Source organism: Phalacrocorax carbo, chromosome 1 (genome assembly GCF_963921805.1).
Source record: "Phalacrocorax carbo chromosome 1, bPhaCar2.1, whole genome shotgun sequence".
NCBI lineage: Eukaryota > Metazoa > Chordata > Aves > Suliformes > Phalacrocoracidae > Phalacrocorax > Phalacrocorax carbo.
In genome coordinates this window covers 110,456,057-110,528,145 of record NC_087513.1, presented here as the reverse complement: position 1 = coordinate 110,528,145, position 72,089 = coordinate 110,456,057, and positions in this window count along the sequence as shown.

Sequence of the window (72,089 nt, the reverse complement as noted above, 5' to 3'; positions counted from 1 at the left end):
GAAAATCAGGTGCAATTTGTTTTTTTCAGTAATAAAATAATTTCTATGTGTCAATAGTGACATTTTCTCTTTACTGAAAATCGTCATGAGGAAAACATGCCAAAATAAAGTTCCTCTAAAAATGTAGTCTTTAGGCACACACATGACTTAAAAATGTTCAAAATACTGAAATACTTCCAGATTAATACTTCCTGACTTTTTTATTAAATTTATATATTGAAAGAATATTTGCCAGTAATAACACAGACATCATATACTGTATTTTTTTTTCCCCCTAATGAAGGAAGTATTTCCAGGGCTTCCATAAAAAAGTCTTTAATAACAGTGGATGTATTTTCTTTTGCAGGAATTTGAGTTACCTGCAGAGCAGGTAATAGAATTTTACAGGTGAATAAATAATCTGCATGTGGAAGACTGACATTGAAGGTAGAGTTTTATTAAACAATATGAGGCCAAATCTAAATGGTTATTGTCACTATATACAGCTGAAGTTCATGGCTGCTATTTCAAACAGTATTTTTCTGTTTTATTATTCAACAATTTTAACCAATGAATTAAAGTCACTAAGACAACACACTACAATACTTAAATATATGTATTTAACATATGATATAGTCACTTTCAAACTTCTCTAAGGTAGACTTTGAAAATGCAGTTTAAAAATGCCATATATGCATATCATTTTGTGGTACACATCAGTTCATTTTCTTCATCTCTTTTCATAAAACCCTTAAAAATATTGCCTTAGCTCTTTAGCTCTTGAATAAAAGGGACAATTATCTGTGAAAAATTCTACTGAATGTATCATAAAGAATTCTTCAAGTATATCACCAAAATAAAATATAAGGAAAAGAAGATATGCTGTTGGACTAGCAGAAAACAAGTATAGAAATAAATTGAGATTCTTTTGCAAGCCTCATAACAGAAATTAAAGGAACCATGTCAATATAAGAAATCACTTACTATTGCAAAGCAAGATTAGCTATAATTCTGCCATTCCTGACAGTAACTTCTTCAATTTCTAGTAGGGGAGTTGCTGTAATTTCCACCAAAATACATTCCTGTGCTGCAGTACTGTACAAAGCTTGCACAGATAACGTAAACCAAACAGCTCTAGGTCTGATGCCCACACTGGCTGTTCTACCCAAAAGTTTACCAAGAGAAGATTCTCCTTCCACTGTGTTTTTATGACAGTTTTATTATGCTAACTATTACTGTACATTGTCTGTGCCTCCTCTTTAACATGTCTTCCGAAGTGAGTTTTTCACAAGTCTAATAATTTTCATTATTCTTCCCTGAGCCCAGTCCACCTCGGTTGCGTCCTTCTTAAACTGTGGCAAATTCTGCTTGGCAGACTTCATGTCAGTTCTGAACAGAATAAAACCATGTGTCACATGTCCTGTGGACAGTAATCTGGTTACGTATTCCAGAATTTGTTTCCCTTTATGGTAATTATGTGACACTGTTGATTCATGTTTAGCTTGTGATCCATTAAATGCCTGGGTTCTTTTCAACAGTGATGATGTCTAATGATTTGTTTCTCATCTTGTATTTATGGCAGTTGATTATTTCTACTGAGTGCATAGCTTGTTATTTGTCCTTATTGAAGTGCAGCTTTGCTCTCCAAATTGTTTCTCCAATTGGCTGTGATCATGTCAAAATCTAAGCCTGGCCTCTGTCATGCTTGTAAATAATCCCAGCCTGGTATCAATTGCAAATTTGGCTTCTTGTTCTTTTTTCTTAATCAAAATTATAAAAAATAAAAATGAAAAAATGTTTAAACCCAGACTTAGTATAGAACTGCATTCACACAGATTCTTCCAATCAGTTAAGCATTCAGCAGACATTCTGTCATGACCATGTTTCCTTAGCATGTTACCTGAGACAGAGTTAGAAATTTTAGTAATGCCAAAGTATTTACAAATTCTCTGCAACTCCCAAGGCCTGTTGTACAAGCAATTATTTTATCTCCATGAGCTTGAATCATGATAAATCCATAGTGGTCTCTATTTACACAGAATCACAGAATGGTAGGGGTTGGAAGGGACCTCTGGAGATCATCTCATCCAACAAGCTCTTTGCTCATCCACATGGGCCTCCTGGTTCTTGTGCCTGACTTTTTCCTCACAGGGATGCACTGATGTTGAGCTTGGAGGAAGTGGTACTTGAATGTTGACCAGCTCTATTGGACCCCTCTACATCTCCTTGTTATCTTCTAGGTGGTTATATAACACTTGGTTTGTTCCAACGTTTTTCTGGGAATAGAAGTGAAGCTGACTGGACAGTAATTTCCTTTTTCTTCCTTCTTTCACTCTTCTTGCCCTCCCACTTTGATTGTGGATGCTATCTTTACACTTCTGGATTTCCCCATTTTCTATAAACTCCCAAAGACAAGTGCAAATAATTCTGGGATTACTCCAGCCAATTCTCAGGCTGTGATATAGTGAATTTCATCATACCCAGCCAACTTGAAAACATCTGTCTTACCTACTTTTTAATACATTCTATTTTTACTGAAAGAAAAATCTTAGTCTTTGTCATTGCGATATATTTTTTAAGTGTCTGATGACAATGAACCTAGAAGCAAAAAAGGCTTTAATCAGTTCTGCCTCCTTGGGATCAACACCTTTCACCACTAAGCAGGAGATGATGCCTTTTGTCTTCCTTTTGCAAGTCTTTCTTTTATTAGCTATTACAGACAGTGGTTTTAATAATGCCTAATTTATGGTATTCATAGACACCTAAAACATAAATGTTTAATCTATAGATTTTGGTTATCTGGATTCCCTCTGCAGCTAGGAGAAAAGGATAATTATATCTTCATAAGAAAGTTGAGCAGAGTTATTTTCTGGAGGTGTTCTTCCTTAGCCATTGTCATCCAGCTCTGATTAGACTTTTTCATCTCTGGTAGCTAAATTTAGGTAAGATGTATCCACACAGAATGTTTCATATTTCTTTCCCCTTGTATCATTCTTTTTGTTTTGAGTATACTGATTTTTCTCCCTACAGGTTTGTGCTGATATTCTGCATCATAAACCTAGTATTGTTGTGTCTTTCTTGTTTTTGAGGGAATTCAAGTACTCATAATTAAGATTACATAATTTCTTATAATGATTTATCTTATTTTGGCCTTAGCATGATGACATGGTTTCTTATCTTCCTTGCTTTTTTTCTTTTTGCATTTAAATAATCTGCACTTCTGCCATTATAACTCTGAGCTCTATTTTTGTAAACTACTTACCAGTGCTTCTGAGCTCATCAATGCCTTTTAAAAAAAATATTGCCTCCATTTCTCTCCTTCCTTCCTCCCTCCCTCCCTCCCTCCCTCCCTCCCTCCCTCCCTCCCTCCCTCCCTCCCTCCCTCCCTCCCTCCCTTCTTTTCCTTTCTTCCTTTCCTTTATTCTCTCCTTGCTTCTTTAGTTTGTCCTTTCCTCTCCCTCCCATCCTTCCTTCCTTCCCCCTTCCTTCACTTTCTTCCTTTCTTCCTTGTGTTTTTTCTCATTTTTCTTTCATAGTTAGACTGGCCCAAATTCCTTTACATCATCATGTTTCCAGACATTTCCCAGCTGCTGATAACAGAAACACCTTCCCTATTTCATTGCTTTGTAACAACTCTGTTCCTAGTACATTCCTAGGATGTGTTAACCATTTTTTTCCCCCTGTTCATTGACAGGGGATGACAGTGGTTCTGTCTTTAGTATCCTGCAAGTGATTAGAGTTGCTCCAGATCAATATTACTCTGACTTCAGAAACTTCTCACAATGTTGAAGATTTTATTTCTGTGGCTTTGATTTTCAAACTGGTGAATGTACTTGACTCCTGCTATTGGGTCACTAGTAGACTGTTACTACTGTATCTGTTTTGGACTCTCCTTCATTTCCTAAATCTCTATTTTCTTCTGGTTGATATAACATTCCAAATAAAAAGAAAAATTAAAAAAAACCCAAAAAACAAACCACAAAACCAAAACCCAACACACTTTCCCAAACCCGATACATTCTTAGAAAAAGAATTATCATAGAGCAGGAGCTGTGGAAGCTCTTCGAGAATTGTAATGGCACAGGTTAGTCAAACTGTAATTAGCTATAATTGGTTCCCACATACGTATGACATCGTTGCCTAGAGCTAAGTGGCACTAAGTGTGTGTTTCCCCATTCCTGCAATCTTTCAAAACAGAATCAAATTAATTTATTCTAAACCAGTATTTACAGGATGAAATTACACAAAGGGCAACCCAATGAACATACTGACTGAAGAGCAAATATTTTCCTGCTAGTTTAATAGGAATCTTGGAATGAGAATTGTATATATTTAATTCAATTGTAGTTATAAATATATAGCACAGGATCATGTAAGCCCCCAGCAATGACTGTGTAAAAGAATGAGCTCCCGTTTATTGCAGGGTTCTTCATGAAGTGTTAATGGCTGTGAAAAGAAGTATTCATCAAAAGCCATTAGAAGAATCCTTTCCACGCTGTTTTATCAGCTTTTCATAAGCCTGTAAAACATCTTTAAAACATATTTGGAAACTAGATTACGGAGCAATTACCAAAGACTTGTTTAAAAAAAAAAAAAAAAAGTTGTGTATTATTCTGTCAAATTCTTTACTGTAGAAACAGATGCACCACAAACCTCATTTTTTTAAAAAAAGCATGTTTCTGCAGTTAATTTACTACAATATTATTTATATTCCTAAATGAAGTTTTGATCTAGCTAACTAAATAACAACTCTTTGTTTTTATTTAGAAAGGAAAAAACCCTTAAAAGTCCAGTTTGGCTCAGACCAAAAATATGCTTTTATTCCTTTCCAAAATACTGAGTGAATCTAAAGCTTGAAGAAGAAAGAAGCTAAAAAGTTAAAAAGTCAAGCAAAATGTTATGACTTTTGCCAATTTTAGAAGACAATTGTAATAAATGCCTAACCTAAATATTTGTAAGTAAAATCATAAACAAAACCCAAACTTCTCAAATATTTTTCCTTTATAAAGTATTTTTGAAGTTTTTCCCCCTTGAAGTGCTGTAAGATGTCAAAATTAGTACACATTTCTGCAGATTTTTATTGATGGTGATATGCATTTTTCACCAAACCAATATTAATGACAAAACTTTGGGCCAGATTAAGTTCTCACATCAGTGCTTATAAGTAGCTCTTGTCCCCTGCCTGTCCTCCTTGCAGTGCTTGGTCCAGTACATAAGTTTGTTGAAACCACAGCCTTAGATAAAACAGAGATAGTCCAGCACAGTTATTTATGCCTCACTCCTGGGTTGAAAACTCAGCTGTGCCAGGCTTAGATTCACTTTCTTCTTTGATTCAGACCAAAGACTTCATCAGCGCTCTCCCCTGGTTTATTGGAACACTTTAACCTCTTGGATGTCAGGTATCCTGAGATACAGCATGCTCAGTCATGTCTGGCGAAGTGTTCCAGTTTGTACCCATAAACAAAGAGATTGATATTGCATTGCTGTGGTTGTGTACATATCTGTGGTGAAAAAAAAAGTAAAAAAAAAGCTTCTGATCTGAATAGGGTAGAAGATTGAAGTTCTTATATCTATACTATAGTGCTGGATAAAGGGAAAGGAAATGTTATAATTTTTGTGGGTTTTGTTTGCTGTTTTTTTCTTTTTTTTTTCCTTTCTTTTCCTTCCTGAGAAAAGCTGTCTTGACTGACACATATTATTTGATCCATGACTGGTTTTCTGGCTGTGATGCCTGCGTGGTGACATGTATTTTACTTGATCTTTAAGTGCCTGAGGGCAAGGAGACAGGGAGATTTAGTTTCAGGTGTGCCTTTGAAAAACAACTTTTTGCCCAGTGAGATCAAAACTTCTGTTAATCCACTTTGGAGGGGCTACTGCTCCCTATGACAGTGAGTAGGGGGTGAAAGGGGAGTGCAAGGTAAATTTCAGCAGTGTCAGGATGTGAAAAATCTAGTTATTACAGTGTTAATTCCTTCTTTGTCCACTCTGTCCAGCTTCAGGCATTTCTATTTGACAGACTTAAACCTGTATGTATATTTATGTGCAAGTGTTTTCTGAAGCACACTGTTCAGCAACATTTTCAGTGTGGTTTTTTTTTTTTTGTAGCTGTTTGTTTTTTTTTTGTTGGTTGGGTTTTTTTTTATTGTGGGTTTGTGGGTTTTTTTTGTTAACAGCAGTATAGCAAACATGTTTAAAATAGTTGTTTTTCCAGTTACATTATCATTAGCCATCAGAAACCCACAGATAACCAAAGTTCTTCTGGGTCAAAAAGAGCTTCATAGATAACTGTGAAGTAATCAGATATCCTGTGGGCAGTAGTGGCAAAAATGAATTTTTTCCAATTTACGTGCTTGCAAAAATGTGTAGTGATGAACTCGCTCACAGAGGGGGAAATTCTTTCTTAAGTGTTCTTTACCTTTATTACCACAGTAGTTTCCATTCTTTTGTTTCAAGATAGTTTTTTGAACTAACTTTTTCAGGATGTTTTCACAATTTTTCTTGACCCTTAGCTTGATGTCTCTGAACCACAAAGAAAGTTTTCAATGAAAAATGTTATCATAACTGAGAAGTATGATTGTACTGGACGGATGAAAGTAGAAAGAAAAGGAAATCAAATGGATTTTAGGTACTGAACATTATTGTGCAGTACTCTTTAGTTGCATGCAGCTATTTTGAATTAATGATCTTAAAATTTCCAGTACAACACAGTCAGTCTCTGTTTAACATTGCTGACCTGTAAAAGAGCTATTTCACAAAATCCATTTGCTTCAGACAGCTTCATTCCTCTCTGTCTTGATTTTTTCTTTTTTAGAATAGAACAGAGAAGGAATAGATGGAGGGAAAATATTAAATTAGTACAGGGAAAAGGCACAAAAAAAGAATGAAGATATAATGAGGAAGGAAGCAGATGGAAGAGGAAAATCAGTAGGTTTTTACAAGACACTGCATGCAGTCATTATACGCTTCTTTGGGTAAACAATGTAAAAGCAATAAGATATAGAAAAAGGTTTTCTTGGGCAACTTTTTATGATGAGGATGATGCTTTGGGAATGGTTTATAAAGTCTAATTACCTTCCCCTTCAGTAAGTGATCATAGTCAACATTTATCAATACTATTTAGCAAACTGGTACAAAAAGGCCCCTTCCAGTTAACACAACCGTACGAAAAAGGAAAGGATAGCAGGCAAACACTACAGTCAACACTCTTAAACACAAACAGACAAGCTCTACGATTTTAAAGGAAATTTTATCGGAACAGTAACCCTGTATCTCACTTTTTCCAGATAAAAACCCAAACTTCATGGTTTATTGATTAAAAAACAGTGGCCTCATTAAGGCACCAAGAGTGACTGAGAGAGAAAATAGGAGCTGATGGCCAATGCAAATGAAAAAAGAAATTATTTGTTCTTCAGTCACCTTTGTTTGTGTTGACTGGAAGTCCTTTTGGACAGTGGTGATACAGGGGTTATAGAAAAAGATTAATAGATTCTACACTGGCATTGAAGATGTACTGTTTGGCTCTCAAACAGGAAAATACGTTGGATAAAAGGGGAAAAATGCTTTAAGCAGTGCTTCACCAATAATTTAATTCATGAAACAGTAGTCTGGAGGTGAACATAGAAAATATAAATGTGGGATGTAAATGTACAGTTTAACCTAGAACACAGAAGAGCATGTGCTGCTTGAGACATTAGATCTCATTTTCACTCCATTGGTCCTTTGGCTATTAAATCTTTTTAACCTTCCCCACATAGTATTTTTTCTTTAATTGCTGCTTATAATATATATTATAATTTTGAAAAGAAATCAGCCACCCATTTTTTACAGTCCTTGACTATGTCTTCCAGTATCACAAGGTGATACAACCGTTTCTGTATACTGCCAGAATACAGCTGGTAAGCAGAATTTATTCCTTTTTTTTTTTTTTTCTTTCCATTCTTTTAGTATCACCTCTAGTGATGACACTGATTTCAGTGGAAATGATTTTAAATCAGAATGGAAAGGGTTTTTTTTAGGAAATGGAGTGTTAAGCTGTACTTTAAAAACCATAAGCCAAATTTGCTGAAGGGTCAGCTTCAGGTTTTCTGTATGATGAAGGTATCTGGGGTTGAAATTGAAGTGATTGCAAATATGCTTTAGAGGCAGGAGTAGAAGTAAAAAGGACAGAAAATGGTAAAAGACAGAATCAGAGAGTGACCAAAAGAAAAAGTCAAAACCCAAAAATCAAAACCCAAAACCACAGAGAAATAAAGATATGAAACCAGGTACTTGACTTGAATCTCTTGTGGGCAATTCCATAGTAAAATGCTTTTATCACTTCTGATGTTTGTGTTTATGAAATCTGCAAGATTCAAATTTCAATAAAATTCCCTCCCCAGTCAGAAACTAGCTTCTAAATTAATGTTTTATGTATGTTAGCAACCTCCTACAATGTTGAAACTGAAATGTCTTGCTGCCAGCAACTGAGTACATTCTCTTTCAAACACACTTGTGCCACACTCCTCTTACTGTTTTCATTCTTTCGCTTGCTTAGATTTTGGGCAGTAAGAAAATATTCTGTTTACTTTATTAAAATAAGACCAGAAAGAGGGCTTAAATACCCATTCTCTCTCCAAGCTATCAGAAGATATCCAGTGACTTGCTCTGATTTCTTTTTACTCCTTTTATCTATAACTTTGTAATATTCCAACAACTTAACGTCTGTAGCAAAGAAGGAAAAGACGAACACAACTCTCTGGGGTGAAGCTTTGTGTTGGGTAGTGATGGAGAACCAAGGGAAGATCATGAAGCATAGACTTTCCCTTTTAAAAACAAGCCAGGGAAAGTGAATCAAGAGCTCTCCAGAATTCATTTCTCTCACCTGAGTGAACAGACAGCTGCTGCCACACCATGCTGAACTGGCAAGTGTTTTCTTAATTACTCAGCCCTTCCAGAAGGCAACACTTCAGCGCTGATGAAGAGGCACAATCTCCAGAGCTCCAGTGGGAATCCTATTCAGCTCCTCAGAAAATTTATAGGAAGTGTTCTACTAATATTAGACTATATATGAAACATTTTTCTGTGTGAATTCATGTTGAACCATTCAGAAGTCAACTTTCCCACTTTCTTCTCACTGCTGCTACAAATACATCCTATCAGAGGTGTATGGAGTACATGGAATAATGTATACTGCTAGTCCTCTTGCTGGTTTCTGTATGACAAACTTTAATCCTGCAAGCAGTAAATTGACTTTTCTTGACTACCTTGCATAGAAGATTCCTGAATGGTTTAAGCTGCTTTAAGGTCACAGGGTGGGAAAAAAACCCCACAACCCTCCATTGCTTAAATAAACCATCTGAAAGGATATTTTTGTGCAGATTTAGACAGTTTTGTGTGCAGAAATGAGTCATTCTTTGACACAATTAAGCAAACCTCTTAATGTTGACCTTTAAAGGGAAGTGCAAGAAGACATCGTCTCTTCCCCTTACACTCAGCAGGTATCCACAATACAATGTTTCCAACTTTGTCTGTCCTGAGAACTTTAGGAATTTGTTTCAAATAGCTCCAGTGCTCAGCCTGTCAATATTTAGGCATCACCACTTACAGAGGTTTTTCTTCATCTGATGGCTGTAAAGCAAAAAGAAAAAAAAAACTTTTGGAGTAAGAAGAGCAACTCCTCATTTTTATTTTTTTTGATGCTGTGAAATAGCAAGTGCTGGAAAAAGTTCCTATCCCAAATAGCAAAGACATATATTTCTTATCCACAGTACTATGCCTTAATATATGCCAGTTTGCTATCTGTTATTTTTACTTCTCCAAGTCATTGAATAAAAATAAAGTTTTCCTTTGTAGAAATTTATATCTTTAAATTCTTCCTGTATAAAGAATTTCCTGAAACTTAGTTTTAGGAGAATAATTGGGAAAACATCTACGTTTCCTAAACTTCAGTGAATATTTTTTTTTTCATTGTAAGGAGAAGCAAGGTCTAGTCAACTTGGAAGATAATTTCCATAATCTATATCTTTTTATTTTGGTTATTTTTATAATTGATTTCTATTAATCACTTAGGCAAGAGAAATACAAACATATCAGTTAGTCTATCAAGTATTTTTTTCTAAAGTATTTGCAAAAATTTTCATTCTTTTTTTCCTTCATTATTATATTCTCACTAATAACAAATTTTACTTTTCAGTTAGCTTAGTGACTAAACATCATGAACAGCTAGTTACTTCTATGTTTTTAACATTTTAAATGGAAGGAAGCCACTGTCCAAGGGCTTCTGTGAATTGTGTGTTAATTACTAATAAGAAAATTTTGCTATAATGTTGTGTATAATTTAGTGTTGACTCTGTAGTACGAGAAATGCAGGAATACCAAACTCATTCCTCAACTTGGAAAGCAAAGCAAACCATGCAGAAACTGATTAACATAAATTGAATTTTGTTGCCTGCTAAGAAATTGCCTGCTAAGACTGAGTAAAACATTTTGGTGCATATTACATCACTCTGAATGAGGATTTAACTATTGCTGAAATAAATAGCCTCATTGCTTTTGAATACTGGGGATAAAGTTGGTTATGAAAGGAACAGACAAATGTAGGCTGTGTTTGCAGAAGTAAGAATTAAAATATTTTTTAACAATAGCTATAAAAAATAGATTTAAAAGATTATTTAACCCAGAAAAAAAAGAGGATGATTAATAGCCTAGTTCACTCTACATTACTTTTATTTTTTAGGCTCTGTAGTTTTTCTTCACTTTGTTCTGTTCTTTCAGTTGTGTGGATACTGCTTAGTAGATGCAAATATGTTTATACTGAAATCATACATATCCCCACCTTTTCATCTGTTCTCTAATGTGGAGAGATTGCTCAAATCTTATCATGCTCTTCCTGAAGACTGTGTACCCCACTTATATGCTCCAAAAATAAATCCCACTCCACCTCTTCATTTACTTTCATTGCTTTCTGTTATTCATTCTGTCTGTGATTCTGATATATTCCATTTTTGTGCTACAGCAACACCAGTAAATCAATGGTTCATTTCTATTCTGAAGATTTCCTCTTTTCTATCACAAGATAAGCTACTGTAACTGCTTGTCACCTATTTATCTTAAAATAACATCAGTTCCTAGCAAATGAACAAAGTGAGTTACTATACTACTTTTCCTTTAAAATACTTTTAAATTTGAAATGCCAATTAGTGCAGTCCTTTTTAAAATACACTACAGTAAAACACAGATGGTTTGGTGTTTTTTTTTTTTTCTCTTCTTGTGATTTAACCCCAGCCAGCAACTAAGCCCCACACAGCTGCTCATTAACTCACCCCTGGTGGAATGGGGGAGAGAATCAGACTGGTAAAAGTGAGAAAACATGCGGGTTGAGATAAAGGTAGTTTAATAGGTAAAGCGAAAGCTGTGCACGCAAGCAAAGCAAAACAAGGAATTAATTCACTCCTTCCCATGGGCAGGCAGGTGTCCAGGCACCTCCAGGACAGCAGGGCTCCATCACATGTAACGGTTACTTGGGAAGACAAAATGCCATGACTCTGAATGCTTCTCCCCGCGCCCCGCCCCCCCCCTTCTTCTTCACCCAGCTTTATACACTGAGCATGACGCCATATGGTGTGGGACATCCCTTTGGTCAGCTGGGGTCAGCTGTCGTGGCTGTGCCCCCTCCCAACTCCTTGTGCACCCCCAGCCCGCTCGCTGGTGGGGTGAGAGGCAGAAGAGGTCTTGACTCTGGGTAAGCCCTGTTCAGTGACAGCTAAAACTTTACTGTGTTACCAACACTGCTTTCAGCACAAATCTAAAACACAGCCCCATGCTAGCTACTGTGAAGAAAATTAACTCTACCCCCGCCAAAACTAGCACATTCCTTTTTTATTTTTATATATATTAGAATATATTTGTACCATCTTTAACCAAATCTAGACTGCAAAAGGCAGGGCAAGAGTAATTATATAGTACTCAACTGTCATCAAATACACTAATTAGTTCTAAATGTTCTTCTGTACATAAAGACAGTGCATATACCTCTAGAATTTCTATTGTTATCTTTAGGAAGTGTAAAGCAACCAATACAAAAGCAAACACTTACGATCCAGTCAGTTGTAAATACCATAGAATTTCTAAACAAACAAACAAAAAAAACCCAAACCAACAACATCTTTTAATGCTTCAGATGAAAATTGCTGATTATTTTATGGTATGGAGAAATTTTAATAGAAGCAGAATTTATGTATAATACTGTGTAATATTCATTCTAGTCTCTTGTTGAAATAATGTTGCAGATCATGTTTTGCTGAAAAAATTTCCCAAGTTGAATATAGGGTCACATGTAAATGCATCTGCTATATTATTTATAATATAAAAGAAATGGTTTGGATTTTCAGTTACCTTGTTTCCACAAGAACATGTTTGTACCATCTTTTTAGTTCGGGGTTCCCAAATTCATCTTATATTCTCTTACAAAAAAGTACCTCAATCTCAAAAAAAGTAACAATGCACTCAAAAAAGAGAACACAGTTAAAAAAATAATTATTTGTCTGTGTGTGGAGGTTTAGATGATGAAGCTGCAGTCTGCAGCAAGGATAAGAACCAAACCCAAGAATATATTGGAGTTGAGTTTTATACAGTGGAAGTCACACTTAACACCTTCTATACCTACACATGACCTGGGTAGACACAGTCTAGCTGTGGTTCTGAGGCTATGGATTATGTCAGAATAACACTGAGCTTGATACTCTTACTAGCAGGCCTATACAGGGAAAAAAACCTGTCTATTGTTTTACAGTGCAGGCAAAAGAGCACAGAAGACCCTGCAGCAAGCTTGAAAGACCTGTCCTAAATCTACAGTCTCCAATGAACAGATTGTGAGTAACTTACTGAAGTAGAAAAAGCAAAGTTTGAAACTTCTATATGGTTGGGAAAATAGATAGATATTTGATAGCTCTGTTGATGACTCATCATCCACCTCTATCAAAACCTCAAACAATCTATACTAGCTGATGACTTCAGTGATGGAAACAAGATGTAAGTTTCAATAAATGTAATGTGGGCTGAAACCTAACTATTCCCACAGCCTAGAGGTACTTTCTGGTTAAACCAACTAATAAAAGATTTGCTGAGATTGGAGAAATTCTACAAAATCACCTACCTTTAAAGTTTTATGTGATTGCAGAATGTGTCTATAGACAAAATAAGAAACAAACAAAAAGAAAAATCTCTCAAAGGCTATGTATAATGAAAAAAACAGATGAAGTATTGTTGAAGCAAAGAGCTTGATACATCAAGTAATTACTTGTTATGTAACATGTAAAATGAACTAATGAACTAATTCAGAAGTAGTTAGTTGCTTCTTAGACTCCTTTGAGTTAGGCACGTACACTATATATTTTCTATTCTGTGGATGCTGCAGCTAAAATTGCCAAAGAACCACAATGGCATGATGAAATCTCTCGTAAATGTCAAGTTCAGGAAGAAGCAACAAGGTGGGGAGCACTTACGATGATGTTTTTTACTACAATAAAAAGCATGGTTACTCAAGGACTAATATTGGATGGAAGACAACAGGTGTATCAGAAGATTTTAGCATGATAACTATCATGCTAAAACAGAAAATAATGTAAAACTTCTGACACAGGTTGCATATAAACTCTTACTGTAAATGATTAATACTACAAAAACTCTCCATATATTTTTTAACTTTGAAGAAGAAAAAAGTAGCTTATTATTTGAATTTTTCTTCAGAGGTCATAATGTCGTCAAAAGAAATTTAATGCAGGGCCTTTGGCTTTTAGTAATTACATAGCAACATTATCACTTAAAAGGTTAAAGCTGCAGAAAAGCTTGGTGAAGTACTGATTTCCCAGGGCTTATTATCACAAATATAATACATAATGCAAAGACAGAGAAAAAAAACACTGCTGTGTATCACATGTGATTCACAATTATTAATAACCTGGTATTGCAATTGGAGTTGTATCTCTTGCCTAAAGTGTAGGAAATATTTGCCTAATTAACATCTTTCCACAAGCTTAAGCTAAGTCTGACCTTACCCTATTGATACCTGGTACCTTCAAAAGAACATATGGACTCCACTAATTGGAACAACATAGCTAAGTTTTAAAAACTTGAAATATTTGTGAATAAGATGGTCTTAGAACTCGCTATATGTGATTAGATAGAAGGGAGTCTGGAGACCCTGTATCCTTGAGTAGAACAAATAAGGGAAATGAACTAGAATAATTTCATTTAGTGTCAGTAAGAATTGTGTAACCAACCCAAAAATGAACCGAGCATGCCCAAAGACTGAGCTCAACCAGCAGACACGGTGAGGAAGACTATTGACAACCACCAGAGGACCCTGGAAGACCACTGATGAGCATGAATATGCATGCGTTAAAAGCATTTGCATATATTAATTAGTTCCAAGAATAGTATGAATGTGATATTAGTTTCCTAGAAATCTAATGGATATGTATATTTTGATTGCATATAACCCCTGTAGTAGAGCAACTTAACAAATGCACTAGGTGGAATGATCCCCTGTGTGCCTGGTGCTGCAATAAAGAATGCCTGCTTTCTAAAACTACAAATTGAGTTTTAGAGGTTTCTTATATTTGCTGACTTATGGTGTCACTATTGTAGTCAACCACTGATTGTTAGAATGCATTATATAGGCAATAAATTGAATTCCTGATATTCACTTTCAATTGAACAATGTAATCATGAGATCTGGCAACAAAGCAAGCTAAGAAAACATCCCAAAAGTCCTTTCTACAGTACTTGCAAGTTCCCAGTAGAGCGCTTGTTTAGAAAAAATATATTGGACTTATATTTTGTGCTTTGTGTATATATTTTTTAAAGGTAAAGGATGGTTGACTTACCTGTTTGCTTTCTAAGATGCAAAAACAAGACCTGTGGTTGAGGGGAGAGCAGTGGCTGTTGCCTGTCTTTACTTAAAAATATTTTTGACATCGTCTCCTACAGCATCCTTGTTGTATGCAGACCGGCACATTGTGGTCTAGACAGGTGATCTGCTAGATGGATGAGAAACAAGTTGGATGGTCAGTCTCAAAAGATAAAATTTAGTGACTTTTATTCTGGCTCAAGGCCAGTTGCAGGTCGAGTTTCTTCAGGATATACACTGGGACCTATCCTGGGGGGGTCTGGGTTGACAGCAAGCTGAGTGTGATCTAGCGGGCCCTGGCAGCAAAAGATGGTCAACAGTGTCCTGGGCACATGAACAGGGGCACAGCTGTTAGATCGAAGGAAGTTATTTTTCTTCTTTACACAGCACTCATCAGACCACATATGGATTACGGTGTCCAGTTCAGGCCTCCCCAGTACAAGAGAGACAAGAGAGTACAAGAGTACTAGAGAGACACTGACAAATGAGTGAATTCAGTGGACGTCACCAAGCTGGTCAGGGGCTGAAGAACAAGCCCTACAAAAGGAGGCTGACAGAGATGGACTTGTTCAGCCTGGATGAGAGAGCTTTAGAGGGACCTAACAGCTGCCTGTGGGGAGGTCACCAGGAAGACACAGCCAGGCTTTTCACTGAGGAATGTGTCACATGGATCAGAGACAGTGGGCACAAATCGAGAAAAAGGCATTCAGTCTCAATACAACAAAAACCTTTTTCCCTTTCACCACAGTCAAGCAGAGGAGAAGGTTGCCAGAGAGATTGTGCAGTCTCAATTTTTGGAATCTTTCAGGATCCATCTGGGCAAAGTCGTGAATTACCTGGCCTGATCCCAGACCTGGCTCTCCTTTGGGCAGGAGGTAGGGAAAGATTACCTCTTGAGATTCCTTCCAACATTAATTATTCAGTGATTCTATATTAACAAAGACTGTTGTGCTGGGTTGACCTTGGCCAGTAGCTAAACACCTGCACAGCCACTAGTTCACTGTCGTCCCTCCCCCAGCAGGAGAGAATAGGAAGAGCAAGAAAATAAAAGGCAGGCATGAAAAATCACGGACTGAGATAAAGACAGACTAATAGGTGAAGTAAATCTGTGCATGCAAGCAAAGCAAAAAGGGAATTCATTCACTGCTTCCCATCGGCAGGCAGATGTTTTACCACTTCCTGGAAAGCAGGGCCTCAGTATACCTAACAGTTACTTGGGAAAACAAATGCCATAACCATGAACGCACTCCCTTCTTCCTCCTCTCCTTGAGCTGTATTGCTGAGCATTATCCCTTTGGTCAGTTTGGGTCAGCTGTCCTGTCTGCATCTCTTCTCAACTTCTTGCACACCTCCAGCTTACTTGCTGGGGGGCAGAGTGCAAAAAATAGAAGGGCCTAGGGTCTGTGCAACGAAAGCTCAGCAACAGTCAAAACATCAGTGTGTTATCAACACTGTTTTAGTCACAAGTCTAAAACACAGCACCATACAGGGTGCTGTGAAAAGAAAATCATTATCCCAGCAAGACTCAGTACAAATATCTGCAAAAAATCTCAGCAAAATGCTGAGGCATCCCATAATATCAGTGTGTATCATAATTGTGAACATCTCTGGGAACCGTGAGTTATTAGTGTCTTGTCCTACATATCACTATTACTTCCACCAAATAAAGTCTTATGCAATGTGCAGGTGTCCTAGAAGTTCACAGGAAAACTTTTGTCACATAAGAGTATCCTTAAAATCTGCAAGGTATCTTCTGCCTATAAAGTAAGCTTATGGAAGTTAATCATATGGAGTAAGAGCAGTAATTTTAGAGGTTAAGAATTACTGCCTTTGCTTTCCAGATTTCTTACTTCAGCAAAATGTCAGTATGCCTAAATTAATAGAAACCTCTGAGTTCTACCTCAGAATCATTAATATCTCAGTGGAAAGCAATTTACAACTATTGGCTTCAAGTATTACCCTAAAAAAAGATGTAGTGGGATTGACTGTCTGAGAGTGGATGATTTCCTTAGCTTCTTATCCATTATGTTGTCTGGTTAAAAAGAATCACCAGACATGCAAATCAAGATTTCTCATGAAACCTGCCAATATAACCAATAAGTAAGTATGCTGAAGTAGAACTAATAAAGCTGGAAAATTTTACACAGATAAAATTGTTATAGTCACACTTGGAATAGAAAATACAAAATCCTGTAGTACTGAGTAAAATATATGCTAGTGCAATGGGTGAACCAATTTCTTGCCCAAAAGTATTTCTGTTTTGCAAAGAAAACATATGAATAGATTAAGGATTTGCTCTGGTGGCAGAGCTACGAGAGGAAGTAGAAGGGTTAAGGGGAAGCAGGGAGCCTGAGAAAGAGATAGACTGGTGGAACCATGCTCAGCCTTCGCTGAGACAGAGACAGAAACAGAAATAGCCACCAGGAAAAAAAAACAAAAACAAAACAAGATCAAGGTGATCCTGTATCCCACCCTGCACCAGGCAGAAGACAGTAGCTTAAAGGAAAGGGGTGAGTGGAGGAAAGTCCATACTCAGGGCAGCAGCTGAACCCCCCTCCTTGTCCACCTCAGCTTCTCATGTGCCCCTGTACAACAGATATGAGGCTCTGGATGTGGAAGGCCAGCCAACAGATGTGTTGACACCTGAAGTGTTGCCAAGGTCAGAAAGGCGTACCGCATGTATTACAACCACCTCCATGAGGAAGAAAAGATGGGTTATAGTTGTAGGTGACTCCTGAGGGGAACCGAGGGTCCAATATGCTGGCTAGACCTTCCTTTAGGGAAGTCTGCTGCTTCACTGGGGCCTGGGTTAAGGACATTGCTAGGAAACTTCCTAGCCTGGTATGGCTGTCAGACTATTACCCATCATTGCTTTTCCAAGTGAGTGGCAAAGCCGCAATGTGTAGTCCAAGGGCAACCAAAAGACACTTCAGGGTCTTGGGATGGTTGGTAAAGGAATCTGGAGCACAGGTGACTTTTTCCCCTATCCTTCCAGTTGAGGGCAGCAGCACTGGAAGAAACAGTTGGACCCAGTTTATTAATACATGGCTCTGTGCCTGGTGTTACTGCCACTGTTTTGGGATTTTTGATAATGAGGTGGCCTACGCCGCACCAGGCCTGCTGGCATCTGATGGAGTTCGCCTTTCTCAAAGGGGGAAGAGGGTCTTTGCTTACAAGCTAGTGGGGCTCATTGACAGAGCTTTAAATTAGACTTGAAGGAGGAGGGGGATAATATCAGACTTGCCTGTGTCAAGCTGTGGGGTGACATACCAAGTTTAGAAGGATGGGGTGGTAGTGAGAACCCTCAGCCTGTTATTCTGAGACATGCTGGGTACACTGCAGCGCACTTGTTCTATGAAGATGAGCCAAGGGGCTCCTGAGGTAATAGAAGCCAACAGGGGAACATTGGTGAAATACCTCAAAGGAATTACGGTATATTCCTCTAAGAAGGTGACATGGCTGACAGCCTAGAAGTGCCTCTACACTAATGCATGCAGCATAGGCAATAAACAGGAGAAGCTCGAAGCAATCATACTGCTAGAAAGCTACAACCGAGCTGTAATTACTGAAACTTGGTGGGATGAATCTCATGACTGGAATGTGGTTATTGATGGCTACAGGCTGTTCAGAAAGAACAGGAGAAGAAGGAGGTGGGGAGGGGTTGCCCCTACATCAGGAAATAGGTAGAGTGTGAAGAACCATCTCTGAAGAATAGCCATGAACAGGTGGAAAGCTTATGCATAAGAATTAGAGACAAAGGCAATAAAGAGAACCTTGTGGTTGGCGTTTACTACAGGATGCCCCATCAAGGGGAACCTATTGATGAAGCCTTCTTACTCCAGCTAGAGGAGGCATTGTGCTCGCAGGCTCTCATCTTGCTGGGGGACTTCAGCCACCCCAGCGTGTACTGGAAAAGCAGTAGGGCAAGCTGCAGGCAATCCTGGAGTCCACTGAGGATGACCTGAGGTGCACACAATCCAGGAGGCTCCTGCAGAGCATCAAGGACAATTTTTTGACACAGGTGGTGGAGGAGCCACCGAGGCAAGATGTGCTGCTGGACCTTATACTAACAAACAAAGGTCTATCTGAGGATGTGAGTGTTGGGAGTAGCCTTGGCTGCAGTGACCATGAGATGGTGGAATTCAAGATTCTGTGTGGTATAAACAGGGCAACAGGAAGGATTACAACCCTGGACTTCATGACAGCTAAGTTTGGTGTCTTCAAAGACCTGCTTGAAGGAATCCCATGGGTTAGGGCTCTAGAAGTTAGGAGGGTCCAAGAGAGCTGGTCAGTATTCAAGGACCACTTCCTACAGGCTCATGATTGGTGCATCCCTGTGAGGAAGTCAGGCAGAGGAGCAAGGAGACCTGCATGGATAAGCAAAGAGCTTCTAGAAAAGCTTGAATGGAAGAAGGAAGTTTACAATATGTGGAAAAGTGAACTGGCCACTTGGGAGGAATATACGAACGTTGTCACAGTATGCAGAGGTGCAATGAGGAAGGCCAAGGCCCACTTGGAACTTAATGTGGCAAGGGATGTCAAGGATAACAAGGACTTCTTCAAATACATCCGTACTAAATGAAAGACTGGGGAAACTGTGGGCCTGCTGCTGAACGAGGTGGGTGCCCTGGTGACACAGGATGCAGAGAAGGCATAGTTACTGAATGCCTTCTTTGCCTCATTCTTTGCTGCTAAGGCTGGCCCTCAGGCACCCCAGCTCCCAGAGGTGAGAGAGAAAATCTGGAGAAAGGAAGAATTCCCCTGGTTGAGGACGATTGAGTTAGACATCACTGAGGTAAACTGGATACCCATAAATCTATGGGCCCCAATGGAATGCACCCAGGAGTGGTGGATGCTGTTGCTAAGCCACTCACCATCATCTTTGAAAGGTCATGGAGGGCAGGAGAGGTTCCCAAGGACTGGAGGGAAGCTAATGTTACTCCAGTCTTCAAAAATGGCAAGGAGGATGACCCAGGAAACTATAGGCCAGTCAGCCTCACCTCCATCCCTGGAAAGGTGATGGAACAGTTCATGCTGGAGGTCATCTCCAGGCATGTAGAGGAAAAGAAGGGTATGAGAAGTAGTCAACGTGGATTCACCAAGGGAAGATCATGCTTGACCAACCTGATAGCCCTCTATGATCATATGACTGGCTGGGTAGATGAAGGGAGAGCAGTGGATGATGTTTACCTCGACTTCAGCAAGGCTTTTGTCAGTGTCTCCCATAACATCCTCACAGGTAAGCTTAGGAAGAGTGGGTTAGATGAGTCGACAGTGAGGTGGATGCAGGTCTGGCTGAACAGCAGAGCTCAGAGGGTCATGATCAACAGCGCAGAGCCTGGCTGGAGGCCTGTAACTAGCAATGTTCCCCAGGGGTCTGTGCTGGGTCCAGTCGTGTTTAATACATTCATCAATGACCTGGACGATGGGACAGAGTGTACCCTCAGCAAGTTTGCTGATGATACCAAGCTGGGAGGAGTGGCTGATACACCAGAAGTCTGTGCTGCCATTCAGAAAGACCTGGACAGGCTGGAGAGCTGGTCCGAAAGGAGCTTCATGAAGTTCAACAAGAGCAAGTGCAAGGTCCTGTGCTTGGGGAGGAACAACCCCATGCACTTGTACAGGATTGGGGTTGACCTGCTGGAAAGCAGCTCTGCTGAGGACCTGCGAGTGCTAGAGGACAGCAAGCTGACCCTGAGCCAGCACTGTGCCCTTGTGGCCAAGAAGGCCAGCGGTATCCTGGGCTGCATTAAAAGAAGTGTGGCCAGCAGATCAAGAGATGTTATCCTCCCCCTCTGCTCTGTCCTGGAAAGGCCACATCTGGAGTTCTGCCTCCACTTCTAGAGTCCCCAGTTCAAGAAAGAGAAGGAACTGTTTGGGCAAATCCAGCAGAGAGCTACCATGATGATCAGGGGACCGGAGGATCTCCCTTATGAGGAAAGGCTGAAACACCTGGGTTTGTTTAGCCTAGAAAAGAGAATACTGAAGGAGATTTTATCAATGTCTATAAATTTCTAAAAGGTGGTGTCGTGGTTCAGCCTCAGTTGGCAACTAAAACCATGTAGCCACTCGCTCACTCCCCCACCCCTGTGGGATGGGGGAGAGAATTGGAAGAGCAAAAGCAAAAAAAAAATTGTGGGTTGAGGTAAGAACAGTTTAATAATTACAATAAAATAATAATTATAATAATGATTATGATAATAATAACAATGATTATAATATAATGAAAAGGAAAAGAGAAAAAGGGAAAAAACCAGAAACACAAACAATACAACCACTCACCGCCTGCCAAATGATGCTGCTGGTCCCCAAGCCGTGATTGCTGCTTTCCCTCCCCCAGCCAGCCCCTCCCGGGTAACACACTGGGCATGACGTTACATGATGTGGAATATCCCTTTGGCCAGTTTGAATCTGCTCTCTTAGCTGTGTCCCCTACCCTCCCAGCTTTTTGTGCACCCGGCAGAGCATGGGAAGCTGGAAAAGTCCTTGACTAGTACAAGCACTACCCAGCAACAGAGACAACATCAGTGTGTTATCAACATTATTTTCATACTAAGTCCAAAACACAACACTGTGCCAGCTGCAGTGAAGAAAATTAACTCTATCCTAGCTAAAACCATGACAGGTGGGTGTCAAGAGGATGGGACTGGACTCTTTTAAGTGGTGCCCAGTGACAGGACAAGGGGCAATGAGTACAAATTTGAACACAGGAAGTTCCACCTTAACATGAGGAAAAACTTCTTTCCTGTGTGGGTGCCAGAGCAGGGGCACAGGCTGCCCAGGGCAGTTGTGGAGTCTCCTTCACTGGAAATATTCAAAACCTGTCTGGATGCGGTCCTGCGTACCCTGCTCTAGGTGTTCCTGCTCAAGGAGGACGGGTTGGATGAAGTGATCTGCAGAGGTCCCTTCCTACCCCTACCATTCTGTGTTTTTGTGACTCTGTGATACATTCCTAAGACAGGTAATAGACAGCCCCACCAGAGGGGATGAGATACTGGACCTGATGGTCACCAACACAAGTGAGCTAATCAGTGATGTCAAGATTGGAGATAGCCTGGGCTACAGTGAACATGCACTGGTGGAGTTTGCACTCCTGAGGGATACGGGTCAGGCAAAGAGTAAAGTCAGGACCCTGAATTTTAGGAAAGCAAAACTCCAGGTGTTCAGGGAGTTAGCCAGTAGGACCCCCTGGGAAACTGCCCTCAGGGGCAAGGGACAAGGGAGCAGAAGAGAGCTGGCAGATCTTTAAGGCTGCTTCCCATGGAGTGCAAGAGCTCTTGATCCCCAGCCATAAGAAATCAGGAAAGGAAGGCAAGAGATAAGCATGGATGAGTTGAGACATACAGGTCAAACTACAGGGCAGAAGGAAATGCATAGGAAGTGGGAGCAGGGACAGGTATCCTGGGAAGAGTACAGGGAGACCACCCAGTTGTGTAAGAATAGGGTCAGGAAGGCCAAGACACAGCCAGATCTGAACTTGGTAAGGGACACAAAAAACAATAAGTAGGATTTCTACAGGTATGTCAGCCAGAATGGGAATGTCAAAGAAAGTGTACTCCTCCTGATGAACATGACTGGCAAACTGGTAAGAACAGGTGCGGAGAAGGCTGAGGTACTCAACAACATTTTTGCCTCAGTCTTCACTGACAGCCTCTCTTCCTACACTTCTCGAATGGAGGGACCTCAAGACAGGGCCTGGGGAAGCGAAGTCCTTCCCACTGTAAGAGAAGATCAGGTTCACGACCACCTGAGGAATCTGATCATACACAAGTCTATGGGACCTGACGAGATGTATCCCAGAGTCCTGAGGGAATTGGCTGACGTAGTTGCTAAGCCACTCTCCATGATATCTGAGAAGTCATGGCAGTCAGGTGAAGTCTCCAGTAACTGGAAAAAGAGAAAAATTGCATCCATTTTTAAAAAGTTTGGAAGGGAGGACCCTGGGAACCACCAACATGTCAGCCTCACCTCTGTTCCTTGGAAGATCATGGAACAGATCCTCCTAGAAGCCATGATAAGACAGGAAGACATGGAAGACAGGGAGGAGATTTGAGACAGCCAGCATGACTTCACCAAGAGCAAATCTTGCCTGAACCAACTTAGGGGCCTTCTATGATGGAATAAGTACATCAGTAGACAAGGGAAGAGCTACAGATGTCACCTATTTGGACTTCTGTAAAGCCTTTGACACAGTCCTGCACAACATCCTTCTCCCTAAATTGCAGAGATATGGATTTGATGGGTGGACTGTTCGGTGGATAAGCAATTGATTGGATGGTCATATCCAGAGGGTAATGGTCAGTGGCTCAATGTCTAGATGGAGATCAGTGATGAGTGGTGTCCCTCAGGGGTCCCTGTTGGGACCTGTACTGTTCAATATCTTAATCAGTGACATAGACAGTAGGATTGAGTTCACCCTCAGCAAGTTTGCAGATGACACCAAGCTGAGTGTTGTGGTTGACATGCCTGAGGGACAGGACACCATCCAGAGGGACCAGACGCCATCCAGAGGGACCTGGACAAGCTGGAGAAGTGGTCCTGTGGGAACCTCATCAGGTTCAACAAGGCAAGGTGAAGTTCTTGCACCTGAGTTGAGGTAACACCTAGTATCAGTACAGGCTGGGAGATAAAGTGATGAAGGGCAGCCCTGCAGAGAAGAACTTGGGGTACTGGTGGACAAAAAGCTGGACATGAGCCAACAATGTGCTCTCACAGCCCAGAAAGCCAACCAAAACCCGGGCTGCATCAAAAGAAGCGTGGCCAGCAGGTTGAGGGCGGTGATTCTGCCACTCTACTTTGCTCTGGTGAGATCCCACCTGGAGTGCTGTGTCCAGCTCTGCAGCCCTCAGCACAGGAAAGGCATGGAACTGTTGGAGTGGGTCCAGAGGAGGGCCACAAAAATGACAGAGGGATAGACCATATAGAGATATAGAGATATAGACTAGATCTAAGGAAGAAATTCTTTACAGTGAGGGTGGTGAAACACTGGCACAGGTTGCCCAGAGAGGTGGTAGATGCCCCATCCCTACAAACATGCAAGGTCAGGCTGGACGGGGCTCTGAGCAACTGATCTAGTTGAAGATGTCCCTACTCACTGCAGGGGGGTTGGACTAGATGACCTTTAAAGGACCCTTCCAACCTAAACCATTCTATGATTGTAGAGAAGGAGAGTGGTTATTGTTTATTCCTATAAATGTGAAGATCAATGATAACAAGACCTTGAGAAGTAGATGAAGATCATTTAAGTTTTGTAAAACTTAAAGTCATAATTATAAAGGTACTTTTGACTGAAATAGATCGATAGCCATTTAATGCCTGAATAATAGCCTGTACGGAAAGTTCTAATATACTTCCTTCATGGTTAACTGATATTATACCTTTAATTGTTTCACCTTATCTTTCTGAAACTTCTTTGAGATATCTATTTGTCTGGTTTAGGTTCTACCTTACAGAGTCAAAATGCTAATATAAAGACAAGAGTAGTTTACATACAAATAGGATGATACTGGACTGTGATTTTTTGTTTTGGGTTCTTTTTATTTTCTATTCAGTGTATTAAATTGACTCACCTTATGACATTACTTTTGTATGATTTTTTTTTTTAAATTATCAGGACTGCTAGCACCATTAGGCTTTCACTAAAAGCAATTTGCTGCTGTTTAGACATAAGTTGTAAATTATAGTTGTTTGATCAGTCGAGTCACTATTTTCTTCAGTCACCAAAATCTTACAGACAAGATACATAAGATTTTTTAAAATCCTGCATTTTCATATTCATCTCTAAATATTTTTTTAAGTATACTGTCTCTCAGTTTCTTGACTAAAAAAGAAGTAATGACTGAAAACTCCTACTTCTCAGAATGTTTACTCTCAGAGAAGTTTTTTCAGATGTAGGGGATAGTGTTTTGTAGTGGTAATATTGACTCCATGTAATTGCAATCAACAGAAGTGTCTTTGGCACTACTATTTGAATTATTCTATCTTAAACTTTTTTCCTCAAAACTCATGCCTTAGTACCTCCTGCTCTTTACATTCCAAAATTCTGTTCTGTTGCTTCTGCAAGTTGGTAATTGTATGTTTTAGTAGTTTCCACCAGATCTCATTCTAATCCTATCTTGTCCTACTCAAGTACTCTTTTTCATTAAAAAGGTTTCACTGGATTTAAATGGTACTGCTGAAATTATTTGGACTTTACAACTTGTGTCTTCACAGTTGTTTCCAATAAAAGAATTTAAAAACATGAGGTAGTCTCAAGTCAGCATTGCAGAAAAAAGGGAATTTAAGCTTAGTAAAACTTTGAAAAAAAATTATTTCTATTTAGTATCTTAGAAACAGAAATAGTGGTTTGTATGCCTAATCTTGGGAAAAAAGATATTTCTTATAATATATCGAGTCCCTAAGGAAACTCAAGGAAGCTGCAGTAAATGACACTAGAATCAGCTAACGAAGTGTTTCTTCCTGAGTCAATATTGTCTCCATATGTTATGACAGAGTTAGAAGAATTGTGCTGCTGGAGTAGTACAGAATATAACAGTGAAATTAATTGTTAATCTGAACAAAGTAAATTACAAAATGCAGACAAACTTTAACAGAGGAAACATTTCAGCCAAAATTTAAAGAATCAATATGTCTTCTGTAATTAAATTTATTGCATGCTTTAGCACCTTTCTGTGGTTGCAAAACCTAGTTTGAAGTTAGATTCTGCCTGCCTTTACACAAAATTTGAGTGGTAACATGGGAACACATACTAAAGCAAAATCACAAGGGTTTATATCACAGATATCACATATAGCTCCATTAACTACAGAGAAATTACTGTAGCCATACCTCAGCTACGGAAAGGAGGCATCCTTTTTTTTTTGTGGCAAATTTCATGTAATATATTTCCCTTTTTCCTATTTCGGGCACAAGTGCACACATGCGTGCGTGCGCGCACACACACAGTTTTTTATATGTTTGAGAATAGACATGTGAATAACTGTAGGAACTGTTTATTTATCAATATAATTAAATGGCATGTAAAAACACCTGTGACTTCTCAGTGTAAAAGTATGATATTGTTAACAGGAAAACATGCATTGCTCTGAAGTACCTGCTCCTTCCTGTATTTATCAAAAGTTAATACCTATGCCTGTTAAACATCAAACGAAAGAAAGCTTTACACAAAACATAAAAATGCAATTTCTAATTACATTTTGATAAAATAAACAGATATTTAATCTCTTCACAAAATACAACATAAATTTAATTTGCCTTCTCTGAGATTAGCATATGTATTCTGTGATGCTGTTATGGCACAACTCCTGTCTGGAAAGGACTGATATAAATTCAGCATTCAATATCCTATTTGTGATAGAGTCAGCTATTATATGATGAATCCCTATATGAGGTTCTCAATATTAGCAGTAATAATGAATGCTTGAAAACTGTCATCATATTAATTTATAACAGACTCCTGCAGTTGAGATCTGCCATAATTAATAAAAGCATTTACAGTTCCAATACATTTCTCAGTGTTCAGTTCTGTACCTGGAAAGTCATTGTTTACAGCACAGATGTTTGTACACCACACAAGAGGAGGGAAATGTCTTTCTTCATCTTTTAGAAAAAGTAGGTAGAAAAAGAACAATTTGCTTATTGACTAAAACGCCAAAATAGCTATAATTGTGGTATAAACATATTGCTAGACTGATGGTGGCCAACTACAAGCCTAATCCTTCTTATGTTGCCAAATCTCTAGAAGCAAGTTTTTAAATACACAGTCGGTCTAGAAAACTGTATTTTCAACTTCTTACCTTTCTTTTTGAGATTCTATATGTGTTTAGCAGACAGATCTTAGAAATTTGGGTGAAAGTCATGAAAACATTTCATTGGATCCTACACATTTTAGCATCACCACCACCATTATCTCAAGCAAAAAGTAGAATCCAGCTGTTTATACTAAGGACTCTGGGTGGCTATTAACCTTTAAAGGGAAAAATCAAGGGCCGTGCTTTCATACGAGACAAGTGTTTGAGTGTTGTCTGGTATCCATTTAGGAAGGTTAGAGCACATTCTGGTAACATGTAAGTTATGTTCTACCTCTCCCCTGCCAGACAAAAATGCATTTTTACTTTGAATTGTAGAATTCTAACAATGTTGCATAATAAGCCTTTTTCAGATTTTTGTCTTCTGATTTCAAATTCGGAAAAATACAGAATATTTCAAATAAAAGGAAAAGAATTTTGAAACATCAACTTCATGGCTGGGTTTTTTTTTTCCTTTCCCACTACTTTTCACACTTGCATTTTCCTACTTACTGGTTTTTTCCACTTTTGTTAAACATCTTTTCACTGCCTTCTTTCCTATACCAATTCAGTCCATTTCCCAAACAATCTGTACCTTCCCTTCATTTATATATTTTATTTTCTCTCTTTCATTTTTCTTTCATAGAATCATAGAATGATTTGGGTCTCCCCAGAGCCTTTTCTTTTCCAAGATGAACAACCCCAGCTGCCTCAGCCTTTCTTCACAGGAGAGGTGTTGCATCCATCTGATTGCTTTTGTGGCCCTCCTCCAGACCCACTCTAACAGATCCATGTCCTTTTTGTGCTAGGGGCCCCAGATCTGAATATACTACTCCAGGCAGGGTCTTGTGAGAGTACATATTGCTTATTAGAGCCTCAAGGCCCCATAAAGGCATTTTGAAGGCCTAATACCTTGACCAGCTTGATGATAAGCCATGTCACTGTCTGAAAGCAATATGGTCTAAAATGAGCTCCAAGCCTACAAATACATCCCTTTCCATACAGCACCAAATGGGATTAATTCTCCCTCCATTTTTCATGAGACTTTCAGCACTGGCTGAGTGACTGGCCCAAAAAGCGAATCTGGAAGTGTCTTGACTGGTATCACACAACATGGAATTTCAGATCTTGAATTTCCCATACTGGTGATCATTTTATATTGCTAGTTACATTTATTTAGGATATATATAATTAGGGCCTGACTCTGAAAATGTAGAGTGCTCTAAAAAAACCCTAAATGTAGGTTTGCAGAAATCAAGAACAAATAAAGTAACAAGGCCTTCCTTCTAAGCCCACTTTTCCACCCACACTTCTTCCTACAGCACCAGTTTTACTTCAGTCTGTGAGTGTCTGTGGATAAAAATAAAGACAGATATGATCAACATGTCATCTGATGAAATTATCAAAGATAAATAAATACTATCTGACACTGCTTTCAAGACTGTTTATTTCAAGAGACTCCTTCAAAGACTGACCATGTACAAAACTTATTATTAATTCTGTGACAATATGTACAAAGTATACAGAACAGAAGTTAGGATATGTTCTTAAACTTCCCCTATCAGGAAATACTGTAAAAAAATAATGAATTACCTATTAAAGATTATTTGCCTTAGGCATATCAAAGAATCTGTACTGCAACATCTACAGCTGAACTTGTTTTCTGTTTTAACATGCTGCCGTATGGTAATATTTTCATAGCTACTGGTGGATGGGGGTAAGTTGCTGTTCCCACTTTAAATGTTTCCATTATAAATTCTATTTTACAAGTGAATTAACTATAGCAGGCCACTTTAATAAGCATCAGACTGAACCTATGGGCCCTACTCATTTCAGTTACACAGCATGTAACTCATGTTCCCATTTGCTTTGAATAATAAAGCTACATAATCCAGCTATCTGTTACAGTACACAAGCGTGGTAGTCTCCCATCCAGATAATTATGTGCAACTCAAATTACATTCCATTAACATGTTGGCTAGCTGATCACAGAGAATGGGGAGTATTCAGCCAGAAAGGGTAGGAGCTGTCCAAATGAACAACTTCAATATATATATAAAAATATACAGCCAAGGCACTGAGGCTGGCATTTTCAAGTGAGTAACTTACAGTGCAAAACCACAACTTTTCTCCTGAAGTAATTTATTTCACAACCCAACTACTTTTAGGGGTGGATGTAACTGAAGTTCAAATAAATTACCTGTACAAAATTCCAACCTGTCAGGAGGTTACAGACGCTTGCTAGTGGCAACACAGCCTGAGCCAGGGAGTTGGTGTGGGTTCTCAAACCCCTGCATCTTCACTCAGTCATGATTCCGAGATGCAAAACTATTATCTCTTCAAGCATTTGTCATAAAAGCCAAGCAATTTGTGTAGTTTCCTCTCTGTGTTAATATATCACTTCCGCATTACAAAGATCACTGACATAAACATTGTTACAGTTAGTGTGGAAGTTTTATACCTCTAGATAATTTCAACTAAGAGAGACAAAAAAGTTGGCAAACACTCCTACGGGGCAATTCTTGGAAGAAGAAAATCTGGGAGGAAGCTTTGAGGAAATGTTGGTATGCTATTGTTCTTTACTACAAGAGAAGCCATATACTGCAGGGAAGGAAGTGTACAGATACTAACTCAGAGTGCCTTTTGCTTGATGTGGACAGATCTCTCTGTTTCTATGCAGTTATGTAAATGTGCATTATAATCTCAAGAACACCTTTGCCTGAAAGCTGAACCATTCTTTTCCAGCTACTTTAGCTCACGGAAGCCAACGTACACTCTCTACTTATAAACTTTACTTCACTTACTCATTATTACACCATCTGTGAAAAACACAAAAATTCATGTCTCTATTACGAGGTTACTGAGCTTTGAAATATGTAGCAGCCAAACACTTTTTCCCTAAGAAGCCCTTGACTACATGCAGCATTTAGGGGTAGACAAAATATGTATGAGAAGATGGAGTGCCACCATAACTAGTTCCAGATGAACACAAACATTGTCATGGAGAGCACTTCTTAATATGGCCATCATACCTCGTGTGTGAAAGCACGATACCATCTAGAAATCAAGAGTGCTTAGAAAAGATTATATGCATATTTAAACTCTCAAAGATGAAGAGAAATGGCTTGACCACATTTGAGCAAATTGAAACAGTTATGAGACGTTATGCAATAGAAAACGGAGTTGTTATATAGGTGGAACAAAGGGATATTAAAGGGAGGAGAATAAAATGAGCAATGAAAATACAGTTCTTAAGAGATGAGGTATAAGAATTATAGCCATAATCACTACATTAAAAAACAATGTATTTTTCTTTAGTGTCCAATGCCACAGGATGAAAACAGAGGTAAAAATGACCTTATCCCCCAAGCCAAAATATCTTTACATATGTCATTTAAGACCATTCTTCCTCCTGTGTAAAGTTTTCTTTGATGTGTCATTGCAACACTACAGGTAAATGGCTTCTCTACAAATTTCTCATTTCCTCCTTTCCAGCTGATTTGGCTTTGTCGCCCTTCAACAGGTGTACGCTGTTGGCATCTGCTGGAGAGCAAAAAGAGCTGAATGAAAAAAAAACATTATACATGCTCAGTTTACAATTTCTGTTGCACCCAGTTTGAGAGGACTTCTAAATTCAGAGAGTGATGATGAAATGGGGAGTATTATACAATTGAGCAAAATGCAAAATATAAAAGCCTGGTTTATGGGTCATCCTAATCTTATGAAATGGCTTGTACATTTGAATTTAAAAAAATCTTTCTTGTGACTAAATGAAGACAAAGATTCTGATTTTTTTGGGGGTAGGAAACTGTACTACTTACAGTCGGAAAGAAACCCCAGATAGACTGAAAACCAGAAAAGTTTAGATAAAAAATCTAGCAAATATGTGCAACAACAGGTTGCAAGAAATGCAGCTAAACAGACAGGCTGATGGGTGGCTTATGACCCCAAACCAGCTGAAGCTGAGGTTTTGCTAGCCCACAAACCAGGCTTGATGATAACAAACTGTGATTGGAATTTTTGCTGAAGAAAATACTAGAAGCAGCCAGCCATACTGGCATTACATCATTGAGAAATTTAAGAGGATGTCTTAAAATTGTTACTATTTTCATAATTATTGCTATTATTATTATTAGTTTTAGAAGATCTAGTTGACTGTTGTATGTAATTATGTTCTTTTTTTCCCTTTTTTTGTTTCTTTTCTGTATGGCAGCATTCTGTTAAACTTTATGATGTACTGCGAGTACAGAGATGTATTTCATTAAACACTTAGTCTAATTTAATCTTCCTTAGTTTCTTTTTTTCTGCTTGACCTTGCAGTATTTATAAGTCCCAAAACTAGGCACAATCTCTACTGCTTCAAATCAAGGTATATATAAGGATTGTCTATCCCAAGATACTAGTTCCACTGACACTGAGTTTTCTTCTTGTACATCCTGTAAACTTAAAAAAACTTGAGTAAACGTAATGGTCATCATTGTAGTCCCAGCAATTCCTCCTAAGGTCACTCCATGTTGTTTTAAGGGTAAAATCCTCCAACCACTAAAATATTTTCCAAATTCTCTTTATTTCAACATGAAAATATTTCCTTCAAAATTCTAATTAATTAAACTCTTCACTGCAGTTAACCCAACAATATTACTTTTGCTACAAGTTATATTGAAGATGAACTTTATTTGCAAAATACTTTTATCTTTGTCTGCAATACACAAAATCTGTTAGCAAAGGAGTTGTAGATTCTCATATTTAATTTCACCATCCATACATCAATAACCATAAAAAGAATCATGGATGAAAGTTTGACAAAAAGGAAATGTAATTCATTTCAACAGGTAGCTGGTAATGAGAAAAATATAGGGTAAGAAGAAAAGAAACGAATGAATCCTTGGATGGGATACAAAAGCTTATTTTGAGATACTCTGTTGCAAGTATTGTTATGGATATGTCATAGCCTCATCATCAATATCTTGGAAACCCAAGCACAGAAGGTTTCCTGATAGACATCCACAGATGGATAAATGAATATGGTCTGACTGGAAATCACTGGGAATCAGTGCATGGGACCCTTAAGAAATGTACAAACTTTCTCTGACATGAAGACCGCAGTTGCAAGAAAGCTATGAAAATGCAGTAGAGCATAGTGTATGAGTAACAAAATAAACAAATTGATCTGATAGATACACATCAGAAGACTCTACAAAAAAAACTAGGTCATTACAGAACACAAGACAAAGCCTACCGACCAAAAAAGTTTCATTTACATTTGTGGAAACCTCAAATACCAATAAATGAGACAAAAAATAAAATTAGCCAACAAGGAGAAAACTGGAAAGTTTCAGCCCCTACTCTGAAGTTGTATGTGTATCCACATAACCGCAAATATATGGACATGCATTTTGGTGTGTTGAGGGTAGGGGCAAAAACATCTGAAATGAGCAGACCCTTACTTGTCATAGATACCACAATCAAGAAAAAAGTCCTTGAAAAAAACTCACACGAAGAGCTAAGTTTTGAGACTATTGGCAGATGTATTTCAAGTTTGCATTAACTTATTTAGTGTTCTTATTTTGTAATCATGGTTCTGGTTTTATTATCATGCACCTTATTGCTTTGCAAGTATAAGTACTGTTGGTTTTGAACTTATCTAGAGGAGTAAAGCTGATAGTTGCTAACCTCTATAGTGGCAGACCTACATAAATGAGTGTTGCAAACTAGCAACCTAGAAGGATATTTGCAGTGCAACAGAAAAGAAATTAGGTGTTTCCCCCTGTAGTGCAAGATGATAAGGGCTAATACAGCTTAGTGCCAGGTAAAGAGGAGAATCTCCTGTGGTGTAAGGAAATTTAGTGCCTCCCTAGCAAGAGGTAAGACTGGTGAGACAACCCTGGGGTGGACCCTTTGTGAGACTGATTAGAGAAAGAGAGAAGAATGACTATCATGGCAAGGATGCTGAAGATTACAGAAAAGCCATTAATAATGTAGAAATGTAAGAGATTGCATATTTCTAGATGGAAGTCTTGGATTTACTTTGGTCTCAAATTTACATACGCAAGATCTTGATAATGATGCCTGGTCCAGTAAGTACTCAATGACAGTGAGTTATTTCTTTTCCTCTATCTAATATTTTAAAAAATAGATTCCAGAACATTGTGGGGGGCAGGGAGAGGAAAGAATGGTGCCCTTTAAATAATGGTACACTCCATACTTGTAAATTAGATTGTGACTTACAGAAAATTCAGATAAAAATGTATTAAATTACAGAAATCCAGAAGAGCTTGTTTAGGAAATATACAAAAGATAAGCTGAAATAATTATTAAAATATATATAAAAGGTCAGAAGATTTTTCATCTGAAAACAAAGTATTGTTAAAATTAGTGTATTTCAAAGGAATGTGTCAATTTGACAAAGTGTTGGAGAAATAGCCAAAGCAAACAGTTTCAGGTTTATCATTTCATCTTTGTAAGGGAAAAGTTCTATTTTGTTTTTACAGTATTACTATATTCATTTTGTTCTGAATATTAAAGCACTATTTTCTTCTATTTACATCAGTGAATCAGTGCTTATATGAACAGGGTATGTACATTGCCAGACCTCCAAATCCTGGCAGAATGTAAAGGAGGAAAGAGTCCTTTGCTCTCACTCAGTGCTCTCTTGTAGCTTGCATTTCTTATTTAAGGTCAGATTAATCTTGTTTCATTTTAGCTGCCTAAAGTAAGGTGTTCAGCCTGTGCTCATCTTCTACAGTCAACAGGCACTCCAATAAAAATCTTTCTGGTTATTTTAAGGCAGGTTAAAGCATAGCACGCTGTCTGAGGTTATTTGTTTAATGGCATGAAGATAAGCCTACCTTACAATTTACCTTCTTAGATCAACACAAAACCCCTGTGCCATAGTTCCCAAACAGTAAGCCACATTATTTGGGCATATTGTCTCAAAACTATATGGATTCCTCCTTTCTGGTTAACCTTTCAGTGAAAAGACAAGTAAAATAAATTGACCAAGGAATTCCTTAGGTATGCAATAATTAATTTTAATCATAAAAATATTGGGGAATTACTTATCTAGGCAACACAATGTATTAAAAACTTCTGAACATTATGTATCTGTTTGATCTTCCACCTTCTGTGAATCCCCGATTTGATGTTAAAAGGCATTTGATCATCTTTCCACATGGGCTTTTAATTTCCTTTCTTTTCTATAAGCAGTATTTCCCTTTCAAAATTTATTCTCTGAGCTAGTTTCCAGAATTTGAAATCTACTAGATTCCATCCAAACAGAATGGACACTTGAGAACAGGAGACCAATATTTCAGAGAGAGAAAAGAGACATTTAATACCAAACACCAATGATCACTCTGTATCTATATGGTATTACTGTAAAAGTATCACTGTATTGTTTCACAGTAATGATTTAGGAAACTGGGATAATACAGGGTAATATAAGGTAACAGGGTAATTTAGGGTAATAAGGTAATAAACCCTATACCTTCCTCCTTATAACTTTGTGAAAAAATGAACAACTTTTCCTCTGGCCTATTGCATGTGTTAAAAATATACAGTTGTTTAAAAGTTTAAAAACAAAATGCAGTGTGGAAGAAAAAGAATTACCCTGACCTACAATAAGAAAAATTCTGGGTATAACAGCCATAAAAACGGACAGCTTGACTTCACATTTGGCAGACCTCATCCAATTTCTCACCATGTCTGAACAAGCAAACAGACTTCTTTTCCATGTGTAACATAGATGGAGTTACTTCAGAGATTTTAAATTCCTTTAATCTTTATAAAACAGTTTTGTTACAGTTTTGAAGGTGGTAACATTTCTGCACGGCTTCCCAATCAAAGGTCTGGCACTTTATATTTTGTGGCAAAGATGTAAGGAAACTGTAGGATGTCAGATAAAAAGGAGCCTTCTAGAAGTTTGAAGTTCTATAAAGTCATCAGTTTCCCAAGGGAAGAAGTTCTGCTTCAGAGGGTTCAGGAGATGAGCATTATTTTGAATCAACCTGTAAAATTTCTAGACTGTGTGTCTGATCTGTTCTGATTCAACCTTTTTGCTGTCTGTAAGTCAAATATTAAAAGTACTTCTCATCTGAGAAAATGAGGTAACCTGGGAGAATTCATTACTGTCTAGATATATGGAAACTCTAAATCTTCCCATTTCAGCAATAAATTATGTTGCAGAGGGACTAAAACATCCATTTATCAAAAATTCTATTCACATAGTAATCCCCAAACAGTTACAAGTGGATCTATATTCAAGAAAATACTACTTTTTAAAGCAATGGTGGGACAGAGATCAAAAGCAGTAGAAAATGCTTCTCTTTTAAAGGCTTGGTCTGGTTGTCTGTTTATGCCTCAAAATTCTCTAGAGGAAGTTTTGTTTTAAAGTTTAAAACACTAAGTATAGTCAAGTGTATCTGTGCAGTTGCATCAGTATGCTACAAATTCTTTGCTGGAGATAGAAAGAAAAGAACACAAAAGCAAAATTATTTTACAGTATGTTTTTATTATTGACCAACAAGAATAAACAACAAATTTAATCTATTACGGTAAACTCTGAAATGTATGTGCTAAATATCTCTTAGAGTTAGATGCACTGATATAGCTGTTCTATTGAAATAAGGTTACAAATAGGATGATATAGAGAAAATGAAAGTAAGTCTATTTTTTCATAACATAACTATTCAAATGAGCAAAGACAATAATTCCTCCACTATGAGTGGGGATAAACCTTAGTTGTCTGGTTTCATCCAGGTTAGAATGAGATCAGAAGAGATCTAAAAATCCTCTCACTTCTGGCTTGAGAAGAGGTTGGAAGGAGCCTGACCAGTTTGTGTCTGTACAAGGGCACCAAGGGGTTCTGCAATTTTTTCTTTGACTGATTTATTTCTTTTCTCTGCCAGAAGCTAACATGAAAGATTTTGAGGTGTAGCCAATACCCTACACCCCCACTTTTCATTTTTTTAACCCATATTCCTAGATACTTTGTGCCTTTAAGCATTGAATAAGTAATGCTGTGTTTTGAAATGTTGTTTTAATGTCAGAAAAAAAAGGAAATTTTTACTCTCTACACCAGAGGAAATACGAGATATGAGGTAACTTTCATTCAAATGGAATTATCATAGGGAAATACCTAGGGAATCATTCCAGAATAGCTAAAACTAGATTTAGAGTAATAGCAGCTGGTTTTATGTTAATTTTCCTTGTATGTTTCCTCTAAGGTAGTTGCAAAGCTAGAATAAGCCTATTTGATGGGATTTCAGTTCATCAGAGCAATCAAAATAAATTTGAGTTCCTTTTAAATCATTATGTTTTGCTGAATCAAGATTTTTGGCTTTGTTAGGGCCAGTTGCTAATCAGTCTTAAGCCCCAAGTCCTTATCACAAATTTTCAATTTATACTTGAATTACAAAAAAAAAAGTCACAGAACCACTTTTACTTTGCTTCTGATTTTCAAAAAGGATCATAATGACTTGCCTTTCAGGCATTTCAGTGACCCTTGGACAATTCAAGGGCTGCAGCCCCTTCCCCCTTCCCTCCCTGTTGTGGTTTAGCCGGCAGCTCAGCCCCACACAGTCGCTCGCTTACTCCCCACCGGTAGATGGGGGAGAGAATCAGAAGGGTAATGCTCGTGGGTTGGGATAAGAACAGTTTAATAATTAAAATTAAAAGAAACAACAATAGAAATGCAATGGAAAGGAGAACAACGAGAGGCGCAAAGCCCCGGGGGAGGGGGAAAGGGAGGGGAGAGGGGGAACGAACCGCCGAAATGAACCGCACGCGCCGCAGCCGCTCACCGCCCGCCGACCCGAGGCCGCGCCGCCCCCGAGCTGCAACTGCCCCCCCTCAATATACTGGTCACGGTGTCACGTGATATGGAATGAACCTGCCATTGGCCAGTCGGGGTCAGCCGCTCCCACCATGGCCCCACCCCTCCCAGCCCCCCCCCCACCACCACGTAGCAGAGCGCGGGAAGCTGGAAAGGTAGCCGACCCCCACAGTGAGGAGAATTAACCCCTTCTCAGCCAAAACCAGCACATTCTCCACCCCTTATTCCATACCATTTACACCATGCCCAGGTCCCATACGATGCAATACAACCGTACCAACCACCACCCCTCCCCTTCCCATCCTTTAACATAATACACAGACATCATTCCCTTAGTTCATGGACCTTCCCTGTAAAATGTCCATTAAAATGTCCATTGAGTTCACCCAGTCCATGACTCTGGGCTCCATCTGTCGTATCAGCCTTTCAGGGTGGGAGAGATGGTGTGTGTGGCGTTGGCTTGCTGCATACCGAGTCAGTCATTGTTCCATCACTGCTGCACGGCTTGTTTCATAGTTGATCTTCCATGGGTTGGGAAGCTCGTACTCTGATATCATTGATACAACACAGAGGTGACACACAGTATTATATAGCAGTTCACATTGTGCCATTCAGTTCATTGACTGTTTTCGCCCAAAATCAAATCCCATTGAGGCACACATCGGATTTCTCCGTCCTCCCGCATCACCCACCAAGTGCACCCAGGTCCTTGAGCAAACGCAATCCCACAAATGGGTTTGCTTTTGCCTGAGGCAGGAAGAACCCAGACTGTTTTGCCCAGCATACTTTTTGTGTGCACTACAGGGACTCTATCCCCTTCCAGAGTATGTAGGATTTCTGACTGGGCAGGGCCAGCTCGATTGGCAGATCCCCTCGTGTTGACTAACCACGTGGCTTTTGCTAAATGTGTATCCCAGTGCCTGAATGTTCCACCACAGAGTACATTGCTCTCAGTGTAGTTTTTAACAGTCCATTGTACCGTTCAATTTTCCCAGAGGCTGGTGCATGACAGGAGATGTGATACACCCACTCAATGCCATGCTCTTTGGCCCAGGTGTCTATGAGGCTATTTCGGAAATGAGTCCCATTGCCTGACTCAATTCTCTCCGGGGTGCCATGTCGCCACAGGAATTGTTTGTCGAGACCCAGGATAGTGTTCCGGGCAGTGGCGTGGGGGACAGGATATGTTTCCAGCCAGCCAGTCGTCGTTTCTACCATTGTAAGCACATGGCGCTTGCCTTGGCGGGTCTGTGGGAGTGTGATATAGTCAGTTTGCCAGGCCTCCCCATATTTATATTTCAGCCATCGTCCCCCATACCACAGAGGCTTTACCCACTTCACTTGCTTGATTGCAGCTCACGTTTCACATTCGTGGATAACCTGTGCAATAATATCCATGGTCAAGTCCACCCCTCAATCACGAGCCCACCTGTATGTTGCATCTCTCCCTTGATGGCCTGAGGTGTCATGGGCCCACCGAGCTAGAAATAGTTCACCCTTATGTTGCCAGTCCAGATCCACCTCAGCCACCTCAATCTTGGCAGCCTGATCCACCTGCTGGTTGTTCCGATGTTCTTCAGTGGCCCGACTCTTGGGGACGTGAGCATCCACATGCCGTACCTTTACAACCAGGTTCTCTACCTGGGCAGCAATATCTTGCCACAATGTGGCAGCCCAGATGGATTTGCCTCTGCGCTGCCAGTTGCTTTGCTTCCACTGCTGCAGCCAGCCCCACAGGGCATTTGCCACCATCCATGAGTCAGTATAGAGATAGAGCACTGGCCACTTTTCCCGTTCAGCAATGTCTAAGGCCAGCTGGATGACTTTCACCTCTGCAAACTGGCTCAATTCACCTTCTCCTTCAGCAGTTTCTGTGGCTTGCCATATAGGACTCCATACAGCAGCCTTCCATCTCCGGTGCTTTCCCACAAGGCGACAGGACCCATCAGTGAACAGGGTGTATTGCTTTTCATCTTCTGGCAGTTTTTTATAAAGTGGGGCTTCTTCAGCACGTATCACCTCCTCCTCTGGTGATAATCCAAAATCTTTGCCTTCTGGCCAGTCCATAATCACTTCCCAGATTCCTGGGTGACTGGGGTTTCCTACTCGAGCCCGCTGGGTGATCAGTGCAACCCATTTACTCCACGTAGCATCAGTTGCATGATGTGTAGAGGGGATGTTTCCTTTGAACATCCAGCCCAGCACCAGCAGTCGGGGTGCCAGGAGCAGCTGTGCTTCAGTACCAACCACTTCTGAAGCAGCTCAAACCCCTTCATATGCTGCCAATATCTCTTTTTCAGTTGGAGTATAGCAGGCTTTGGATCCTCTGTATGCCCGACTCCAAAACCCTAGGGGTTGACCCCGGGTCTCCCCATGTGCTTTCTGCCAGAGGCTCCAGGTAGGGCCATTCTCCCCGGCTGCGGTGTAGAGCACATTTTTTACATCTTGTCCTGCCCGGACTGGCCCAAGAGCTACTGCATGAGCTATTTCTCATTTAATCTGTTCAAAGGCTTGTTGTTGCTCAGGGCCCCATTTAAAATCATTCTTTTTCTGGGTCACTTGATAGGGAGGGCTTACGATCAGACTGTAATTTGGAATATGCATTCTCAAAAAACCCACGACGCCCAAGAAAGCTTGTGTTTCCTTTTTGCTAGTTGGTGGAGACATGGCTGCTATCTTGTTGATCACATCCATTGGGATCTGACGACGACCATCTTGCCATTTGATTCCTAAGAACTGGATTTCTCGTGCAGGTCCCTTCACCTTACTTTGTTTTATGGCAAAACCAGCTTTCAGAAGGGTTTGGACTATTTTCCTTCCTTTCTCAAAAACTTCTTCCGCTGTGTTGCCCCACACAATGATGTCATCAATGTATTGAAGGTGTTCTGGAGCTTCTCCCTGTTCCAGTACAGTCTGAATCAGTCCATGGCAAATGGTAGGACTGTGTTTCCACCCCTGGGGCAGTCAAATGCAGGTGAAAGCAAACTGTGGCCTGCACTCTGCTGCCAGAGGGATTGAGAAGAATGCATTAGCGATATCAGTTGTGGCACACCACTTGGCTGCCTTGGACTCCAGTTCGTATTGAAGTTCTAGCATGTCTGGCACAGCAGTACTCAATGGTGGAGTGACTTCATTCAGGCCACGATAGTCAACTGTTAGTCTCCGCTCTCCATTAGACTTCCACACTGGCCATATGGGACTGTTAAAGGGTGAGTGGGTCTTACTGATGACTCCTTGGCTCCTCAGTTGGTGAATGAGCCCATGGATGGGGATCAGAGAGTCTCGGTTGGTGCGGTATTGCTGCCGGTGCACTGTTGTGGTGGCGATTGGCACCTGTTGTTCTTCGACCTTCAGCAACCCCACAACAGAAGGGTCCTTCGAGAGACCGGGCAAGGTACACAGCTGTTCAGTTTCCTCCGTCTCCAAGGCAGCTACACCAAAAGCCCACTTGTACCCTTTTGGGTCCTTGAAATACCCTCTCCTGAGGTAGTCTATGCCAAGGATGCACGGAGCCTCTGGGCCAGTCACAATGGGGTGCTTCTGCCACTCATTCCCAGTGAGGATCACTTCGGCCTCCAATACAGTTAGCTCTTGGGATCCCCCTGTCACTCCAGCAATGCTGATGGGTTCCGCCCCGCTATAGCTTGATGGCATTAAGGTGCACTGTGCGCTGGTGTCCACTAAAGCTTTATACTCCTGTGGGTCGGACGTGCCAGGCCATCGGATCCACACAGTCCAGTAAGCCCAGTTATCCCTTTCCTCCACCTGGCTGGAGGCAGGGCCCCTCTAGTCCTGATCATGGCAGTCACAACTCACTTCCTGTAAATGTGAGACAGGAGTCCCTCTATTACACTTAGAAATAAAATCTGTGCTTCTACTCCTCTGTCTGGGTACTTGCTCACTGGAAATTGGAGCAGCAGCTTTCCTGGAAGAGCCCCCCTGAGTGACTGTTCTTCCTTGCAGTTCACACACTTGTGCCTCTAGGGTCAAGGTAGGCTTGCCATCCCACCTCATCATGTCCTCCCCATGGTCACGCAGGTAGAACCATAGGGTGGCCCATGGTGTGTATTGTCTCCTTTGAGCCAAAGGACACCTACTCCTAACAGCTGAGACACTACTCTGTAGAGGTGGGGAGCAGGACATATCTTCTTTGAGTTGCTGGACCTCTTGGGATAGTTTCTCCACAGAAGAGACGAGCGAGGAAGAGATATTTGTTTCTTAATCCCAGAGTCTGTCAATCACCTCTGCCACCACTGGTGTCTTGTGATCTTTCCAGGACACCGCTGCCAATGAGTTTGCATGCGAAGATGGTGCACTCCATACAAACTTCCGCCACATGCGTCGTGTGCACTTGGCTTCATCTGGATCTTTGGATGACCATTGCTCGTCCAGGTCACCATGAATCACCTCAAACACAGCTAATTCCCTTAGATACTGGATGCCTTTCTCCATAGTGGTCCATTTTCCTGGGCGATATGTCACATCTTTGAAGAGATACCTTTCCTTCACTCTGGACAGGAGTCGCCTCCAGAAGCTGAGGGCTTTTTTTTTTTTCCCAATTGTTTTGTCAACGCCCCCCTCCCCAGAAAGGGATCCCAGTTGTTTGGCTTCTTTTCCCTCTAATTCCAGGCTACTGGCCCCATTATCCCAGCATCAGAGCAGCCAGGTGACAATGTGCTCACCTGAACGACGGCTATAATCTTTTTGCATATCTCGCAACTCGCTTAAGGACAGGGATTGGGTGGTCTCTGTTTCATTTATGACTTCTCCCTCCTCTCCCCACGATGGCCCTGGTTCTTCATCATCCCGTTCTAAACGAGTTGATGTCCGCTTCCAATATTTCGTCTTGTGTATGGGGGCAACTGATACTGGTACGGGTTTATTTTCTGAGCCAGCTCCGGTACTTGTAGTGGGGGTTTGAGTGGCTGCAGTGCCTGTTGTCAGGGCTGGAGCGACCACAGTACCAGTCACTTTGCCTTTCAATCCAGAGACATTCTCTTCCCCTTGGGGGCACTGAATACTGTTGAGCAGGTCTTGGTAACTATCAAGCCTTGGGGGCAGATTTCTGGGTGATATTCTTAAATTGCTTAGTCCAAACCAAAACAACATGCCCAAAAACTAACAGTAAGTGCACCTTAACCACCCAAGGATGTTCAAGATACAAAAAGGTTGTTGTAATAGGGGCAGAGACATCATAGAACAAAGTTGCAAAGGTACTATTCTGTATTTCCTCCGTATAAAGTCTCTCAGAGGAGGAGGTATAATTGCTAATTGCCTCAACAAGGTGCTATCCGAAGTACAGTAACGGTTTCAGCAAAAACCCCAAATACCAGATAAAGCTGAAAACAAGTGTTTGCACAACAAATCTCATAGGCAAAACATTACTAATCACAGCAGAACACAGCAGACTCAACAAACCAACACTGATCTTTAACACCAACTGCAAAAAGTACAACATGGTGCTGTGACCAGCAGCTGTTGTTATCTCCAACCCTTGAGCCCCACGTTGGGCGCCAAAAAGACTGTCGTGGTTTAGCGGCAGCTCAGCCCCACACAGCCGCTCGCTCACTCCCCACCGGTAGATGGGGGAGAGAATCAGAAGGGTAATGCTCGTGGGTTGGGATAAGAACAGTTTAATAATTAAAATTAAAAGAAACAACAGTAGAAATGCAATGGAAAGGAGAACAACGAGAGGCGCAAAGCCCTGGGGGAGGGGGAAAGGGAGGGGAGAGGGGGAACGAACCGCCGAAATGAACCGCACGCGCCGCAGCCGCTCACCGCCCGCCGACCCGAGGCCGCGCCGCCCCCGAGCTGCAACTGCCCCCCCTCAATATACTGGTCATGGTGTCACATGGTATGGAATGAACCTGCCATTGGCCAGTCGGGGTCAGCCGCCCCCAACATGGCCCTGCCCCTCCCAGCCCCCCCTCCCCCCCCCCGCGGCAGAGCGCGGGAAGCTGGAAAGGTAGCCGACCCCCACAGTGAGGAGAATTAACCCCTTCTCAGCCAAAACCAGCACAGTCCCTCATCTCACCTCACCTCCTCAGGGCACCAGGACTGCTCCTCACATGGCCTCTATTTCTGCTGGCATGTAAAATACATCTGAGTTTCCCTCCACTCCTCCCGAGGAAGGAGGAAGGTTCAACCTCAGGACCCAGAGAGACACTGGAAGAAAAGACAGAATACCAGAGAAAAGGAGTAGATCTAATCTACTAGGTTTTAGGAGTAGATCTAATCTAGTAGGTTTAAATGCATAACAAGTTTAAGAGCATTGTTAATGGGGCTTTTCTGTATTAATTTGAATTATAAGTGTTAATATCACTGTAAGTTGGCTAATAATTTCACTATTAGGTTCTAACAACATCCTTTGGACTAAAACAAACTTGTGGCTTCACGTATGTAGTTTGTTCTCTTTTGGCCATAACACTATTTTGAGAATTCAGAGCATAGCATGATCATTTCTTTTCTTACATCAATTCATCTGACACTAGTATTACAAATCAAATCTCAAAAATTCCTTTGGGGAAAACCTCCACAATTCAATGTTTGGGTAAAGTTAACTTTGCTTATTGTTTTGGTTTCTTTCTTTGTTATTATCAAGTAAGAGGCAGAAGAACTGTGAGGGGGACAGGCCAAGGTCCAGAGCAGGGATGGGTGTTAAAGTCTTGGCAATACAAAACAAATTATCAGGCAAGGACTTGGAGTAACAGTCAGAAACTTCAATGGCTGACTAATAAAAGTTTGGAAATACTGCGAGTGTATCCTAGTGACAAATGTAGCCGTCCTGGAAAGGTCTACTTATCCATCAGCTGCTAATAAAGTGGTTTTGTTGTCCTCAGGAAAGTTCGGCAACACAGACAGCATTGATCTGTGCTGCTCTCATACTTAAAACTGCTGCCATCATAATTAACCTCTAAATGGTGATAGTGTGTTGTGGGTTGACCCTGGCCACAGCTGAACATCCACATGGTTGCTCATTCACTCCCCTCTCCTGCATGACAAGGAAAAATGGGAAGAAGACAAGGAAAAATGGAAAGAAGACAAGGAGACAAGGTGTCAAGATAAAGAAAGTGTAATAACTGAAGCAAAAGGTATGTGCACAAGCAAAGCAAAGAGGAATTCATTCATGACTTCCCAGCAGCAGGTGATGTCCAGTCACTTGCTGGAAATCATGGCCTCAAAGCATATCACAGACAAACACCATAAATGAGAACATCCCCCCTTACTTCTCCTTTCTCTAGCTGTGCACAACATCAAATGGTATGGGATATCCTTTGGTTGCTTTGGGTCAACAGTCCTGGCTGTGACCCCCCCCCATCTCTTGCCTCCCAGCTGACTTGCTGCAGGGCCAGAGTGAGAAAAAGAAGGCCCTGGTGCTCTGCAAACACTGCTTGGCAATAGCCAAAATGTTAGTGAGTTAGCAAGACTGTTTTATCCACATATACAAAACACAGAACCATATAGGATGCTATAAAGAAAGTTAACATCCCAGCCCAATCCAGTACACAACGCCAGATTTTAAAAGAAAATCGATGGTGCATTGCTTATGTCTGCCAATGACACTCCTGAATCTATGAAAGCCTGAGAGAGCCAATGCATTTACTGATTCAGATCGCTGATCTTTCACTCCAAGTAATCTCCTGGTACCATATAAATTCATGGAAGTATCTAATGTTAACTTTAAAGTTTTTACTGCTTTTCTGTAATAAGGTAAATGTTTAAGCTACTTGGATACACTGTAAGATTTATAACTAGGAAACCTGCTTGGAAAAGCTTGTATCCTCCTCAGTTCTGTAATGAGGATACTAGCTTTATAGTGATCATGACTTCTGGTAATGCTTTTCCAAATTTCTCCAAATGCTTGAAAGTGTTTTGCCAGCGTAGCTTATTAACTTTTATATAAGTTTTATTTTGATGTTTAGTTTTATTGCAACTTCACCAATGGACTGTATAGCATTTAGGTATGCTGCAGGCTGGTGTTCTGTTCTTTACAACATCTAAAAAACGGATTTTATATCCCTGAAACATTCAAATAACCGATAAGAACATAACACGCACATCAAGAAATATGGACGGAATTCAGGAATGGCCTTCAAGCAAATCCAAGTCTGTCTAAAAGTTTCATACTGCAATTACATTTATTTAGCTACAAACAGCTTAACGGAACCAGACCTTTTTCGTTGTTTTGGTTTGGGGTTTGTTTTTTTTTTTTTGTAGTTATGTTTTCTCACATGTACAACAATTTTCACTGAAGTGGAAAGTACTCTTAAGTGACTTGTGAGATGGACAGACTATGTATGCCTTCAAGCTCTGTAAACTAGTATAACACTAAACTTTAGAAGTTTATCTGAAAAATTCACTATGTCTTATCCCTAGACACTTCATCAGCACTCCACTGCTCATGGCCTATAGGCAGAAGAGAATATCCACAAAGCCTTTTCTACTAACTTTTTCATCTAAAGGCCATAATCTTTATTATAATACAATTTTTAAAAGCTCCTAAAACCACAGTTCAATTCAGATTTCTATAGGCCTAATTGTTCAGCTAAACTGATAATCTCAAATAAAATTGAAATAGCTTTTCCTCAGTCTCCAAACTCAGTTGCTTAAAAACACAATGCCAAAATACTTTCAATTATATCATAAACCAAATAACCATATACATACTGCCCTTAAGAATGGTTATGAGCATATGGATTTAAAAGATCTGAGAGATGTATTGAGCTACGTCCACTACAAAATGTCTTTAAATTAGAGCATAAAATCTTAAAGATAATACAGGATTTTATAGAAAGCAAGGGTAAAGACTATATAAAAACAGGGAAGTGGTGCTTCTGGAGATTTGAGAATGTCTGAGAATGGATGCACATGTATTGTCTATTAACTATATTTTAAGGATGCTGTTAATTAGAAACCCCCACAAGTCAAAAGAGAAAAAATTAAGCCATAAACCAATAGAAAGCTGTATGTATTAACTGCAGGCCATTCTGGTTATTTAATGCCATTTACTAAAATAAAAAGAAAGAAGACCAAAAAGAAAAAAAAAAAAAAAGAAAGAAACCCCTACCTTCATCAATCAAACACATAATCAGTGGACAAAAAAACTATTCAAAAAGGCTGTGGGATGTTCCATGCCACAATAAAAGAAAGAGCATCCAGGCAGGGATTCTGCAGCTTAGAAGACTCCGTGTTTTATTAGTCATTCCTATGTTGGCAATAGTTGATTGTGTAATTGAATATATACTTAAGGAGAGAAACCAATTGCCCTTTACGATCCATCTTTCTGCTCTCCCCATGAAGTTTAAAGATGAACACATTGATCCAGTTGGTGGAAAGTCTTCCAGCACAAACTCTTGTTGTCAGTCCATGGCTGAACAAGCAGTGGTATGTCATTCATTTTCCACTCACCCCGGAAAGCAATGCTAGAGAACTCAAGGATGCCTATAACAAATTAACAAACCCATACAGATAGGATTTATACTCTATATCAAATGCAAAATCAGAATTCTCATCACCATTGAAGAATATGGAGATGGAAACGCAAATAAAATTGTTGAGTTGGATTTTGAGAAATCAGAAGCTGAGAGTGTTAAGAACTGCATTATATGTAGTATTCTATGCAATTATTTTATCATGGATAATGCAAACGGTGACATCAGCACTTTAAATGTTTTGATATTTATGGAAAATTATTTCTATATTGCAGCAAGTTTACTTGTGACTAATGATTAAAAAAATTATATCTGACAACACAAGCCCAGAACACTTCAAAATACACTACTTTATCAAGAGGCTACTGGTAATAACAAGATGAGGCAGGTTCAGGAGTGTGCAGTTTGATTGACTGGATTCATAGCATGACAGTAATGTGAACAGGCTATTGTTGAAGGGATCGCTCTTGAAGTAATTTTGATAATGTGCCAATCATAATGTCATAACTAAGAGATATTAATACAGAAACATAAGTATATATGCATCTTCTAATAGATCAATATTTTTGTTCAGTGAAGTGTTCCAGGATCCTACAATACAAGTGTGGGCAGATGTAGGTTGTTCTAATAAAATGTTTGTTACCAGGTAACTGCAGCTTGAAGGCTGTTGAATGAGAACAGGCAGTTTTAACTGGGACCTCTAAAAGTATAGGCACAAGTTAACTGCTGTCTTGAAAGTCTAACTACAGATGATACCAGTGGTCATAAACACCAATCACTAAAAGTTTATAGATGATTAAAGCTTACTACTCATCGCTATGGGAATGCAACCTTGAGAGCCTGGTAGAACCAATTAATTTAACACACACAGAATTGCATGTGATAGACACCATGGGTAAAGATGTCTCTGTTATACACAAGATCACAGGAGCTGCTCAGACAACATACTTCAGATACGGGTGTGCAGAAGAGATCACCGTTCAGATCTGTAGATATCCTGGACTATATACACATATACACGTATTCTGTTCTCCTTAAAGGGAGATATGCTTCTATTGTTTGTGTTTGACCCAGTGTTCATTGCATTTGGTCTGGCATACCACCATTGAGGCTTGGTTATAATTTAGATGCATATCATATACATACACATATATATGCATATATAGGGAAACCATTATATCATATCATATCATATCATATCATATCACATTACATATTACATTACATATTACATTACATCACATCACATCATATCATATCATATCATATCATATCATATCATATTATATCATGGTTTCACATTTATACACATATACATGCATATATATAGCCTAGGAGCCACAGGTTTCCAGATCAGAGGGAAGAGGAAGGAAGGAGAATTACAGGACAGTAATTGGCATTGTTGGCTATATCCCATTTGGTTCACAAGGCTCCAGTGAAATTTTTATTGCCTTTTGCTCTGTTCTTTCTCTGTTTCCCCCAATCTTTTTTTCCCTCTTTCTGGCCTGAAATTTCTCTCAGTTCTTTCCAAGAGCGCTAAGAAGGATATAGTGTCTGTTAAATCAGTGTGAATGACCTGGACAAGGTTCAAGCTTAGGATTTAGCACATTTCATACTTGTTATTTTCCCCAGCTGACTCAGGAAAGTCTGACTTTTCTTCCTTATCCTAAAAAGTCTGTTGTCGCTGCACCACCCTCACAGGTGTGATTCATCACTTTTTCCTGGCAGATTCCAGGCTTGCCCCTTGGGCTAAAGTGTCCACGGGCCATTTAGAGAGGGGGATGTGCAGCACAGCCTGTGAATGCTAAGTCAGGCACTGAGATTGAATGGGCCTGGCTCTGGTGGCATTTGAAACACTCTGATGTCAGAAGGATGTTGCTTCAAGATGAAACACATCAGTTAAGCAATGATGAAGTGATCTTTCAGGGGAAAAGGATTAGATGGAACAGCAGAAAGGCTGTTATTCAGAAATGTTTAGTGCAGGGAGTCTTACATTAGACGAAACAGTTATTACAGTCAGGAAAGCTGATAGTTGGGCCATGCAGACACTACCAGCAGACATACTGAAGAAGACAGGGAAAGTGACTCTCTCAAAGTAGTACAGGAAGGAAGCAGTGGACAAGGAATATAAAACATCTGCTGTGCTAGTTTACTAAAGACATATGCTTAGTCTTTGAGTTTTGTTACTGCGGAAGTATATTATTGCAAAAGCTGTATCTAAAATAAAGTGTCAAGAAGGATAATGCTTGTGGAGATGAAATATTTGTAGTCCTGAAATGCAAGACTTGGCCATTTGTACATTAACAAGAAATTCTGGTGAAGAAATCCACAAAGAAATCCAGATACAAATGCCCTGTAGATGCTGTACTCAGAAAAGTATGCAAAGGAAAAAAAAACCCAAATGCTAGCAATAGGGTGTGAGCCTTGCTCAGCAACTTCCTAGAGCCAATTAGCAAGATTTCCATTATATTTGGATGTAGTTTAATTAAATTATGCAACAAGAACAACCAGCTGTCTCCAAGAATTAATAAATCATTTTTACTCATTCTTCTGAAGTGTATCTAGTGTTATCCTCAGATGCACATGTAGCTATTGCAATGCAGCCTGAATTATATAGCACTGTATGAATATTACCTTTTCATGCGTAGCTCATAAATCACATGAAACTACTGATAGCTCCACCTACAGTACTTAATGTTTTGCACTGGAAGTTAATTAAAGCAGTCCATTCAAAATGTTTAATTGTTTAAATATAAATTACTTTTTTTTCACTATAACCATTGTAAGTCTTTTACTCCATCTGTCCTTTCCTCTTAGTTTTTACATAATATGAGAAATATGCTGACACACTGCTTTTCACATAGCATCTGCCTTAACCACACTAGTGAAATGGTCCTCAAATATTCGCTGAGCTAACCATATCTTGACAAAAGTACAGATACATCAGAACTGAAAGCTTTTACTGCATTTTATGCATTAGACTGGGACAAAGAATATCATTTGTTGGTTTGACAAAGACCTTTTTTTAACCTAAATTTGGTAAATCATAATTTCCCAGAGCATCAATTCCTCCCTTATAAAATGAAAATTATATGTTACTTTCTCTTCCCTGTTTGCTGCATTAGTAGAAACTATATCTTACTCTTCTCATACAAATGCAGTACACACCGGCCTTTCTCAGACCTCTTAGTGCTATTGCATTCCGAAAACAGTGTGACCTACTTTTTGAATGTCAAATTCAGTTCAATATTTCTTTTTATGTAGTAAACTAATGAATAAAATGTTTTGCAATCAAGTTATATTATACAGTTCAACATAAGAGACAAAATTAGAGATTATTTTAAAAATTCTTAGTCATATTTTGGCACTCATAGCTAAAGCTGTAGCATGGAGAAGAATAATTCAAGTGGTATGTTTTTTACCACGTTTGTGTTTGGAGGGGAAAGCAGAAGAAGGAAGATATCTCCAAGTGAGGATGGGTGAATTTGTTAATATGTTTTAAAGAACATGCACTATTTGGAAAACATAAGCCAAAACCCATAGTATTTATTTTCTGGGGATTTTTTTTTTTACAACTAAGGATTTTAATCTTTCATTTTGAAATGACAGCTTTGTGTCAAAAAATAGTTCCAAAATTTCTCTAGTAAGTGATAGCAGAAAGGAATTTAAAAAATAAGTATTTACAGAGGTCCATCACTCACAAGTTAAAGAGAAAATTCTAAAAATATTTTTTCAAAAGTACTGTATAATCTAGGACCTTAAGGATAGCTCTCAGTTGTTGGTAATTATCTGTATTATTCTGATCTGTAAGATTGTGGAATGGCTGCATGTTCTTGCAAAATTGAGGGGAGAGGAGGAATAGAGAATATTTTTAAAAAATTCCTCCTTCTGGGATTCGTACGGGAAATTACCCTTTGAATGGTCTCTGCTTCAGGACGACAGGAAAAATGAAAAATTCAGTTTGAGGATCATGTATTTCACACTACACTAACAATTATGTTTTGAGTCTTCTTGCTATACGTTTGTCTATTGGTGCACAAGATGTGTTCTGGTCGGTTGGAATTTTCAAAAGTACTCAGCACTGGCTTTTATCACTTCTAAAAGGCACTTCCACAACTACATGCAGTCTAATTTCAATGTAGTCCATGGCTTTTTGCCATTCCCTGTTCACAACAGTGCCAAGTTCCACCTGCTATAGGTAATTATTTTTATTAAAGAAAACGAGCTATGTTGAAAAGTTTAAAATATCTGAGTTCGCTTTTTTTGTTGTTTTTTTTTTGTTTGTTTGTTTGTTTTGTTTAAATGTGTGTTTTATTAGGCCAGTAAAGTTTCTGGTAAAATAACAGACATTGATCAACGTGAAGCATCCACCATATGCAGATGTTTACTTCCAACTGGGCATCTCTTCATTATTCTGACTCAACAAAATTTACAAATCACATGACAGAGAATACCTTGTCAAAGAATATCTATCAAAGTCCAATGGACAGAGCAATGTCAGACTGCACTACAGCCAGTTTTGAGTTTTTAAGTGTTTATCGAATTCCTCTGTATACTGCCTGGAAATGTTTTGAAGAACCTATTGGCATAAGCTTCTTTAAAGAGCTGCTTTAATTTACTAGTCATATTTGAAATATTCACCATTAGCTTATTTGAAATATATATACATGTATAAATCGATAATATTCTTTTCAGAATTTTTTTACAGAAAGATCATTCAAATGAATAATAATAGAATATAGAAGTCCAGCCTCTCTGTCTCTTATTCAGTTCTTGTTGAAGGGAGTAGTTTATGACAATAACTCCGCTGTCTAACAGCAAATTAGCGGAGTAAAGGAAGACGTATCTGAAGATGTACATAAAAACTATGAATACATACATAAGGCAGAGAAATTTAGAGTCAGAAAGAGATGGGGCAACTGACATCATCCTACTTCCTGACCATACCAAAATATTTTAGTTATTTTTATTGGAATTTCGCAGCTTATCTTTTAAGGGGAAAAGGTAAAAACGTAGTTTCATTTTCCAAAAGTGCAACTCCACATCAGCAATACTCCTCAAGCTGAGCCATGGGATGACCCACAGCAACAGAGATCTTCTCTGATTTCAGTGACCTGTCTCAGTTCTGGCAAGAGGGTGACTATTTTGTAGTCCAGGTGCAAAGTGCACTAATGAAGCAAGAGGCAAGGAAAGTTGAGCCTTTAGCTCAGAAATGACTAGTGGAAACTTTGTGCCAGTCTGCCAGGGTTATAAAGTGGATTTTTAGACACAGGCAGCGCTTTATTATAGCTCTAACATTACAAGAAAGAGTTATCTTGTTGCTCTTTCCAAACTGACCTTCCAGACATACAGAATGTGATTTTCATCAATCTTTCTGGGCTCACCTTAACCTTTCTAACAAGCACTTTTTCTGCTGCCTGATAATATGAATTAGCAACATATCCACCTGCACAAAGCTGGAGCATGGCCTGAAGACATTATGAATTTAATAATCAGCTTCTTTCAAATCACCCCATCACCTCTACTTGACGTGATCCCAAAAGTCATCTCTCTTTCAGTTCCTCCATCTCCCTCAATAGGCATACTCATTCATGTCAATGTACAGAAAAAGGCAATAAGCAGAAACTTATTCTAAATGTAGACTTAGAGGTTCACTCTGGCAGAGATGGATGATTAGAGCTGCCACCTGATACGAGGAAAAAACAGGGCTTTTTTGGCTGGCTTCAGCCTGAGTAACCTGATTAAATGACTTCCAGGGAGTAGCAATGGTTTCTGAGTTTTGAGTAGACTTTGGACTAGGGTTATGATCAGGAACTAATGTGCTAGGTTTAAATCTGATACTTAGGAGTTCACAAGTTTTAACAGTTTGGCATTTGAGCCTGGCCAGACTGTTGAGTAATTGCTATTGCATGATAAAGTACAGCACTAGAAGTTAGAATTCATAATGTTTCCAAAGTGGGAGCTAATTGCAAATGCTCACACAGCTTCTCAGGCTGTCTGTACAGATTGGTGCTTGGAAAGCACTACTACCTTTGGTACATGGTATATGTCAACAAAGGCTAAGGAGATAGGAAGCCTAAAGTAGTTTTAAAACATGCAAGAAAAACTCTATTTAGATTCTTTGGACAGATTTAACTACAGCTAATATTTGCAAGGGGACATAACTTTGAAAGCATTCTGAAGTACTTTGGTTAAAACCTTGACTTTGAAATCATTCCGGTATAAATTGGATTAAAGATCAGACTGCCAGCCTTATCCTTATTATAAGTATCAAAATTATACCACAGTTCATTATTTTAATGAGACAATCTACAATTTCATCTTGAAACCTTTTTGCACAATTCATAGGAAAAAAAAATACCACCACAAAAATTCTCTGTGGCTATACACATACTTAGCCCCACACAGTAACGCAGGGTCAAGCACATTTTTTTCATAGAAATAAAAATCCATAAAAAGCCTGAAAACCTGCAGCCTTTTAAAGTGCTTGATATACCATTCCAGTCTGGGAAACTGATTGACAATGAAGATACAGGAAAATAATCATAAAATTACAGGAAAGCACACCAGTAGAAAAAAGAAAAGTGCTGGTTTGGAACCTGATTAATGGGAATCTTCCCAGTATCTCCCTCTGTAATTCAGAAAGCAATGTTGCATCACACCCTGAGTGCCCCTTTAGCTGCTCAGCATGAGTCTAATAGCAGAACATGAGTCAGTTCACAAAGGAGAAAGCAGAGTACCAATCAGGCTTGGCACAATTCCTCCAGTACTTATCATTCCAAAACACAAAAGGGTTATAAAGATCAAGCAATCTGTTCTCAGCAATCTGATGTTATGGAGACAAAGATTCAATATTCATCACAGTAATTCACAAAATGAAATTCCTTAGTATCTCATATCTTTAACCAATTGAAGGGTAATGTGTACTTTCTGAATTAATACTGAGTTTCTAACAAGCAAAATATGAGTTATGAAACAGCAATAATCTAAATTACTGTTGAATATTTGTTACAACACAGAACAAGGATCAATGGGATGTACAGCTGACGATAAAAAGAACCTGTTGTCTGGGTTATGGACAGTTAGATATATTTTTTAAAGGTTTACTTTTTTAAATCAGTAACTTCCACAGTGAAACACTGGGCCAAGTTATGAAGAGTTAAATATGAAACTAAGCGAATTTTAGTAGCAGGGACTTCTCCAGGTCTTGCCTTTAATTTGACTAAATGGTTATCAACTGATTTTTGAAAAAAATAACTTTGGATTGAAAGTATATTTGCTATAGTAAGGTCATAAACATTTTCACCATTTTAAATACTTTTATCCAGATAGTTCTAAGGAATTTCCGTTTTTGTCTACTTCAATAAGAGAACATCTTTCTTTTTCCTTTTTTTTTGGTAGTTGGAAATACTGCACTGTAGTATTAGGTCTACCATTTTAACAGACTGTGCTAGCTAACACTCTGTATACTACAAGGACTCATTCTATCAGAACACTTCTGGGACAAAACTAGTGGAAACCAATGAAATCTAATGAAAAGAAAAGAGAAAGTCCAGTTTTCACTTTGAAAATGTTACCATTCCTAAGCAATATTCTGAACTTGCAAAAATTACTGTGACAGAAAAAGAAGTCTTGAGAGATTCCTTCAGAAATGTCCACCTTCAAGTCCAGTATTCCAGATACTAATGCAATGGTTTATATCAGGGAAAGAGAGATTTTCTTCAGATGGATAAAGCTTTCATCATAGTTTTTAGTATGATAAATAAGAATTTCTCGATCAGAAATCATTCAAGAAGTAATATTTTCTCAGCTCATTTTTGCTATTATAAATGAAAACAAAATAATATTTAAATGATATTTAGTAATATAATACTGAAATCTAAGAGGTGTAATGATATAGACATGACATTTCACCTCTACAATCAATCTATATAGGTCTGTTACACAAACTTACCCTGACAGAAAATGTACAACTTCAAAAATAGAGATGTCTTGCACAATATTTCCTGTGTGGTATGGAAATACCAGCCCACTGAACTCTGCAACAAAGGAAGGGTTAGGTGAATTCTTCCTATGGCAGCTTAAATTATGCGACAAAAATTCTGCACCTTGAACAAACCCCCCCCGTATTTTACATAAGGTGGAATAGAACTGTAATGGATAGATGTCAGAAAATTAATAGGCCAGAGTATTAAGACATTAGGCTGCTTAATAAGGGTTATCTTTCTCAATCCTCCTTCTATTAGAAACAGTCATTGCCAAAATGGGATTCACTTTCTGATGTTTCTGGTTATGTTCAGCATTATGTTCCCTGTTAACTCACACTGCTCTGATGTGAAACGATGTTCTCTGCAGGAGTTCACATTTTTTCCAAACCACAGCTCTGTGTTTTTTTCCTGTCTTTTTAATACAGTAATTTTGCTTTATTTTAAAATGAATGCTATATGTACTGATCTTAGATGGGGAGTCAAGGACTGCTTTAGTCAAAAAGTATTCTTCCTACATCAAGGCCCACAGAAATCATTTCTTTTTCAGTTTAAGGTTTGGCATTGTGCTCAGAATGTTTTGCTAGGTAGATATGGAATAAAATAGACAATAATAAAGTTTGATTTGCACTGGAAACAGTGCAATATGTTTTACTCTGAAGAGCTCTCATCCACTACAAGAAGGTGGGTGCTTTCTCAAAGATGTACAATACACTATGTGTAAGGAATGTGGCCTGAAGTGCCTCCTTTCCACTCCTTTACCCGTGAGGAGCAGAAAGGGTGAAATAACAGTACAAGTACTTTTCATAGTTTTAAAAGTGATGGAGTTCCACCTCTTCTACAGCTTCCTCTCGACTGAGAAATGAAGCGTTATCAGGCTCTGGAAGTAACATCAGGACTTGTGGCTTGAACAACTTGTCCTGTTTGCTGCTGGAATGAGGTGGAGTACTCTTGTACATGAGCAACTGTGGGACTGTGCCAGCTTACATGGAAAAATAAACTTAATGGCCTAGGATCTGCATTCTTTATTTGGACATTCAGCCTGCCTAAAAGCCCTGATAACATGGAAATACTTTTTTTTTTTTTAATTTTGAGCAGTTCTTAATGTGGGTTGTGTCACTGGAAGTGTCTATGGTGAAGGACAAAGGGATGTTTCTCAGATACTTTGTCCTGGAGCTTGCACTAACCAATGCCCATCCCACCTTCACACAGGAATTAAAGCCAGCTGAGTAGAGAGGAAAGAGTGTCAGTGTTTCCAGGAGGTTACCTGGACTGAAAAATCTGGGACTGTGAGGTAAGAGTAGAAATTGCCTTCTCCATAGTAAAGACATGAATATCTATGGATAGAAATCAAACATGGTAGGATGAAGTTCCTGATGGTCCAGACATGCAGAGTGCATTGATTTTATCAGGAGCTTTGTGCATGAAAGATCTGATTCTGGGAAATAACAAGCACTTACCACTCAATGTGAAGCCAATAAGGGTTGTGAATGCTCAGTTGGCATTTCAGGCTATTCATTTCAGCTGCACAGCAGTGTAAGGTGAATACGTGATCCTGAAAGTCTGTACACTAATGTGACTTCATTGATTTAAAAACAACTACTCTGAGCAAGACAAATAGGATTTGTCTCTTAGTTCTTAATTTCACACTGTATACAGCACAATATTCTGCAAAACTAATCTTTGTAACATGTCTGTCTGTCTGATCCTCTTATCCTGCCATTTCTGGGTTTCAGTCAACAAAACAAACATCACAACTACCCTTTTTCTATATCTTTTTGATACTTAGATTGTCCTTCATCTCCATCCAAGTACCCATAAAGACAAAATGACATTAAGCATTTTCCTTCAACCAGTATTTGACCACCACAGTTTTCCTGAATTAACTGATTCCACTGACTGTCAAGAACAGTTTCCTTTTCTAAAATGGAGAAATGCTGGATCTGTAGAGGGAAACCCCAAGAAGTTATATTTTCCAATGGTGCAATGCAATTCAAGAGTCTCTTTGGTGACATAAACCTCTTTTTTCTGTCAAACACAGAGCCAGTGAAGCACTCTAGAACCTAAATATTTTGCAATATTGGAACTTTGTTACCTTTGAGTATGCCTAGGAAGATTATTTTTTCAAATAGTACTTTTTGCCCACAAGTAATCCTAAAAAAAATTCTGCTGAAGACCTAAATACATTTCATCAATTTTAAGTACAGATCTTATAGATTATATTTTTCCAATTCACCAGTGCAATTAAGTTGACAGTAAGTGTTTCTAAGAGCTATAATACAAATGGCAGTTTCTCATATATTCCCAGTGAATTTAATTGACATATATTTCCACTGAAATGGCTGACAATATCAATTGCTATGCCTTATACATATGCCACAGCGATTAGAAAATTAACGTAATTATGTTATTTCTAGTGACACTCTGACTACCTCAAAAAGGATATATATGGAGCTCTTTTGCTTTCCATGGGAGTGTTCTGAAGTTATACAAACGAATGGAAATAGCATGCATATTCGTCAAATGTTCTAGCCTTTATGTTGCCCTTAGTTATGTCCAAGACAGATTGCAATTTAAGAGCAGATTTAGAAAGTATTCACCTCCAAATGGTAGTGCAATGAAAAAGCAACTAATATCATATTTAGTTAGTGCAACCTCACAAAACCAAGATCCCCCACTGGCTGGAAATTGCCTGTTCTAAAGAAACCCCAACAAAGTAACGACCTAAAATACATAGCTGATTCTGTGATAACGATATCACAGATCACATTCTGTAATTCTGTGATAACAATAATTTGGAAAGCTGACTATGCATCCAGTCCAGCTTTCATGGAATTTAATGCGTTTTGAAATAAAATCATGTGATGAGAGTTTTTAGCAGTAAGGGTTTGGAGAAATAGGTCTTGAATAAACGATGTATACACTGTGAATTGAAAGTGCATCCATACAATAAAAGTTTTGTGTGTACATTTTTAAGTTTTAATAGATATTGTATTATGTGATTTGAGTTTCCCTTTACTTACAGTAACAGTAGGGAAAGAGTGCCAAAGGGTGGTGGATTAGGCAGTTTAAAGGTCTGTTGGCTTAGATAAGTAAATGTATGGAAGTGAAACACCTCTTTCTGACCTGGGGGCTGTGGGTAGAACTTTTCAAAAATTCTCCCCTAAAACTTGCAAATGCCTCATGTAATTGGGAATAAACTGTAAAGGAGATTAACTGACTGACAGGTACAAATCCTGCTCTGTTATGCCACTGTGACATGGGCTTTCAGGCTCTCGGGGTACCGGTCACTTCCCTACTGCTTTGCTGTATGTCACAGAGCTTTCCATGCTTGTGCTCACTTTACCCTTACAGCTTATGTTAGCAGGTATCAAAATGGGCCACAAGGATAGCTGCATAAACATCTTGTCCTTAAATATCCAGGCAAATACATCTCTAATGGCTACATCTTTACTAAAAAATTAAACTTTTGTTCTTTGAAGCACTGAGAAAAAAAAGAGTCCTGGCTCTATGCAATTAAACCCTCCTAACTTCTGAAATAGGATGTTCACGTCAAAATATCTACTGACAAAGCCTCCTTTGCTGATGCACTGACTCCTAGAAAGTACCTACAACTTCTTTCAGAGCCTTCTGGATGACAAGGACTAAAACCACACTGGGACACCCTTAACATGTTAACAGCACAAGGAATCGAATTCCAGGCCTTGGAATTTTCTTTGGCATTTTTCAATTCACAAGTATGGGCACTATTTATAAGAACATGCAGTATCTTATTTTTCAAGGTTTTAGCAAGGCTAAAATAAAATAATGGAAAACAGAGACCACACTTGCAGCTCAACAGATAAATAAATAGTCTATGTGCAAGATCAGCTCAAATGTTTTCCATCTGCCCAATCCAGCTGACAGACCAGGCCTCTGTTCAGAGCACTCCTAGCTGAAGACTTTGCTGTGATTTTGAAATAGACTATTAACCTAGGGAAACTTTAGTCCCCTTATGGTCCAAATCCATCTCTGGGATCAATCAAATTCAATAACCTCTTCACCACGTTAACTATTATTTATTTACACGAACAGCCTGGTTAGTCCTTCCTGACACTATGTCTTTGCTTGCCCTATTCTGGTCTGGAGATGATGTCTCTTTGAAATAACTCAGAGGTTCAGACAATAATTACCTTTACGCTTTGCAAGGCCATAGCACATTATTTATTGTGAAGCAATACATCCCTTCCCACTGTAATAGAAAATGCCCAAGTCTCACAGCAAATACTTTTCACTTTTGAAAAGAATCACATTTTCACTAACTGGCAAAAATGTGTAAGAAATATGTAACTGGAATTACAGCATGCAATTTATTGCTGAATCATTTGAAATCCAGCATAACCTATCATTCTGAAGTGGTAAGTAACTAAAGAACTGCTGTACAAGAAGTTTCTGATATCTTTCGAGATATACCATGACATCAGCCCATGTAAAACTGGCACAGAATGACTTTTCCCAGTACAAAAGAAGAAAGAAGACATTTCTTGAAAGCTATTCTAGTAACTCATCAGTAAGAAAGAGTTGTAAGTTATCTCAACATTGTGGTCTATGCCAGGGATTAAATGTCACATACTAAGATTTTATTGACTCGTTTTTCTGCCAACTCTGCTTAAAGGGATGACTTTCTAGGCAAGACTGAATGGAGGGTTAGTCTCAGGTTTCTCAGTCTCTTAGGATTCTAACCATGGCATTTATCTTTCATGAAAAGTACTTACATAAAGTAATAACCACAGGCCAGTTGTCTTTGTGTGCAAAAACTGATTTTTGTTGTTATATTCTTGCTGGAAATGACCCTATTCTTGGAAAGAATTATCAAATCTAGAGCTATGTTTTCTTTGCTTTACACTATTTTTCATTTGTAAAGCTGTTTATCCTTGTGCCTTTACAGTGTTAAAGGGAGGGTTACTGTTCAAGCTTTACTTTAGCTCTTACTAATGACAGCCCCAACATTAAAATGTTTCTAGCAGATTTGAACTTTCAGTTACTATGCTGTATAAATGTGTCTGAGGCTGTCTGACCTTCAGCCTTCTGGTTACATGTTACCTGCTGAGTGCCTGAGGTCTCCAACTTCCAAGAGGTATTTATGGATCAACAGGCACTTAGATCCTGTCCTCAAAAGTATTGAGAGGTTACATTCCACTAAGAAAGTTCAACGTTGAAGCACTTTCAAGGATAAAGACATAGTTAGTAAGGGTCTCACTTATAGATTACTGAACTGGTATATACTTATTGTGAACTTTCTCAACTGTACAGTAAGCAGGCTTTGAATGCTCTTTTGAGGAGACTCTGGCACAGTGTAGGGATAACCAGCTTCATTGTCTTTAGCTGACTGATTAGCATAAGATCAGCTGTCTTTGACACAGGTAAGAAACACTTCCATAGTCTGTGGTCAAAGGTTATCTTCTCTAAGAGGTAGGGCAAGGCACCTAAACTAAGACTCTGTTTGAAAATCAGTCCTTAGAAGAGATCTTCTGTACTAGCTATGGAGTGAGTCTAAGCAGAATGTCCTATTCATAGTTCCTTAAATCATTGTTATGCTTTTGCATTTTTATGCTACTATTCAACTACTGAATAACTTCTGATGAATTTCAGAAGGGAAAAAGTATTTATAGGGATAGATTACGTTGATGCTGAATAAAATACTATACCCAACAATATGTTTGTAGCTTCAATCTGTCACAATAATAAATTACCTTGTAACTATCAGTCAAGTGTTAAGATCAGGACTGTAAAAACAGGAATTGATGATATTGTCATTGCTTAGCATTGGACGAGGTAGTCTTGCTACTGATGTACACAGAGCAGCAGATCTGTAAACATAAAAGTAGTTCTGGTACAATATTTAACTATGTCTTAACTCCACTATAGTAGGCCATTTGCTGTCCACAAAATACCTCCCCTCCTTTGATTGTGGTATGGAGTCCGGTCCTAAAAATCTCAAGGGGGATTATGAGCTTCAACTAGGACCTCACTAGTTATGTTTACAAGGCTTCAGTTTGTCTCAGAGCCAGCAGATTTGCATGTCTCTAATATGTAGATAAAGCATATTAGGTTCTCCCTTGCAAAACTCTGTCTAGACAGAACCATAGATGATCACTGATTCCATGGCATCTGTGAAATTTAAGAGCAACATTTGCAGTTTTGTATGTAGGAAAGATAAATACTGAGGAACCCGGATTTTGTAAGTTGATCTTGTGCTCAGAACTTACTAAGGTAGCAGTCTAATTTTAGCCAAACTGAAACCTAGAAGTAATTGGTAGATTAATTAATTTCAGCTCACAACCACTTATTTAATTTTGTGAACCCATGCTGTTTTACTGTCATCACTTCTGGCTCAGCAGGAGAAACGCCTCAGGTAGATGCAAAGGTAGAAAATAGAGAATTCTCTACTGTAAACTGAATTAAGTATGTGACTGTAATCATTACTTTCTGTCTGTTTTCTCAACCACAAAGACTAACCCTGGCTGACTCTGTAGAAACCATGAATAACCATAGGAAAAGTTAAAAACTTCCAATTATGATAGTAGGCTAAGTTTATTTTTCTCCATGAGGAAAAACACTGAATTATGTTTCTCATTAAAGAAGTAAAGACATTAAGAAAATTTGACATCGTATAATATTTTGAAGTATTCTGGTGCAGTGTAAAATGATCTAAATCTCACTAGGTGGCCATTGTAACTTAAAATGTTAATATTTAATAATGGATATTCCATTTTTTAGGTATAGCATATCAGCCACACAAAGTCAGTATTATAACAGATCAATACATATTATTTTGGAAGTGGAGTATTTCACAAGTACATGCATTCTCAGTCAAGATGGCTCAGCTGGAAGACAGTTACTTGGTAACTTTGCCTTGTGCTACCACACCTCAAATAATGAATATCTGAAGATGAAAGCTCAGATGAAAGATCAGACTGGAGATCAGCCTACTACCAAAGTATCAATGCTAAAACCTAAAAATGTGAAACATTTTTCATAGTGCCATAGAATATCCTGAGCTGGAAGGCACCCATGATGATCGTCAAGTTCAACTCCTGACTCCACACAGGGCAAACTAAAAGTTAAACCTGTACATCTAAGAGTGTTTTCCCAATGCTTCTTGAACACTGATAGGTGTGGGGCCATGACCACTTCCCTGGGGAGCTTACTTTTGTGCTTGACCATCGTCTCACAACTTTTTTGTAATATGCAAACTGAGCTTCGCTTGGTGCATTCCATCATGTCCTATCACGGGACATGAGAGAAGGAAGAGATCAACACCTCTCTCTCTCCACTGCCTCCCATGAAGAAGCTGTATCTAGCAATGAGGTCACCCCTCAGTGTCCTCTTCTCTAAGCTGAACAAACCTAGTATCCTTACTTTCCTCTCAAAAGTCATGCCCTCTAGTCCTTCACTATCATTCTTGCCCTTCTTTTGACACATTCTAGTATTTTTATATCCTTCTTATATTGTGCAACGATAACACTGCACACAGTACTCGAGGTGAGGCTCCACCAATGCTGCATGTAGTGAGACAATCACTTCTTTCAGCTGGTTATCTATACTGTGCTTAATGCACCCCAGGGATATGCTTGACTCTTTTGGCCATCTGGGCACATTGTTGACTCATATTGAACTTACTGTCAACCAAACCCCACAGATCCCTTTTGCACGGCTGCTCTCCAGCCTCTTGTTCCACAGCCTTGCTGTACATCTAGGATTACACCACCTCATGTGCAGAATCTGGCATTTGTTCTTGTTAAATTTCATACAGTTGGCAATTGCCAGCACCCTAATCTGTCAAAATCTCTCTGTAAGGACTCTCTACCCTTGAGAGAATCAATGGCTCTTCCTAATTTAGTATCATTGGCAAATTTTCCTAGTGTGCACTCAACTCTTGTGTCCAGGCATTGATAAAAACATTGAAGAGATTTTCTTTTGCCTTTAGGCAAAAAGAAAGGACACAATAGTATTTTGTCTTCAGATTGTCCATTTCTTGTCTTTTTGCTTGCTTGACTCTAGCCCCCAGACCTCTCTGTCCAAAAAAAAATATGTCAAAAGCCTAGATTCAAATATATTAAACTGTCTTTATCCCAACCCACAAGCTTTCTCACTTCTATGGTTCTGATCTCTCACCCATCCCACTGTAGGGCAATGAGCGAGCAGCTGGGTGAAGCTTAGCTGCCCACTGGGATTAACAAACAATGGTACCAGCGTACAGTACATATGTAAGTATGTGAAGGCACTATTGCAATTACTATTGCAATCAAACCTGATCTTCTTTCTGCCCTAAAAGAAGAGAAAATTATTCAGCAGAATCTGACTTGACCGAGGATGTGGCAAATCGCATTCAATTGCCTGCTTTATGACAGTCTGTCTACAAGATGCTGCACTAGTCATCCAGAGCCTCAGTGAAAATAACTCTCAAAGGCTGTAATGAGGATAAAAAGCCACTATTGCAAAGATGTTCTGAGAAAACAATGGTACCCACACTGTCATTTGTGTGAGCTAATCAGTCAGATGCAAGCAATAAGGTATGCAACTGCCATACTGCAACACTGTGTCTCAGTCAAAAATCTTTACTGAGAGGCAAACTGTAGTAACTAAAACAATAAATAGGTACTTAAAGAGCTCCCAGTTGAGCTTCTTGGTAGCTCTGCTGTGTTTCTACTTTTGTGTATATATGTACCCAAAGACTTTTCTGCTCAAGTACTTACCTTTAAACAGCAATGATAGCACATTTTTAGTGACTCTCTCTGTTTCCATTGCATTTGTTCTTTTCCAATTTCTCCACAACTTTCTTTCTCCTTTTCTTTTTAGTGATTATTTTCCAATTCTTCCCCAATTTTCCATTGCCTTGCAGTTTCTCCTGTTTTCCCTTGATTGATTTTTCCCCCTTTTTTTTGCCAGCCTCAAGACTTTACAAATTATAGATGGCTGTTCATTTTCTCCCTCACCAATTATACCCCAGCAGCTGTCTGTAAAAGAAAAATTACAAGTTAGTCACTTCCCTGTCTGTATTGAACTGTGGGCAAAAGACTGAACTTGGTGCAGGGAGGAACTGACTAATCAGCCTTCCTTTAAAACCAGATTCATGTTTAAAAGAATTCAGAAAAATGAATCATTCCCAAAGCTGATAATACATTGCTTTGCACCTTGGGAGAAGTCATTTCAGGCTCTGGCAGATGAGCTCTGGCATCAGCAATTTTAGACAAAACTGTGCCCAACTCTCTGCCCACCCACAGATTAACCTTCTATAGTAATGTGGAGAGGTGGCGTGTCACCATGCTTTACCACTCCCACTCATTAACTGGACGCTTGGATTGAGAGAGACTCAAGCCTGGGGAAGAGAACAGCTAAAATGTGAACACAAGAGTTCTTTCCCCATTGTAGATGGAATTTTTGTACCTATATTCCTCCTTTAAATTTTGATTATAACATGGAATAACTGAAATTTTTGGTGAGGGTTAAGACACAAGCACATTTCTGTACACTTGCACACAATCAGGTTTCAAACCTTTACATCTTTTGGTTAATTAAGATCCATTTAGATTCATACTAATGCCCAACACACACAGTAGAGAGGCAACTGATGATCTGGGAGGAAGGAATGGAAAGAACAACCTGAGAGGAAGAAGTGAATTGTGAAGTTGTAAAGGAAATACAATAATTTCAATTATCTCCCTTTTTTATTATACATTTGTAGGTCTGCATATATATATATGAGTTCTCTAAGGTATTTGCTAACGACTTGAGCATCTCATTAACCATCCAGTTTATCACTCCAGATGATCCAAAACCATCTAATTCGTATAAGTACACTCTAATCTGTTCTTTAACTACTGTGGGCTGAGGTTTATTTTTACATCACTCTTTCTAATTGCTTCAGCCATTTGGTCACAGTTGACCATTTTGGTGAAAACTAGTGCAAAATCGTATTAAATACCTCGTCTTTCCTAGTACCATTAACCAATAATTTTCCTTCTCTGGGAAGAAGAAACATGATCCTCTTTTTATTTCTTCTCTCTCTACAATATACACTGACAATATTTTATTCCATATTCTTGACATCCTTTGCTCACACCAGCTTGAACAATGTGCCTTGATGTTCTTGATTTTGTTCATGTAAACTTATGCTGAATTTCTGTCTCCATCCTTCCTAATCTACACTGTTTTATATGATGTAAATGAAGAAAATTTATGCATTGGCCAAGCTGATTTCTTGCTATTCCTTCTATCTTTCCTTCATAAATGAACTGGCTGCATTTGAACCTTCTGGAAATGGTATTTCCTTAAGGAAACATTTATCATCATCATCGTCATCATCATCTTCACTATTATTTTGTCTTGGAGCAGCTTCCAAGAAGAACTCATCAGCCATTTTTCCAAGGCAAGTGAAGTAACTTTTCCTAAATCCATTATTTTATTTTTTGTTCATTTTTCTTGGTGTCCTAAAAGTTTTGAAGTCTGTCATCTCCTGGCCATCCTCGTCCAAGTTAGTTAGCTTCTATTCAGCATTATTAAAGGTGTCTCCATGGTAGATGAGAAACAGATCTAGAACTCTCTTGTTTCTTTTTTTTCCACTTCTCCTATAACCAAGCAGGGGTTCACAAGGCATCTGGCTCATTTTAGACACGTCAGGGTTTTTGAGATATTTATATAAGGCTGGAGATATGACCTGGGGCAACTGGACAGTTCTCATTTTTTTGGAGGGGCAGTATGAGATCCTTCTGTACAGCAACTAAAATGCTAAATTCAGTGGCCATGATTAGGCACTGAATTCCACAGAGTCCTACAACATCTCCCTCCAAACAGATGTTTTGATTCACCTTTACACTGAAGCCTGTGCTCTGAAAGGCTTTGCATTTGTGCATGAAAAGTCCCATGCATGTGATACCTAAGGATAGCATTGTTGGGTATTATCAGATGTTTTCAGCCTCCCTCTGTGATGGACATAAGCACAAGCGTATACACCTCTGATATCTGAAGCAGCAGCTGTATTTTTATTCATTCCTCTTCTTCCTGAGCAAGGTATTCCTATTCAAATTAATATTCCATTTTTGAATTATCCTATTCTGTCTCTGTTATACCAATTTATATTTCAGGTCATGAATTAAAATTTCAATATCTTCCTTCACTTTCCTATATTTGTATGCTATGCAGGAAACACAGAAGACTAATACAAACACATACACAGTATGATAAGACAGTATAAAATTAGAACTGCTTTTCTTCAGTTTTTTCTATGACCTTGTATTTTCTGAAGATAAATACTTTTACTTTTGTGTATTATCTACTGTTGATTGATGTGTAAAGTAGGGTTATTCCAAATGGGCTTTCTTCTTCATGACAGAAACAATTCTAGTTTCCCTTGCTAGGAGTTTCTCTTCTTGAAATTTATTTTAGCTACCTCTGCTTTTGATCCAAGATTCTTAAGGACACAGACATATGAACATTTAGAGTAATAAATACAAATTAATAAACGGACTGAACTGTAAGGAATTAGAACTTGTTAGTAATGATTTGCTAACAACTGTAACATTTTCTGTCTCACTGCACCATTTAAACTATAGAAGTTCAAAAACCATCAGTTTGAAAAAGAGGTTTTTATTTAAAAAAAGGGTTTGTTTTGTTTTGTTTTTTTCTCACTTGTATCTCATATGGAAATGGAAATATTTACTTGCATAAACAGTAATGCTGGGTACCTACCATAACTGTTTATCAGAGAGAAGACTATGCTTACTCATGTTGTGAAGCTTAGGATAGATCACCATGAGCTGTACTCAGAATCTATGGTTCACCTTTGTAGCAGAAGTAATTCCTCCACATGGAATTGGGAGAAAACTCAACTTATTAACATAGGAGTGGCAACAAATGACCTTGTGAGTCACTTCTGTTTATTACATTTCAGTATCACTGAGGAAACCACCTGATGCATACTAAAAGCAAAATTGTGGGGAATCTGCGTAATGAATACAAATGGGAGTACACTGACAGGACTAAATTAAGCAGTCACTCTGCACAGAAAAAAAGAGGAAAAAAAGGCATGCCCCAGCAAACAACCTTTCAAGACAGTTCAGCTTCTTTGAAAGCTATTACTTTTCATGCTATAGAAAACTGCTTTTAACTTCTGAATCTGTTTTAAATTCTGAAATTTTTAATCAGCTCTGTGCTTGATACATTAAAACTCTTATCCATAAAATCTGAAATTTCTGAAGAATCAAGAAGTCACTTTAGAATGCTTTCCTTTCTTCCTTTAAGAATTATTAGGTCTCTTATACTATTGCCTGAACGTTACATACATTGTCTTCCTCCATATTTTCCTTATTTCTTCCCTTATTATTTTCCTTTTTTTCTTTTTTTATTTCCTTATTTCTTTCCTTATTGTGGAAGAACTCCACAATCAGGATGAAGATTTGTGCCTCTTTCACCTTTTCTTGGTAGGGCTTGCAGGGAATAATGGAATAAGTAAAGGAGAAAAGAACAAGCAAAAGACAGAAGAAATTCTCCCCATCTTGTAAACCACAAAAAGAGACATGGCTGAGAATAAAGTCCTTTTTTTTTCTGAAATCAGATGTCTAAGACTTACCGTAGAACTAAGATGAACTGAGATAATACCTGTTCCTTGCATTATGATCAATAATCCCTTGAAAAATTAATTTGATTGATTCCTTGCATTTAAAAGACTATCTTTCATACCTGTCACATAGTAACAGAATATCAGAGAATCACCACACTTTTTCTCCTCAGCGATATCTGAAGAGGAGCCAGTTTCTGCCTTCTCAATAAAGCAGCTATGACAGAAACAGATATTTCAAGTTAAAATTTTTGTTTTCTAGAAAATTATATGCTCTGTTAGCACATAAACAAATTGTAAGAATTGTAAGACAATTATTGTTCCAGCTCAACTCCTCCTGAAACCTCCAAAGGAACCGTATAATTTTCTTCTGTATTTGACCACATGTAAATTTCCTCATTGGGATTTCTGTCTGAGCTTATTGTAGGCTATTGTGCTCTTTCCAAGCTTGCTCCCAGTAATTGTCCTTTTCCCTGGACACCACAGTAAACCAAATTTTTTTCAGTTCCTAGGCTGAAATCTGCAGTTTTCTCTTCTTCAGTCCTATGACCACATCTGATTCTGCTGATGCCAGGCAGCAAAAAGACAGCACTTAGCTGATTGCATCCATATCCATCCCTTCAGGTTTGGAGGAGGGTTGGCAGCTTATGAAGGATCACAACCTCTCCCATCAAGTGAGAGAATATGTTTTTACAAGACAGAGCTTGCTTAATCTCGAAATGTAGAAAAGAATCTAAATTAAAGTCTGGAGGATTAAAGCATAGGCAATCTGAGCTAGGTACAATGTGTTTCTCACATAAATCCCTCAAATTTCAAATTTTTCAGCTCTGCTTGATCTTGAGTAAGATCCGAAGTCTATCAAGATAGTTCTTGCTAAATAGTCATCATTATTCATTCTGATAAATTGTGAACCAATGTTAACTTTTCCTCAATAGGATATGAGATAAGACTACAAAACTTATTTGTGGGCTTTGCATATAGCAGGAGTTTAGCTTGGCTTTTCAGAAAGTGAATGAAAGCAGGCATCCGATCCATCAGTCACATGAATATTCCACAAGACTTTTGCATCCTTTAACAGATGTGTCATTGAGAACTTGTGCAAAATGATAGGGTATAGCTATAAAAAGAAACAGCAATACAAAACCATATTGAATGTACTGTTAAAATAATTTACATCCCAAAGGAAGAACAATCTTCATGATGATAACCATCCAGGAAATTTGAACTTAACTTGAACTTATTCTACTACTTCTACAGATTCCTGGGAATCAATTTATTTAGCAGAGGGGAATCAAAAGTAGCCAGAGTATATGTCTTTTACTGTGTGTATGTAAATCTTTCTAGCCTTAATGGAGATTCTGCAGACACATCATCAAGGATACATAGTGTCTTATGCCAGAAAACATAAGTGCATTAGTTAAATATACAGACAGTAAAATAAGCCAATTAATTACAAATTTCGTCTTAACTAGAATTAATTAATAAAAATCATAACATAAAAAAAGACAGAACCAAAGTGACACATTAAAAAATAAGTATGACTATAAACTTTGAGATAACAATATAAAAATTAATTGAATTTGTGAGACAGTAACTCACAAATTCACAAATTGTGGCTTATGGGCAGTATGGGAAAGCTTAGATCTGCAGCAGGTCACAAAATAATAGTAAATACCAAACTTACTGACTTCATCAGTTTCATATGACTATGTTAGTTGAGAAAGTCTGAGGGCTAAGGCCTGTGAATTGGTCTAGAAGTTGTTTAGTGGTGACTCAGGGAGAAGCCCCAAAATTCAAAATGTCTTTTGCTGTCTGGTTGAAAACACATCACTGACTCCATTTTCTAGAAGTCCTGAAAGTTTACAGTTCCCATTAAAAACAGAGCTATGTGAAAACTTAGACCGTCTGAGTGCTACCACAGCCATTTTTCCTTCTTAATAGTTCACTTAGATATTCTACAAGTGGTTCTCCTAGAATTGAAATTAACTCTAAATAATGTAAAGTTCTATATTCACTTAGTCTACTCAGATTTAAGTATTGGGATTTCTCCCAAGATTAGTGTATAATTCACTCCTTTCCTCTGGCATACCATAAACTTCTCCCAGTATGTGACGTTCACTAAAATATGACACAGAATTTCCTTAACTAAATTAAGTTTCTGGGGACATAGGTTTTTGTTTTCTTAGTGGGTCATGAGAAGCAAGTATGTAATTTTTGTTATCTCAGAAAATATTGCTTCACTTCTTCTAAAACATCTCAAAGATTTCTATATTAAAAAAAAAACAACACCACAAACCAACAAATTCCCACAAAGAAAACCCCAAATCTCTGGCAAAATATACTAAAGACTGTGTTCAAAAAACGGCCAGTACTGTGTTTCTATTTTTTGGCATTCTTTCCTATATAGTGTATCTTCTGTAGTAATTTCCCCCTTTATGCCAACCTCAAGGCTTTAGATATCTCTATACTTTTCTTCCTTCCATTAATAGCTGAATAAATTCATCTGTGTTAGAATGGGTTCTATAAGCTCAGGCATGTGATGATGCTCCTCCATTTGCTACAGTGGAGTATGCTTTAAGACTGTTCTGTTTTGACTGAATTTTTAAGAATTTACTATTCTTTAAAAAAAAGAAAAGGTCTTAAATCAGAAAATCATATATGTACTGGTCCTTATGTCACCCAGTAAGACTTCAGTGAATATGATGTACATGGATGCAATAAAGTAGATATTATTTTTCAATGCTACGACTTGAGAGATTGCCAGGGAAAAACATTTTTTGTCAAATTTACAGTGCTCGAATATATTCACACATGCAAAAAAAAAGTACTTTCAGGCAAAGGTGAGTCTAGAGCATTAATAAGAAGTGAGGTATAAATCTGATAACAGTTCTTGAACTTCATCATATCTTTGTCTATTTATTTACAGTTTAGCAAACTACTAAATAATAACTCTCACTGCAGCCTCCTAGGGATATATTGAAAAGTAGTTATTTTATCTTCACAGTTAAATGATTTCTAAACGACATTGACATCTTCTTGCAGCTAAACACCAAATTAAGCAGGGGGGGTGGTGGTGGAAGGGGACAAAAGCAAAAAACCTCAGATTCTCAACCCATTATTGAAATCTAGATGCATCTGAGTCCAGCATTTACAAAGGATCTTCGACTGCCTTAATAAAAGTGTTCGTAACTGGAGGATGCAAGTGGCAATTGTCTTTTTTTAGATCGTTGCAACCAACATTACAAGAAAAAGAACAAAAGGTAGATAATAAGATATATATAGAAATCTCAACTTGGAAATAAATCTACATCTAACCACAGAGTGCTTAGAAATTTCACTTGAACCCCAAATTCTCTTGCCTTTGTGGTAGAAATAGAATTTCTGCTATTTCATCCCATTCCTGAATATTGTGTGAAAAAGTTACGTGTGGTGACATTATTTGTAAGCTATGCCACAAAAATCACCTTATAAACCCCATTTCTGACAATATTTATCTGTAACCCTCTCTCTGGCAATTTATCCTCAACCTAACATATTATTTATATAGCACCAATAGCCTGCAGGATTTATTACAGGCATGTAGGAAGACATATGAGTAGATTCTTCTCTCATTTATACTAGTATAAATCAGAACTACTACTGCTGAAGTGGCTGGAGTTCCAGTTGTTTAAAGGTGGGCTAAAAATGCTCAGAACCAACCCCAGTTGTGTAGAAAACAGTAAGTTTTCTACCTTCATGGGATCAAGTCAGGCAGGCTTTAATTCCAATGACCAAACTCATCCTTTTATCCAGCTCTAGTAAGTTATCTAAACTTTTAAACAGCAACAAGGCTTTGTGCCATTGTCTTGCCATCTTTGACTCAGCCATTATCCAAATTGAAGCCATCCCTTGAAGCCATACTTATGACATTGGAGTAATGCCAAACTGTATTCATTTTGTCTTTTGAATTTAGGGACAATATTTAAAAATCTTGAAATATTTATGGCACTTGTGCATTACTTAGTACAGCAGTTTGGATGTAGTTACAGCTGTTCAGAACTTTAGATGCTCAAGGACATTTTGCAACTGAAAAGCTGCCATTGTGAGAGCATTCGGTAGCTTGTAGTAGGTTAATAATGTGCTGCTACGACTCAGCGGTTCACTATTACCTTTGATTCACAGCAATAGGGAACATGAACCTTCCAAGAGCTTCAGTTCAGGAAAGGTTAATATAAATTTATCAATATTTATCAAACTTTTTAAAAACTAAATTGACATATGTTCAGCGTATTGATCTTGTCTTTGAAACTATGATGTCTCTGTCCTGTAATGCATTTATTGTGCCTATGTGTTACTCAGGAAGTTACTATAGCTACTTGTCAACAGGGAGACTGGAAGCATTGGCTTGTATTATCCAGAAAGAGGGCAGGTGCTATTCACACCTCCCCACTTAACTCTGATGGGGCAATTAATTTCTGATCTACTTTACCCTGGTCTGTCACTTTTTTCCCCAAATTAATCGATCCACAAATCACTTTATTAAAGGAAACCTAACACAAAGGCTGTACAACCTATTTCACTGGCTACTAATATTCCAAGATGACATGATCTGGCCTCAGAGGTTTGTAGCATTTTAAGGCAACACATTTCTTATGATGAACAAAAAGTGTAAGCTTTTTTTTTTTTCAGAAATTCTTTGTTAAGGAAGAAGAAGGAAAAAAAAGTCATTTCCCCCTTCTAATTCAAAAAAGAGGTAAAATCCAGACAAATCTTAAGCTATTTAGCTGCTGTTCTTGGGTTTTCTGACAGGAGGAAAAGAAAAGATAATGTTAATAGCAGTAAGTATTTCAAGAAGACCTCATTCCGATTTTTTGAGTTATCATTGTGTACACATCTATTAGTTAAGTATATTGGTATTCATTATATTGATAAATACATGCATGTAAAGATGGAATGTACTCTTCATCTGAACAGCTAGCTTGTTTCTTTGGGATCTACTGACTGAACAGCAGTTGCGAGAATGAGTAGTTGTAAGTTGAGTGGGCAGGAAAAGGCCACTTGTTTTCCCAGAGCCCCACTGACCCCAACGGAGTTTTGATCTGCTTCTGTAGTGAATCTTCACACAGGGAATGGCAAGTTCTTCATTCTGGTGACAGTAAGAACTTAAGAAAAACAAAATTCATTTCATAATTGCAAGACTGAAAATTCTACATATGCTTAGATAACTTATGGAACAGGACATAGAAATGAGAAACATTTAAAATGAAATAATCTGTTTAGAGGTTGGTTGTCTTATATAACTACCATATTTTGCACACCTCCATGTCTGGAATTTATGCAAATTTTTTCAGGAAACATCTTGCATAATTGAGTAATTTGCATATGCTCACCTTAAGCAGAAGGATAGATTTTGTGCTAGAGAATGTGTCAGCCTATTTGACAGTTTGGGTGAATGAAGCCTACAGGCTAGCAACGCAGTAAGTTTGTGTTCATTGTGCCTTCCACCATTTCTCTTTATATTTATAATGGTGAAAAGAGGGATAGCAAGGAGCTGTGAACTTGAAAACACAGGGAATCTGAAAATCTATTTTCATTTCTGTTCCATTTCTGTG